This window comes from Thermobia domestica, chromosome 4, assembly GCF_964235325.1.
Source record: "Thermobia domestica chromosome 4, izTheDome1.hap1.1, whole genome shotgun sequence".
NCBI classification, from domain to species: domain Eukaryota; kingdom Metazoa; phylum Arthropoda; class Insecta; order Zygentoma; family Lepismatidae; genus Thermobia; species Thermobia domestica.
In genome coordinates this window covers 325120855-325184267 of record NC_137457.1, presented here as the reverse complement: position 1 = coordinate 325184267, position 63413 = coordinate 325120855, and the positions used below count along the sequence as shown (strand labels likewise).

Sequence of the window (63413 nt, the reverse complement as noted above, 5' to 3'; positions counted from 1 at the left end):
GTCCCTATATCTATTTAACTGGGAAGAGTGTCTGTCAATTATGCAAGCTGAAATTCAGTAAAGACATTTGGGTTATCAAACTTAAGGGACTTCTGCTGTAATTATTCCTGACTGATCTTTCCTAAGGATGTCTATAAAAATTGTAAACAGTCTGTGACAGTGGCTTTCAACCTAATTCATATCTTGACCCATTCGTGTGAGTGGAAGCCAAAGTGACCGCGAGCGGGGATGATTGCGAGAACAGTTGAGGGAAGCGGCTGGAAGCGCGAGCCCAATTGAGGTAAGTGATCGCGAGCCCAGTTGAAGGAAGTGAGCTCGAGTGCGAGCGAGCCTAGTGCAAAACGTTCATCTATGGTTTTTGTCCATGTGTTATTTTGCTCACGCGGTATTTGCATGCAGTGATTTTGTCCTTGCGCGTTTTTTTCATGTGCTGTTTTTGTCCACGCGTTATTTGCATGCGCTGTTTTTGTCCTTGTGTGGGTTTTGTTTATGCGCTGTTTTTGTTCTTGTGTGGGTTTTGTTTATGCGCTGTTTTTGTTCACGTGGTATTTGCATGCGCTGTTTTTGCCCTTGCGCAGTTTTTGTCAATGCGGTGTTTTGACCGGATACCGAGGGAAGTAAAAATTGCAGACTAAGAGCAGAACCTATGATGTTGCTTATATTTCTATTAGTATTTTCGAAGAAACCGTTTTGCAAGCAACAATCCGATTGTACTGTAGACAATTAAAATAATTGTGTGTCGAAATAGAAAACGTATTATGCTTTTTGTACGTAGTATTAATACATGTAAAATATTAATTGATTAGTCGCTGCTTTCATAAACGTAATAACCCGAATGAAGTTTTATATTATTATATCTAACACAGATGAAAATACGCGTGCATCAATACAAGTAAGTAGATTTTGCTGGTTTAGGGCAAAGTACATTACATCCTCTTAATATTTTCTTGATTAGTACCTTACATAGTACTATCCAAAATGGAATCCTGTTTTACAACAAACAGTAATTACACTCTCACTAATAGTAATTTTAGTTAAAATTTTATATGCATTTTGAATTTACTCGTACGTTACATCCAAGGGCGGCGATTGGACGTTAATGGTGGTGGCAAGACATGATCTCAATATTCGTATATCAATGTTGGTTTTCCTGCTTGTTTCTAACACTTTGTTAGACGAAATACTGGATAACTAATAGGATGCTATCTTTTAGAATTAAAAAATCATGTACTGTATTTTATTTAGTAAATTTACAAGAGCAACGCAAGTAGGTGCCAGAACTTTGTACACTTAAACAACGAAAATGTAAGAGTAAATATGATTCCTTGCTCATGAACATCTTAAAATTGAAGACCTCGGGGGAAAATAATGATATCCAACACTGACATGGTTTTGAGATAAAAGACTGAATGTTAGAGTACGTATAGTGATACTATCGAGAAACATGTAAGAAATTGGCCATATCTCTGTCATCTGTAGACCATCGAGTAATAACAGATCCACCGGCGTCAAGCACCATAGGTTGTTTCACTCATTTTTCACGATTTTGAGGATTATCATTATTTTCCCCGAGATCTACAATTCTGTCTGGAAAATTGTGTTATCATATTATTTAATAACAAATATCCGGAAAAAATAGAAATCATATTAACCATAGTAATGAATAATGATGCTTGATTTGGAGAAGTTACACTGATCGTGGGCATTAATGAACAACTTATATTTTTCATTCCACACATGCCATTAGATGTATGTTATTGCTCTTAGAAAATGAAAGACAGGAAATTATACGAGAATATGCTACTACATTTATTGAAATACGCAATTGCAATATTAAAGTCTTTGAATTGTAATTAAAACGCCCGTCCTGTAGCTTAAGTCCACAGGAAGTCAAATAACCAATACGTACTCGCACAACGGAAAATATATGGCATCATTTTTTCTGTGAACCAGTAATACGCACAAAAAATTTACATTTCCAAATGAAACAGTACACTTTAAGGAAACACTATAAATAGTGGGGAAACTGCCCCTCCTTCCCAATAATCGCCAACCCTAGTTACATCTGTTAATTAAAATTTGCATTAGTCTAAATTTGTAATTTTATGTGATTGTTATAGAGTTAAATTTGTTAATAAGAATATGCTTGTAATTTAAAATTGAAGTTGTACCTTTTAAAATTTGTTTTATATAATTCATTTAGGGTGATAATAAGATTTTAGTTTCTAATCTCCCCCTATTCTGAGGGAGCAATTCATTTTGGTGAGAGTAAGCCATTGATCGGTGATCAAGGAGCTAATCGTTGTTGGCATAACTACACGTGTGTCATTTCAATAAAGACGTTATAACATTTTAGGGTTCCATTAAAAGGCGTGTCGGACCAATTGAGCATTAGGGTAACCAATTTAACCACTTTCTGTCTCGATCTAGCCATTCTGCGAACCTGGCTAGCCACAAATTTTCAAAAAAAGCCACTGGTAGGTTTTCTAGGCATATGCTTTTTGCTGTTACCCATTTCTAGCCATTTTCTAAGTTCATCTACTTTGTGATATATTTTGTGTGTCGTTTTGCTATTTTCTGAAGTTTGATTAATTCTATATCCCACTGCTAGACATGACCTCTTAAGAGGGAGCATTGGTCCCTCTCCTTGTCTTGGTTACATAGTAGAGAATGAATTCAAAACCTGCTAAGTTATCAGGATATATTGAGCAAAATATTCAGGGAAGAAGTGTAAGTTTCAGTAACAAACTCGCTAAAGAAATTCACAATAGATTTTCTGAATGACGCTTTTCATTGTCAATGATGATATCGAACCAGTGAAACAGTGTTTTACTGAGTTAGTTTTCACTTTGAAATTTGATAATCATATCGAGAGAATTGTAAATCAGTGGCGAACATAAATTAATGTCTTGAGCTGAAGAAATCTTGCAAGAAATATATCAGTACAGAGATGCTCGGGGAGAGTCCATATTCAGAATTAGTTTCGCTGACTTTCTGTGATACTAACGCTTGCACATTCGAACGCGGAAGGAAATTGTGTATTAAATCAGGCTAATATAGTCAAAAACAGACTCAGTAACAGATTGAAAAAAAAAAACACTTTCTTCAATTTTAAGTTGGGTTGCACCGTGCGCAAAAGTGTTATTTTCAATATGAAATTTCAGCCACAGTTTTGCAACTGCTTGAAACAAAAGTAGCCCGGTACAAGTAACCAGGACAAAAGAACCTACGCGTCAACTTGAAGTAGATCACGATGCTGACATTTATTTCTGTCAGGAGAGTTTTGCTTTAATTTGGTTATTTTAGGAACCGAATTTATTTAACTTTGTCTCAGCGCGAAAGCTTGCTTTTCTTACTAGCCATTTTTCGCCACTTTTAGTTATTGATTTTAGCTACGTTTTCTTGGTAAGTGTTGAAAACATTGAACCATAATATAATCCGTCCTCTGTGAATTAAGTAAACAAAAGCGTTATAAAACGCTGCCAACCGTACCATAAAGGGAACGCTTAGCATAATTTGAAGTTATGAATCATGTACCATAATATATTCATGGTACGAAATCTTCAGTAGGATTAGTGCCGTGTCGTGGAAAATCAGCGCTTGGCGCGAGAGTATACGACGGCACCCCCGTATATATAAGTGAGGTCGACAGACCAGCCGCGAAAGGTGAGAAAATTTTAAAAAGTAAACCCTGCTTTTCATAGATTTTGAGCACTTTTCATTACTTTTTTCCTTTCATGTTATATATGTGCATATGTGTTTCATTCCTCGTTTTTCTTTTCTTTTCTTTTTCCCTCCCGAATTTTCACCCCTTACTTCGGCGCCCGGGGCCGTCGCCCCGCTTGCCCATCCCTCATGGCACGGCACTGAGCAGGATCTTCAACACCTTCAATTGCAATCTTTCACTTATATACTACTATCATATTGATAAATTCTATGTAAGTCTCTAATCCAGGAGGGGTAACTGTTCCTCCCTGATCCCTCTAAATGACGCCCTCTGAATCTCTCCCTTTAACTGAATTATTTTTAATTAAAGAAAGGTGTGTCTTGTTAAAGAAACACATTTGCGTCCGTTACTTCCGATGCGAGAAATGGGATTTAGGCGCCCTATTTCAAATAATGCAAGAACTGTACATTTCCAAGAACTGAAGTCTTTTGACATCAGAGATCATATGGAATGATCGAAAGATCTTCCCTATCTTTCCTTTCCTATTTCAACCTGTGCTAGTGCTACCTACTAATATATAATATAGGGAGAGAGTATAGTACCTACTAAAATACAAACCTTTCTTCAACAGATAACAATTTCATGTTCTGCCAAACTCAGCGTTAAGAAATACAGGTTTTATTGATTATTTGGTATTCTATCTTAGATGTTACATGTTTAATATTTACCTATATAGAATTGGTCTGCGTCATTTTATGTATATTGAGAGATCGGATTTCGTGTAAAGAACAGAAAGAAAGCAAATAATTGGGTGAAGTAATTTCTACATTTTGTGACTGAAATTTTTTGAGTATCTCCGGGGGGGAATGAATTTCCTTCGGGGGGGAGATTCCCCCCGGGCTACTCCCTGAATTCAACCCTGACCATAATACTCTACAAAATACCATAATTTTGAACATCGTGCACAATAATTTCCAGTTACTTAGTTGGCAGCCCTGTCGTTATTATCGCCTATTCAACTAAAGTTATCTTCCACTACGTTCATCCTATATGTTGAAGGTCAGCATCAACAGCAGAGAAACTGTAGTTACCATCAGGCTAAATGAAGAGAAGGTAAATACCACTTGAAAATAGAGGAAATGCGATGAACACTTTGAGTATGCAAGGTTAAAGTATACAATGGATTGCACACTAGATAATTCGTTCCAGCAATCATCATGGTAAAACGTGGAAGATTGATAACAAACTTAAAGAGATTTCACGTGCTTAATATATATATATATATATATATATATATATATTTGTTTTCCTATGAGTAATTTACCAGTTGCATTAAAGGTAAAATAATCGTAGAAATTGATAATACAGAACAACATCTAAATGATGTGTTTTTATGTATGCTAACAGGTTTCGAAGTAGTTTGTCTTTGTACTTGTAAATATTCGTGCAGATTGATTAAACGGCGCATACATATATTCATGGTATATGTTTTTGGATTGACTTTTTGTACATTCAGCAACCATGAATGCACACCTGCTTTACATCTACTTTGAGATGTCCGGTACGAAAACAGCAACCAACCTATGCTAGGTAGCCAGTAAACGTGAATGGTATCTAACAGAGACCGGGCACGAGCACAGAAGGCGGGTTAGCAAAGCTTGCTATACATATAAACTAGAATAACGCAAGACAATATATATGGCATAAAATTTCTTAAATTGCGTAATAGTATATGGTTTCATTGCTTATTTATGTTCCAAAATAACATTACCAAAGTAAATTTTACAAATATTTGAATCGCTTAAGTCTCATTTTTTATAGTGGCATGCCATGAGTTATCTAATTTACCTAAGATATTTCGCTTCCTTTCAGTTTATATGCTGTGGTTACTTGCTACCTTATGTGCGAATTTTTGATAACAAGTTTGGGGCTATGTTTAGGAGAAAGATTCCAGAATCAGCTAAAAATATACAAGATTTTCAGAAATGAGTAAATAAACAAGCATAACTGATTTGTGTCATTTTAGAAATTGGATAAAAGTATCTACTGACCGGAAGACGATGAACAACTATGAGTAGAGCAATTCAAATAGTTAGTTGTTCTCAGATAAGGCGGGCTCTTGTATCGCATGTGTCTAATAAAATCTAATCTCAACAGGAAGATTCTAGAACGCAGTTCCCCCATACAGTTTGGTAGCCAGTTTTGAACGTTTCTGTAGTTAATACACAGCTCAGGACTTAATTAACACAGTATTGCGGAGCGAGCGATAGCGACTAAATGCGGGTTAAAAGCTGCACAAGGCACGTTGTTTTCTATATTACTACTCAGTGAGAACGGGACGAGTGTTCTATAAGCCTGCCCCCCTAAACTAACCAAACCTATCCTATTATGAACAGAAAGCGAAATTGTAACATTTATAAACTCATGTAGGTTAGTCTAAACAAAAGTAACGTGAACTAATCTATCTTCCGAATATAACCAAAAATCACGGAAATTGTGGCATTTTTATGAAAAGAAAATTGGTGGATCTCTTCTGCTAGAGATAAGACAAAGTTTGAATTTCATTAATGAATTTTTACATAGACACGCACCTCACAGGGGCACGGTAACTTAGTGGTAGAGCGATTACTTGAGTTGCGTGGGGTTCTTGGCTCGATCATCGATCAGAGAAGTTTGTGGTAGTCAATATCGTCCGTGAGTTTTATCAAAGTGCACTCTTTTCCTCCAAATTTTCATTCTACCAGTTCTTCCATCATTATTTACTTAAACATCCGTCTCCCTTAACACAAAGGACGAAATGTACGACATTAAACTGAAAGATTTCAAGTCAGTTTTGTAAATCTTCAAGCTTTTTACATAATTTGCCTTCCTTTGAATGTTTCAAAACTTCTGCTTCACATATTAGATAATATATATACTCGTTGGTATATTTGGAAGACAGTTTCTCATGAAAATAGTAATTTTACCGTTAAAAGTAGGGAATTCGTATGAAAGATGATTGTCTAAAATGTTAATATTCACTCAGGACCGTACTGCAACCCAGGGGCCCAAGGGAAGCTACTTTAAGAAGTTTCTAAATCTTGGAAACAAAAGACTTATTTAGCACTGAACCACACAGTGCTTAGGAAAACCCTACGTAGGTAAATCCTTTTAAAGTAATGTACGAATAAATAAAATTTATTTATTTTTTTAAGCTTTTTTGGCGAAACGGAAAGAAAACTGACTTAAATTTGCATCTGCGCAAGGCCTCGGATGATGGCCTTAACACGCGTTTTAAAATACATCATTTAGAAAGCTACTTAACTGTAACATAGTGATTGCTTTTGTGATTTTTTTCTAAATATATAAATATTTTCTCTTTTTTAGAGAAAGAAAAAAGTTGAGTTTTCAGTTTTTACTCCAGATTTCCGTCGCCAAGAAGGTCTCAATTTTTTTTAAAAAAAGTACTGGGAACATTTTCAACATGAAAGTTTTAAAATATGACATAATTCTTTCCTATAAAGTTCATGGGCTCTTTTGAACTTGTTGGGAGGGCTCATCTTAAAAGTTTCTGATGGTTCCCTTGTATTTTTCCGCTTCAGGGTCTCCATCTGCCCTTAATGTGGCCCTGTACATTTTTCCATATGGAAAAACAACAGTGCTGAAACTTTAAATTCTTATTCAGTTCCAAGTTATGGCAACAGTTAAGATTTCAGTTTAGCTGAATACTTCAATATTACCAAAATTATGAAGCACACTGGGAAATCAGGAACCTTTCAAGGGTTCAATTACGGAAAATGTGAAAAGCTGTTTTCGCAACATCATGGGCTAAAATGCTGGTCTGGGATTAGCTTACTATATTTCCGGTACTCGACATAGAATCGCCTCTGTTCCCTTACTCGCGTATGCGAGGAGTGCATGACGTGTGTCTTTCTGTACATATAGGCCTACCATATCATTATGATACAAGGCAGAGGGCCCACTAAATTACACTGTCCAAGGGCCACATGGAAATTTCCCGGTTTCCCGCCTGGCTAGTACGGCACTGTATTCTCTATTGAAGCATTTCTGTAGAATGTAGGAAACAAATGTTCTGTTTTTACAAGTTGATGTTATTAGTGTCGTACCATTAAAAAGGCTATAGTAGGGTAGAAATGTATAAATACAAATGAAAGACGTTTGTGTAAGATATTAATTTCCACTGTAAGAGTATTTGCGCAGGCTGTAGGAAACGTGAGATTTTTATGATTTTTTTTTGGGGGGGGGGAATCAAATAATTTTAGCAATATCCTCATTTACGTGGATATTACCAGTCGCGCTCTAGCTCAAGTTCGTTTGAGTTTGCTACAATAAAATTAAATATATATATATAGGAGTCAACCTGTTATAGGAGACAACCTGGGTGTTAAAGAACTATATCTACAAACTGTAAGATGTGATTCCTTACATCAAAAGAGAAAAGGTTCATATGGACCTGTAGACAAAATTGTATTCTTTCAGAGCTAGGGCTGTCCAAAACCACGGAAAATCTAAATTTGAAGAGGTCCTATTTGGAATTCGAGAACCTGGATGTTGGTCCTTATCAACGTAAAGGAAGTCACGCATACGCAATCCAAAAATGCATATTTCATTAATGTTCAGTGGGTGTACAAGGTGCATGCAGGATGAGATTCCCAGACGACATCAACCAAATTTTGAGATGTGCTCTGTTTTTGATTGGTCCAAAGCAAGCAAACGATAAGTGTTAATAGCAGTGAACACGGAATCCTTTGGCATGATGTCGGAAGTGTTAACTATCGTCAGCAGCATGGTTTTTCGTGCTCGGGAAAAGGTATGCTGCAATGTTTTCTTTCACGGTTATAAATGAAGAACACGTAAAATATAACGTGACGAATTACATCGCATCACACGTTATTCTGAACACAAGAACGCTTGGAGCGGCTGGTTCCCAACGCTTCCAACCTCATTCAGAAGCATTGGATGTCCATTGTTTTCAATTCTTACGTCCTGCCACTTTGGACCCACTTGAAATCAGGATATATCTGAAAACTTGGTATTGGGAGCATATTTGAGAATTACACCCCATAAGAAATACCTTGTATACCTAATGAAAATTGACGATATATTCACTTTTGGATTGTGTATGCGTGGCTTTCTTTACGCTGATAAGGACCACATTTTGTGGAATTCGAAATAAAGCCTATTGAAATTTGGCTCTTTGGCGATTTTGGACAGCTCTAACTCTAAAACTACGCACTTTCCGCCATAGGTCCATATGAACTTTTCTCTTATTTTAATATGAGGAATCAGCTCTTACTGTTTGTCGGTATAGTTCATTGGCATCCTATATATATTAATTTAACGACTGTTGGTGGTTATCCCTGTAGGCTAAAGGAGACGGATAGAAAAGTTAATAATCCAATTGTTAGCTCCATATTATCTTCCACAAGAGAATTGCTGAACACATCATACCCATTGTTTTATCCAGCCCTCAGTTGTTTCAATTAGTACTATGTAGATTACATTCAAATCATATTGAAGAATTTCCTCTTGCCATTATTCTTGCAGGGTATACCACATTTACTGTAACTTTTTTTCAATCGGTCTTACTGGTTGTGCACCACATAGCAGAGATGATTGTGTTCATATATTTCTTTCCTAGAGTCGAAGTTAATCTAAGGACGCTGTTCGTACTTGGTGCGTATCGGCAAGTGGATTCACTCCCAAGCTTTCGGACAATTTATTTGCGTATGAAAAGATTTATAAAAAAAGAAAGGAAACATTACTTACAAGGGACATCACCCAATTGTCCGGCTCCGATTTCAATGAAATTTTTCTAGCTGATAGAGGACATATATGTATTATTTGTGATTGCAGAAATTTTTGCCATCGTGCATGTTTTCTATTTTTTATAATTTTTAAGAGTTCTGATGTGGTTATTAGAGATTACTGCAGAAGTCCCTTACTAACCTTTGTAAACGTAGCGTTAATGAAAGAACAACCATGTAGATACATATAAGACCTAGGGGGTAGTTGTATGGTAGGTATGACCTTGACCGCAGCCATCTTGAAATCCGCCATTTTGAATTAAGATCAAGTTCTTTAAATAGGAATAGGGTAATGTGATACATTATTTCGGGCTAGAATTTAATCAGGAAAACAATGGTGAAGCTAGTTTTGAGATACACCCCTTTGGAAAAAAGTTACAGGCATTTAATTGTTCACTTACTACGTGCGAACGTCCCTTACCTCCGCTTCTAATCCGCGTATTAATGATAATAAGTGAATAAACGCTTCGGTAATACATATTATGCCTAGAGAGAAGTGATACGGTAAGGGTATTCTTGACGGCAGCCATATTGAAATCCGTCATTTTGAATCAAAGTGAAGTTCGAAAAATGAAAACCATAGAATGTGATACCTCATTTTAATAGTAAATTTTCCCAAAAAGCCAATGATATGCTTATTTTTGTTCTATAATTAACCAGTGTGAATTTAGGACTGCTTCTAATGAGCGCCAAACGTCCATTATTCGATCTTTCAAATTGGCAACATTCCTAATTTTCACTGCATGTTTTAAGATTCCAACTGGCACTCTGCAATTGTTGCCATGGTTCATGTTTTCTAAATGTATTACATTTTTTAAAAATTTGCGATTTGTCTGTTCGTTAATAGTGTTGGAATAAGCACCCAGCAATCTTTCTGAATTTTGAAGACTTGCAATGGAATTATTTATTTTAAACGAGATTACATGAAAAACCTATGGACCTATGTGACGTAAAGAAATACAAATATAATTATAACAAATTGATGTTATACGAACACAAAATTATCAGGAAATATAGCCTACATGTTGCGCTATCGACAAATAATAAAATATTTTTAATAAATACAACATTTAAGAAACAGCAGCAATGCTAGAAAATATCAAAGAGGCAATAATATGACTGTTCCCACAACATTATTTGTACCATGAACATAATATGAAAAAGGTAACTGGTTTATAAAGAGGTGTAACTTAATTGAGTATCCGATCAATATTGCTTATAAATTTTACAATCATGAATCATCGACAACAATCGCTAGAAAACGAATGACGTTTTTGTCTGACTAGCTAAAAATTGCCATAGAAAATAAATAAATAAATAAATAACTATACAATAAAGAAATAAATATAAAACAAAACAAAAGTCCCTTGATTTACACAACAATCATATTTCGTTTTCCTTTTTGAAGTGAATTTTCATTTGATTTTTCGACTCATCTTCGGTGTTACCTGAATGCAAAGTTGAAGTTATTTCGTTGTGCGATGACTCATGTCAGTAAACGAGTTTTTGAAGGACAGGTATAGGAAATAAATAATTACATGACACGTCTTCAAAATTCAGAAAGATTGCTGGATGTTTATCCCAACACTATTCATGAACTGACAAATCACAACTCTTAAAAAATGTAATAAATTTAGAAAACAAGAGCCATGGCAACAACTGCAAAGTGCCAGTTGGAATCTTAAAACATGCAGTGAAAATTAGGAGTGTTGCCAATTTGAAAGATCGAATAACGGACGTTTGGCGCTCATTAGAAGCAGTTCTAAATTCACACTGGTTAATTATAGAACAAAAATAAGCGTACCATTTGCTATTAATTGCTATTAAAATGTGCTATTAAAATGAGGTGTCACATTCTATGGTTTTCATTTTCCAAATTTAATTTTAATTCAAAATGGCGAATTTCAAGATGGCTGCCATCAAGAATGCCCTTACCGTATCACTTCTCTCTAAGCATAATATGTATTACCGAAGCGTTTATCCACTTATTGTCATTAATACGCGGATTAGAAGCGGAGGTAAGGGACTTTCGCACATAGTAAGTGAACAATTAAATGCCTGTAACATTTTCCCAAATGGGTGTATCTCAAAACTAGCTTCACCATTGTCTTCGTGATTAAATTCTAGCCCGAAATTATGTATCACATTACCCTATTCCTATTTTAAAAAAAACTTGACCTTAATTCAAAATGGTGGATTTCAAGATGGCTGCGGTCAAGGTCATACCTACCATACAACTTCCCCCTAGGCTTTATATGTATATACATGGTTGTTTTTTCATTAACGCTACGTTTACAAAGGTTAGAAAGCGACTTCTGCAGTAATCTCTATTGACTACATCAGAACTCTTAAAAATTATAAAAAATAGAAAACATGCACGATGGCAAAAATTTCTGCCATCACAAATTATACATATATGTTCTCTATCAGCTAGAAAAATTTCATTGAAATCGGAGCCGGACAATTGGGTGATGTCCCTTGTTAGCTTCAACCACCATTATCCACGGATTACTACCAGTTAATTAAATCCTTAAATATTACTATTTTGAATATGTTAACCATTGAAAATTCAAGTTTGTCGTGTCACCCACTGAGGCAAAACTGTGAGTAGTATTAGAAAAAAATACTAAATTAGGAACGCAACGTCAACATACGTATTTTCATTGTCCTAAATGCACATATATCTATGTAAATATATGTGTATATATGCTTCTTTAAAACGGGAAATTTTAACTGTTTTATACTAGATGTTAATTTCTCGTTGATTCTGATATTTTAATAAATGAGTTTGCAAACACTGAGGATTCGTGTATTGAAAAGAATTAACAACTGAAACTTTCAATTCTTTCCAGGACTTAATCAGTACGTGCCTTTGTGGCGACTTTTGGGCATCATATAAAAGATTGAAGATTTGTTAAACAACTATCTTGTTAGGGAACCCTTTCCCACTTTAATAGTTGAAATGTTAAGGATTAGAAGATACTGAATAAGCAAGATTCGCATTGGAGAAGTTACTGCTGAGAAAGATAATTGAGTACGTAGTGAAACAGGTTGAGTATCCAGGAGAGGTTTCTGACTATTTTCTGTAGTAAGCTATAGTTAAACTTTCTGGAATCAGAGAGCAATTATGCAAGGTCAATCTAAAAGTAAACGGCATGTTGACCTCCTTTTTAACACTTAGTCGATAGTGCTCATATATTTAATCAATATCGTAACATAATAATTAATGTAAACGGTATGTTTAGCCATCATGCTGAAGTGAGTTGAATCTTGATGTTGCGCTCCTATACATCAGTTGTGCTAGAAAGCTTATTCTGAATTACAGTTGGTTCAGTTTTCATTCCTTGTTCTTTGTTTATCTAGTTAAATATTCATGATTTTCATCTTTTGTTTAAGTTCAATTAAATAACTATGTCACCATATATATATATTAAAGCGGGCAATTATTACGTTCAAGTGCTTAACGGTTTTGATCACTCCTTTGAAGTAACAGTAATAGTATTGAAAATTAACTAATTTAATTTGTTGTTACATATTTCTTTGAATTACAGGTTTTGAATTACGATCTTTCCGCTTTCTTGCAGTTTGTAGATTATTTACAATGTTTCAAACTAATAATACGAGCAGCTTTTTCACACACACACACACACACAATAGTGTGTGTGTGTGCGATTTTCTCGCTGTACTGCTAACAATCCTAAGTTAGAGCTTAAAGTCTCCAGTGAAACATTAGAACTTTTTAAACAGCAAATGCTGGACGTAGATATAGACTTTATTAAATGTTAGTGTATTCCACTGTTAAGGCTTCAGAAGTTCTCTTTGTAGCAGGTCCCCAATGGTTTCATAATTATTATGCACAGTTATAGCCGAAGCGTAAGTTTCTTTTCTCGCCCTAAATGCGACACGATTGGCATCGTGTCAATTTGGTGTCTATATTGGCATAACTTAACACCTTTTTCTACGGACGTTTAAGAAAGTAAGTTAGGTTTATGTTTAATTCAACTAAGATATTGTAGTAAGTGCAACTTAGAAAACTTTTAAGCTGATGTTTAGAAAATATTGAAATTTAGCAGGATGTAAATATCAACAAGGGTACTGTCCCATATCGTCTTAGTGTTGAATATTATGATGATAATATGAGGGAATTTTAATAAATAGTAATGAAATTTGAAAGGGTTAAATGCTTGAAATTTTCGAAAGGGTTAATTCCGAAAGAGAGGCAATATCTATATCACATTAAACCACACAATTATTTTTCAACAAAGGTGAACATCATAACATCTTTTACCGGAATTTAATATCTCAAACCTTTTCGAAAGTACGTTAAACATCAATTGCTCTACTGTTTGAAATGGCATTACAAAAATAGTTTTTCTGTCATTTTAATTGCAATTTAGCTCAGTTTCCTAACATTAGGCAATGTTGCGTACTCCTTCAATATTGATCATATCAGAATCGTTTTCAGATATGAAATTTCTGTAAAATGCGTTATGATTTTTATGTTTTCAGAAAGCCATGCGTCATTGCGTTCCATATTTAACTAAACAGATCTTGAAATTAAAACATTCTGGATATAGTGAATTTTCAAATGCAGTTTTATTGCTTCTTCTCATTAGACATTCGAAAAATTCGCTATATCATAGTCTTAAATATGCAGTAGTGCGATGATTTCTATATACATTCTTTTGTTCGTTTCAGTTGCGTAATAATAATTATAGAGGCCTCAAAGAATCGAATGCTTGTTTTTTTTTCTGTAGCGTCCTCAGCTTGTAACAATGACGAATAAATAAAAAATTGTGAGTTTTGAAGTATATAACAGACATAATGCTATTTGAAGAAATGCAACTGTATATTCGTATGACATCCCAATTATGCTGATGGCATTGCAGATTATACCAAGCAATATCCCCATGTTGATGTTTACATCTTGCAAAATTTCAGCGTCTTGTAGTTGTTTGCTTAATTTTCCAAAGAGATTTCAAGATAAATTTTCTACTCTGTGTATATATAATAAGTTCGGGTATTTGCATATATCATGAGAATGTTCGCGAACTTAAATTAATCAATACTTCTTTTGTTTATTTTATTTTTAGGTAAAATCTTTTGCAGTTAAATTTGAAATAAAAATATTGACAAGGGAACGACGGTTAGTTGATACTGAGAATAAATTCTGATTCCTGCAGTGTAGAAGAATTATCCAATGAGTCATTCAGTGAACGAATGTAAATTTAAAGCAGATTGCCTCAATGATTCAAGTGCTCCTAGCACTTGCTTTATTCAAAAGGAATATCATCATGAAATCGGTGAAAATAAGCAGAATATAAGAGCTGTAGAAGTGGAAGAAGAATATGGTGATTCAAATTTACACTTCCATTCAGAGTTTGATATTAAACCCGAGCCGGAAGAAACTCGTGAAGATGATATAAATTTAAGTTCACTAGCGCCTTCAGATTATGTACCGTCACCAGTCCCTGAATTTAAACCAACCGGTAATTGTATTACGAACGTTTGGGAAGAAAAATCTGAGGAAAGACACATAGCTGAAAAAAAGACAGTTTGGCTCAATTCGAGGTATGAAGTTTAATTATTTCTGTTCTCGATTTTCAAAACCATATTTAAGGTATTTTTATTAGCTATATATATTAGAAGTTGTAGTACTTTTACACTTTCTCTTCTTTAGAAAACAGTAGTCATAGATCACTAACCCAATGGGTGGAAATGCAATGCTATAGAAATAAGAATAATCCCTGTTTCGATTTATCAACTCATCCGGATAAAGTTGATTATCTCAATATCAGTTTGTTCATAGACACAAGAAGCGTAGTTTTAACTAGAATGTGGTGTGCGCGAAGAAATAAATTTCTTGTCTGTGTATGTTTTTACAGGTTGTCGTAAGAAGAGTATATTGATCTTTATCAAAACATGTTGATGCAAGCGGGGAAACACAAATGTTGTGCTTAGTTTGAGGTTTGATTAAAACTGAACATGAAAAAAAAGAAAAAAAATTAATAAATCTGAAATACAAAGATTTACACTACAAACCCAGAAAACGAAGAATTGTTTTTTGTTGAAATCTACTTGTTATGAAAATGTATTTCGGAGGGTTAGTTATATACTAATTTTATTATTGAAAACAAGAGGGACCATCTTAATTAATGAGATTCTCCAACTAGTCTTATTATTATGCAAGAAAGGCGATATGTTTGAGGAATGGAAACAATCAGTAATAGTTATTACTTTAAGAAAGTTGGTAAATCAGAAGCGACCACTAATTTATGGAGGATAATAATACCGACTGAATAACGTATCTTGCCAATAATCTTTGTATTGTGTTTAACACTGGATATAGATGAAATGATTGGTTAATTTGTATGGAAATACTCCATGGCTCGGAGCACTTGTCCAGAGCAAATTTTCGTTAGAAGAGAGAAACTCACGGCCGAATGCAGGCAGCCAGAGTGGGGAAGTTAGATATGGTCAATCCCATATCAGACACGCTGAAGAGCTCGCGGCTCCTTGTTTGGGGTTTCTTGTTGAATCTTCGCACTGGTATTGTTGTAGATGGTATCCTTTTTCTTGTAAAGTGACAGCTGGTGAAGTGTAGTTTATTGTTTATTTATTTAGATCACATGGTTGGGGCATTACAATATTCTATTGTGAAAATTTGACTTTAAATTTCTCGTAATTTTCAATACCGAAGAAGAAAACCATAGAGCAAAGTAATAATCTCTGGTCGTGAAAGTCTGTGTAGATTGATTTTCCTGAAAACTGTAGCATTAGGGAAATTATTTGAATATATTTAATGATTTACATTAAAACTTCCATCGTAGACATGCGTTAAATATACTTGTCACATAAACGATATTTCTTTAGAGAGTAAATATAGAGGGACCTATAGTAATGTTATAAACGGCAATGTTTTTATTCTCATGATGTTGTGTATCATGTCGCTATTTGAGAAAGAATAAGGGCATGAGATGGAAAGTGAAATGTCCGTATTTTTCCAAGTGTACGTAGTAGTGTACGTAGTCCGAAAAAGCGGTTTCATTTCCTTTCAACTCACTGTGAAATCTTACTACGAAGCAAATATTGCACATGTTTAAAACAAAGTAAGCGTGTTGTGCAGAGGTCATTGTTACTTAGTTTAATTATTGGAAAGTTATAAAGGTATTATACTACATATACATCTTGTCTGACATTTAAACATCTATCAACAAAATATACAAGACGCTCTGTTTTTAATAAGTAATAGTAGAAAACAATATTTTATTTAACGAATAGTTTGTTCCGTTGCTGAATGATTTCTACGTGTAGTACTGCATTGACATAATTTTCGTAGCAGGTATCCGACGATCTACTTCAAGTACGCGATTTAGAACTCAGATCCAACACCGACGTAATAATATAGCGAGCTTGAATATGGTGCCGTTAATTTAACCAAATGTCTTTTGAAGTATTTGGTTTGCTACATTGTCTTTCGTAGAGTATTGGATTGGCATTTCTTAGTGTTACCTATTATACATAAGCAATTTATTCTAAATTAAATGATATTTACTTCGAAATCAAAAGATCAGCATAATGTATTACACCGATTAGCAGGATTCGAACTAACAAAAAATGTCTCCGCATACGTTGGATTTCTTGATTATGCCCGCCGGGTAGCATCTGGATGAAATTAAATGTATTTAATGTTATTTTTACGTACCTTTCAAAGTGTATGATATCTGTTTTTCTTCAATATGTTCCAGCTCTGGTACAAAAAGTGAAGAATCAACTACGGTGCTTCTGCCTGGAACAGCAAATAATATGGAATCCTGTAACTACTTCCCTTCTGCAGTCCGTGAAACACAACAGAGAACTCTAACAGTATGTGGAGGAAAGACGTTTTTGTGTTTTTATTGTGGTGAAGAGTTTGCTAATAGAGATAGGTGTGTAGAGCATTCAAAAATGCATCCTACTTCCGCATATAAGTTAAATAGCATCAAATGTAACGAAAAGTTTGATGATGCAAAGAAGCTCTTTCATCACACGGAAATATTATTTCCTTGTATTTATTGCGAAACCTCTCTTCGTAATAGACCTCATATAATTGCGCATATGAAGAGACATCTCATGCTCATAAAAACATCGTTTGGCTGCAATCGTTGTGGAAAACGATATCCTGTCAAATGGAAACTTTGCGAACACATTAAATCTGTTCATTCAAAGTGAGGATGGCTCATGTCCATTATTTAATATTTGCTTTTGTTTTCATTGGAATATAACCATATGAAGAGTTCTTTTCATAGAACATAGTTTTTTAATTCTGCGCATGTTATCCAGGTATAAATAGACGGTATCATTAAGTAAAAATACTACTAAGTACTATTTACACAATTTTGTAATGAATATATATATATATTTTTTTTTAAGTAATATTTTGTGAACAAGATCAGATCTTAACTGGATACAAGATGGTGTAAGGGACCAAAGTAGAGATTGACAGTCCTCCGTCAAACATAGTTACGATTGTACTTGAAAATACTGTTTTTTTTTTAATAAAGCTATTAATCACTAAACTATGACGACTATTGTATCGTTAATTTAGGACTTGGTGCGGTGTCAGGTTGGTGTTTACGCAGCTCCCGTCCGGATAATATTAACTTATTGCTGTAACTACTCGTTCAGTAGTGGTAACTAGCACGAAAGAGATAAGCTACGAGCTTTGTCAGTGTTTGCATTGCTGAGAGTCGTATTCATGCCTAAATATTGGTTCATAAACATAGCACGTTATGGAGTTGTGACAGTATAACATTGGTCAACTCCAAGATATTTCTTTATGACCATGAGGTCTGCAGTTTCAGGTATGAACTAATTCATCAAACATTCTGTGTCGCTCACTCCTTATCCGGTCTCAGTAATATCAAAGACTGCTCTGAAACAGCGAAATGAGATTTGGTGCACAAAAGAATGCAACAGATTCTGTTGGCCAAAGGAATACTCCATTCAGTGCTTGAACCGATGTCTTTTTTATGGTAACACCAATAATTTCTGGAATCCTCGAGTAAGGTTTCGTCATTCGAGTTAGGTGGCGATTGTTGTATGGCTTGAAATATAGCAGTTTAAGGGATATGTGCCATTTTTGTATGCGAAAGTATGATCGGTATCGCAACCTACCGGCACACTGGGCAGATCCACTAACATTGTCACTTCTGTTCCATTATCGTTAATATTTCCAAAAAGATAGCTTACTTAACGGTTCTACAAAATAGAACGCTGCGGCCATGATCATCTTAGTCCTAAAGTTCTCAAATTTCTTTCTTGATAAGGAATTGATATTACGTGTATAACTTATTCATTTTTACCTCGAACCTTAAATTATGAATTTTACATTGATATCTGATGCAGGAATTAGTCTGAAAATAATTCGTACATCTGGTTTCTATATTAGGGACAGAATTTCCGCGTGACTATCCTTATCACATTAGCTTTGGGCATATGGAGTCCCAGGTTCCATATCAGGTGGCAGATCATGTGATTTGGGTCCCATGTTATTTTTTTTGTTCCCTGTCTGTGTTTCGATTCTAAAAGGGACGGTAAACTCTAGTCTTACCAGCCATCATTAGGAACGTAGTTATTAGATATTTTTATGTATTTGCCATTGGTAAAATATATAGCTTTTGCGATTTTTTAAAATAATATATTGAGTGAAGTTTGAGCTTTTTAATGCGGTATAGGTGATGTTAAATTTGATTGTGTTCAAGTGAGTAACTAACCGTACTGGAAGAAGGGTCTAACTCACTCTTGCCGAGTAATTGTTTTGCAATCATTATAAGAAAGATAGTGGCATTTTTTGTTGGTCGTTTGAACTTTTTTCGTGCGGCACATACTATACCTATCTAAGTGGGTATTAAATTTGTAGAACAATGCATTATTAGATTTCTTGATACAATATGACGTATTCCGCTGCAATTTCAATGGGATACAAGGCACTTTATGTTTGGCTGCAAAGGATACATTTTATTGCTTACCTCTATTCAAAAATCTTGTTTACTAGTGTAGGTTTAAGAGCAAACAAATGTGGTTTGTTATACAAGATATTAGGACTATACAAGGCTAATGAGAATAGTACTGGGATTGTTTTGTTTGCTTTTAGTAATATTTTATGCAATACCTTTTCTATAGTAGAGTGCATTTTTCTAGAATCTACAAGAATACCAATATAACGGAAGTATATTCTAAGATTGTACACCATTTATTCCATATTGTATATTAAATAACTTCGATAAAAACAGTTTATAAAAAAAAAAGCATTTTCTGTGGATACTCTTGTAAACTTTATTTTCTTTAGTAAATCAATAAACCTTTGAAGACATTTAGTACATAATGCTGAAGAAATAAATTAAAAGAGATTAGCTTGTTCCGGTATTTCACCCTTTCTCCTTCAAATTTTTCTTTCGTTACGGTGTCACGTGCTGCGAGCCACAACAGCCTTTCACCATTTTCTGCACATTACAATTTCTACTCATGGACTAGTATTTTTCAGGAATAGTTTTTCCGCATTAATTTCGTCACTTTGCACAAATATGTAAAATACACTAATGACGGTAATAAAATTTTACAAATAATTTTACTTAATATGTGCAATAAAGTACTTAGAGTACAAAAGTTCTGAATTGTTTTAGAAAAAAATATGTAATACAATTCACTTTACGGTCTTAATTCACTTTATCTTAGTTGTAAATTAGTGTGTGTTAATCTCTTGAATGTATACTTTACTAAAATCAGTACTAATTACTTCGAAATTTTTTCTCAAGTTTACGTTTCTATATCGAAGCATGTATAGGGTTATCTAAAAAGCGCATCGGTTTTGTTACATCAAATTATGAACTTTATGTTTTCAAAACACACTAACCAAATTCATAAGCATGTTCATCGTACATTTTGATTTCAGGTATGGTCAATGACGTTGGGCATATGACCTTCTCTACTGCGCTGTCCTGCAATAACTCTGTTCGTGAAATTCGGTATGACTGCTGACAAGTTTTCACTTGGATATCGCCGACAACTCGTTGAATTACCTCCCTTAAGTTCTTTAATTTACGAATGGAACATAGTTTATTGACACACACCAATAATTTGAGAGTACCCCAAAGAAAAAAGTCACAAGGAATTAAGTCGCATGACCTCGGGGACCGTTGCTGGTAAGCATTACGCGAAATGTGGTGATCTGTTGTGATAAAATGTTTTCACAATTATCATACGTCACACTATAGTAAACTACTCCATGCCTAGACACAAACTGAAAAAATACGAGAAATTCAGACTAAGGCGGCAGCGGGAATGTTTGTGGGTAGAGTAACAATACGAAACAACGTTGGTAACCGAGAAACAAGAAAACTGCCAGACAATCCAAAACCGGCGCGCTTTTTGCACAATGGAGTACCAATAGACCATATGTTTCGTCTGTTAGTTAACGAATATCGATTAAGTCACCAAAAATTATAACTCAATGTGCGTTGAAAGTAATTCATCTTAATATGTAATATAAGGAAATCTTCTGTTTATATTTTGCTACCCAATAATTAAAATAACAGATTTGTATATTTTGATATTTTTTTTTTTTGAATCATAACATTAGGCAAAGAAATAAATCTTAATTTCAAGTGTTGTTATTGAAGTATAATTAAAGCGTGATTATTGTTAACAACATTGAAGTGTGATTAAAAAAAGAATATGCATATTTACTGTGAGAAGTAATTTCGGAATACCGAGCTTCGGAAAATATTACCTTAGGATACCATGTACGAAGGACAATTCAGCAGTATTCTTTCCCGCTGTATGTTGTACAGTGACTACATTCGTAAGAATGTGTAAACCATATGTATTCACTTTGAATGTATTAAGAGGGACCAGGTTTTCTTAGAATGTTTTTTTCTACCAAAAGTCCTTGTTTATGCTTCCGTGATAAAAGGAGTATTCTCTCAAAATGTTTACATTAATATCTATAGTAGAATACCTTGGGTGACGACGAGCTATCACTTCTACACTTTTATGTAATAGATGCACAAAAGATATACTGTATTTCTCACTACTACTAACATTTTGTAATCAATAAGCCATATGCGTTAGATTTTTTTGAGTTTCTTCATATTCCTGCGCTTTCTTCCACGGTTTTATTGATTCTAATCATCACCGTTTTCCTTAGCTTTATAACATAATTGTAAGAAGTTAAAATAAGATAAAGTTTAGTCAATCCCTTGTCACTAGTCTAGTGTCCTCGATCCTTGGTGTGCATGTATGATGCACAGGTTTCCTGGTTCAATTCCCGTTGGTATAGATGTGAAATTTTAACGCATTATGTTAGTACACATTTCACAAACTTATGGTCTTCATATCATGTAACCTCGGCTCTTAAATTGAAGGCTGAACTTCAACCAAAATAAGTGAATTCAAAAACATACATTGGGTTAAAAAAGTAGATGGGTCACTATTTTAAACTACATTTTGAAAATAAAATATTAGGAGAACTGCTAAACATCGCCTCATTAGCGAGTCATTTTGGTTAAATCTCGAGGCTAGCCATTCTGTATACCATTTCCCCACCCTCTTGATCAGTTTCTGATGTAATGTAATATAATAATATCTGCCCGACTTCTACTGAAAATATGCATCTAACACCGTGTGCGTGGATTTTCTCGGGGTTCTCCCGTTTCCTCCCACTTTCTTCATTCCACAATTTCATTCATTACTCATCATCACCGTCTCCTTTAGCCTACCCGGCATAAGCGTGGGACGTAAAACTCAAAAAAATGCATCTGATTTTAAAAAAAAGATACTTAGAGAATCCATCTTTAAATGATTACGGTAAGTGCATCAACCGTAAATCTATTCATTGATGGGATTGGTGCTTAATTTATCCTTTCAGCATCAAGGCTGCTTGAAGAGGACCTCAACAACAGCTAGAACATAATCTCAGCCGCCATGCCGGTTACTAGTCTCTTGCACATAGGATGTAATGTTTACATTGTGTTACGTGAACATAAACATTGTGCTGTTGAAAACCTACATATTTTGTAATACCGGCCTTCTATTATGAAAAAATAAATTTGTTACACAGTTTTCGGTCAAGTGCTCTTTGTATCAACAGTTAAGGTGGATCACCACCCGGAAGTCAGTATAAACATTAGTTCATTTACTTAACCAATGCGTAACGAAATGGCACATAGTATAAGTATTGCACTATAAAATAGTTATGAGTCAGCTACAACATAAGATACTACCGGTATTTTCTGTGCTTTTGTATTCTGTTATCTAAGAAAGTTACATATAAGAGGAAAACGTGATGAATTCTAAGATGAGTACGCGAGATGGCGCTTGCTGTTAGATTTTGCTACTCCTGTGCTTAGGTTTATGATCCACTAGTTATCTCATTACGGAGTATGTGACTGTTTTTCGCGTTATGTTTTACATTTTCCCCAAATATTATTCTATGTTTACGGAAATAGTTTTAGCAGCTGAATCTCATGCTTGCGCAGGACGCCCTAATGCATCGTGGCCAACTTGCATGTGTACTGCTGTAGTCACAGTAGTATTGCAATTCCTTCTTAGCGTTTGAAGTCCAGAGGCGGAACCTGTGAATTGTAACAAAACAATAATTAATAAAAGTGGAAAATGGGGAAACGGAAAGAATGATACAAAAGAACAATCCAACTCAAAACGAAAGGGCGAAAGCCAAAGGAACCGAAGAGAACTGGAGAATAATTTGAAGAAACATCTAATCATTTGCTTTTCAATTTTAACTGTTTGTTGTCACATAAATATTATACACACATGTAATATAAAGGATTTGAACATCATTTTGAACGTCAAATATGTATTCTTTCTTTATTTTTTGCTGAAACTTAATTTGCTTAAGGAAAATATTATATCTTGAAAATAATTTATACATTTTTTGAACTTTCATATGTAGAGGAATAGTTGTCTGAACCCGTTAGTGGAAAATACAAATTAATTTCACTTACTACGGAAAGTCCTGGGGTGTTATTCTGACTCTATATTGATACTATGCTCTGTCGACTCCTTTTACATATTAAACAATTAGACAACCGAAAAATCCTCGATCGGAAGCTTGTTGGAATTATCAGCGTTACAAGTTCAAAATTTAACAGATTTTGAAAAAGTTAGAAGTAACCGTTTTTTGAAATACGCGCTTCATTTTTGGTAGTAGGGCACCGCTTTCTTGGGTGATCGACAGAACGATGAGGTTAAAATGTACGCATTTTGCAAGCTAAGGGAATTTTTTTGAGGAGGGGTTGAAGAGTAATAGCGTCTTACAACTTGCAAATTGTCTCCTATTTGGCACACCGGGACAGCTGGCTAATAAAATTTACTTGTCACCCCTATTCTTCTGTATTGATATTCAAATGTGACTTTTCTGTGTGGCCACCTTAACATTGAACAATGACATTTGTCTCCGAAACGCTTTGCCGCGGTATTAACGTGAAAGGGACTCCTAACACAACCGGTCTCTGTGCAGTCTGGAAAAATGTAATTTCAGTTTTAAGATCTGACGATTATGCCCCTTAGACTAAGGAAGGCGATTACCAGGACAAGTGAATAATGATGGAAAATTTGAGGGAATGAGAAGAAGGGAGGAAACAGGAGTACCCCGAAAAAACCCTTGGACATGCTGGTTCCATTATGGAAGACGGTGTTTCAAAATCTCACCGCAAGCTATTTTTTTTATTTTTCAACATATTTTAATGGCGTTTGTTTGAAAATAGTGGCCAAACTTCAGGCAATGTTTTGCAATATTTCGCGAGAAATGTAATGAAAAAACAAACAAAATCGTCTAGCGATGATACACGCAAACAGCAGTTTTCTCCAGAATAAAAGCCACTTGGTTCACAAGTCTGAATGAACATTTCTGCTAGCCCATTTTTTTCTTTGAATTTTTCAGTCTGTTTTGTCGTTGAATATCTTAGAATATTCCTCGGATTTTGGCCAATATTTTCACGTTATCGACATTCCAATTCGCTTAAGCTAAGCAATGGCTAGCGATGATGTATTAGAACAAAGTATTCTGCGATGCGCAAGCACAGGCTGATAGGGTTCGGAGCACCGCTCAGGTTAGTTCCGTGGCTGGCCTCTCTGGCGCTGCGCGAGCTGTTTCGATCGCGATTTTCACACGATTAACTACAAATAAAATACCGATAGTGTAAGCTAATATTCGTAATCACTGTCAATGCCAGACTGTAGTGGATAATTTATTTAACTTCATTTTAACAATAATCTGATTTTCGTTTTCCACATATGATACTCTGTGGTAGTGTGCCCCAGTCCAAAACTTTTGCTGAGTAGCTAATCCGAACAAAACAACACACTGTTGACAAAGCCTTTTGAGAAAATATTGGTCTCACTTCTAGCTAAAGAAGGGGAAGAACACTACAATATAGATTACCACAAGTTTCATTATGAACACCATGACGTTCTTCATTTAATTTTGCACGCCTGGCAAAGCGTTTCCTGGCCACACAAGAAAGTAATATTTGAGTGATAATGCAGTCAAATAGGGGTAGCAAATACATTTTATTAGCCTATTGGTCCAGTATGCCAAATCGGAGGCAATTTGCAAGGTGTAAGACTCCATTACCCTTTACTCTCTTTCCAAATAATTTTCCTTGTCTTGAAAAATGAGTACGTTTTGATCTTATTACTGTGATGGGAAGCCCTATTGATACCAATACAGAAGCGTCTATCTCAAGAAATGGTTCTTCTAACTTTCTGAAAAATCTGTTCAATTTTGAACTTTTAACGCTCATAATTCGAACACGTTTGCGATCGAGAATTTCTCCGGTTGCCTAATTGTTTCATATGTAAAAATGCTTCGTCTGAGCATAATATCGATATGAAGTCAGAGTAACACCCCGCGACCTTTTTTCTACTCCGGAGCACCAGTGGTTCCATGGTAGAGCATTGAAATCTGATACGTGTGTCTGTGGTTCGATTCCAGCTTTGCCAGTGGGCTTTATGGTAGACACACACCACGTGTCTGTGTGGGTTTTTTCGGAGTTTCCTCGTGTGCTGGTACTTCTCTCATTCTACAATTTCATTCATTCTTATCATCACCGTCTCTTTTAGTCTAAATGGCATAGCCAAGAAATATTTTTTTTTTGTGACGTCCTATCGTTGTGCTCCAAAGGTAAGGCAGACGGTGATTATGAAAACGAATGAAGTGGTTGAATTAAAGAAAGGGAGAGACTCGGAGGAACACCACACACATGGTTTGTCCACCACAGAACCCACTTGGTGCGAGCTGGGATCCAGTCAAAAACCTCACCCACGAGAAGTGAGTGCTCTATGTCTAATTTTTAATTATCCAATATTTTGACGGTAAGCGATAAGTTTACCACTTGTGGTTTCAACATAAGAATAAGGAGCGGAGATGAGACCCATGCTTGGTTTTTGGCTGACCTCGTAACACTAGAAAATTGTTCTTTCCGTAAGTACAATTATGGAATTGGAGATACAATTTTAAGAACCGGTTCCAAGAACCTGTCAAATTTTAACATCTGGTTCGGGTGAACCAGATAAATGACACAATTAAACGAAAGCAATATGCTTTGTCAATGATAAGGCCATAGGCGCTCGCAGTGAAGGAAAATGGAGGCATCGCTTTACCCTGCACTTTCGAAAGGTCTGTGGTTGTTTCAAAATGCTTTTATTTATAAACACGGCAAGGCATAATATATTTGATTACACCCACTAGAATATCTAATGTAGGCCTATTTAGTGTAGTCCACAAAGTTATGTAATATGTCTCAATAATAATTATTTTGCATTAATCGTTATACACATCAGTATATGTCTGGCTTTGCCCCTTCCTCGCCCTTGGAAAAATCCTGCGAATGTTTCTGGATAAAAGTATTCTTATTCGAAACTTATTATCTTTAAGCGTGCATAGTACTAAGTATAAACCAGTACTGAAAGATAGCGTGAAACAATTTTGAATATATGCCACTATAAACAAGAATTAGAGACTTCATACCTGAGCTTCTTTTTGTCGATCATGTGATATGTTAAGTACAGCAAGCAAGGTGCAAAAGCAAGTACTTGCAAAACACTTGGAGAAGTGAGGTAGGTTAAATATACTGGTAGATGTTAATAAAATTAGCTGTAAATAGCTCGGTCGATAGATCACCTCTGGCGCAGGAGATTGCTGGTTCGATCCCACTTCTCGCCAGGAAGACTTTATGTAGGACACATAGTATGCTTGGATTTTTACGGTTTTTCCCCACTTCCTTCAGTCCAACATTTCGATAATCACCATCACTGCTGCTTTTAGATTCGGAATATAATCGTGGAATATTAAATTTGTTCAAATTGCGTCTTCGGCACGCTAACACTCGTGCTAATTGTCTAGCTTTACTCGCTACGGGCCTTATGTAGAGCCATTCTGACGTGTAATTAGTACCATACTAAGGAGTTCGACTAACATATGTTTCCTGCAGTAGTCAGGCCTTTAGTAGGATATTAATCATGTCAAAACGACTCTGCATATGGCCTTATAAGTCTGAGATCCTTCATTCCACCTGGATTGTGGGATAAATGTCTGTGTAAGTAAGTAACCTAGTAAAATTTCGTAATAGCTTTCATTTAACGCAGCTTTAGCCGTATTTGGTCCGGAAAAAGCTGGAATTTTAGCCATGATGATTATGTTCACTAAAGTAAAGTTCCACTGAGGAAGTTTTTTTACAAAATACATGCACGGCGGAACTAAGTCGGTTTTGTTGAAATGATCGGATTTTCGTAATGGTTTTGTGTTGCGTACTTATTCTTAATTTACACCCTTGAAACATTTAGTTATAGGTAAATGTATATTTCTGTCATTAACTGAGAAAATTTTACCATAAAAGTAGTTTCTGTTACGCCTAAATGCAGTTTGAGTCGAGTTTTTTCCAGAAAATTTGGAATGTTAGCCATGATATTTAAGGCCCTAAAGTAAAGCTGGACCAAGGATTCTAACTTCACTTATAAAATACAATTTTTGAACGGACTAAGAATCTGTTTTGTCCTATGTAATGATTTTGTATTTGTACACGTATTCTTAATCTGTACCATAGAGGCATCTAGTTATAAATAAATGTATAACTTTCACTGACGCTTTTTGAGAAAATATTACCATAAAGATATTATCTTCCCCTAAATGTAAATCGAGTTGCACTTTGACCTGTAAACGCTGTAACTTTAGCCAGTATAATTGGGCCTCGAAAGTAGAGCACACCAGAGATTGCAACTACACTTATAAAATACCATTTTTGAGCATATTAGTTGTCTCTTTTGTCCAAAAAATGAATTTTATGTACTGATTTTGAATTAGTATACATATTCTTAATCTTCACCATAAAGACCACTAGTTTGAGAGAAATATTCGGACAATATTTCGTGAGTAGAAAAAGTCACTTTTGATCAAATATTATAATTCATATTTTAAATCGGGCAGTATTGAGCAAAATGGAAATAAAAACTACCTTCTCTTCGTAGTAAATCATGCATAAAATGTAATAGTGTCTAAACACTTTTCTATCCGCAACTCATTTGGCAACATCCCATGTGTCGCAATGTGCTCTGCCATCTAGTGAGAAAGTTTTACCCTGAAGGTGACTAGCGATCCAGCTTAACTATGAAGTTTATCGTAATTTTTTACGACAAACTGACGTTCCGAGATAACTCCTACTTTCAACAACTTACTATCTTCGGCACACTTCGAGCGAATATTTAGCGTAGTGCATGCACCCTTAAAAGCGAGCTCACAGTTACCATGGAACAATATCTTTCTACTGATTTGTCCCCTTTCCTTTCTCTTGATGGTACTCAAATCGGATGTATGCAATTAACCTCCATGCTCTGCCTTAACTGCAGCGAAACACATTGCACATTGTGGGCCAACCTGTACAACCGGAGTCATTTTACGAAATGGTTACTTGAGACGTTGTCTTTGAGAACATCGTGATACCACAATCGTTTTTATACGAGAGCATATGTTTAAATAGGAATGAACGAGTTTTTCCCACGTTAAATGAAGATAAATATTTTTCAACTGGAAATAGTTTAAATGATAATAAACGTCATTCAGACAACCGAGAGTTACTTCAATGTTATTCTTTTTAGATTTTCCAGAAAGTATAACCAAAAAGCAATGTAATTAAAACAAGAAATTCGAACGGATTAAGATATGTGATTTAAAATCATTCGTCTCAGTCAGTAAATTATTTTTTCTTGAAACAACGGAATCCCACGTACCACTTCTCTTCGGAGAGAAAAATAAGAAATGTCGTTTGTCACAAATAATCTTTTAAGATACGTATGTAGAAAAAGTTTCTTATCATCTTCTTCTTTCTTTCTTTTTACTGAGTTTCACTTTTTAAAATGAACCCTGTAGCAATAAACTTACACCACTATGATTTCAAAGTTTATTAGCATTATATGGCTACTTCTTTATATAGATTACCATTCCAAATATCCGTTCTCCCTACGAATTTACCCTGTTGTCTTATGATATAATTGAACAGAAATCTGTACTAATTTGCCTATTTTATTACTTTAAAAAAAAATCTACGCATATTCTTTAAGGAAGTATACCTTTCAATACTTTCCCAGCGGATATTTTCTCCGATAATGCTAAGAACAATATATTTCGTGATTTATTCTTTTAATTTTTACTGAAGTTTCACTGATAATTGAAAGCCGATAGTACTGTTCACAAGAATGTGCATCTGAGAAAGGTTTTGGAATTTTAATTTTTCCGTAAGAAGGAATTTTATACTCAAACCATGTTAATCTCTGCCTGTATGGATTACAATTTTTTCGTATACGTGACACTCCTCGGCAGGTAGTTTTCAACATTACACGACATTGTACTTGAATTCCTATATGCTTACGGTAAATTTGTAAAGTGATATTGTAGAAAAAATATTTAAATAAACTTTATTCTCATTCATATACTTCACAATTTTCTTATTAATGAACAATTATTCTTAAAACATTTGCTCCAAACTTAGAAGCCCAAACAAATTTGAAAACGAACTAGACCTTTTGAAATAATATTTTGGATCGCAGATATATCCAACAATTAAGAACAGAGTTGAAATTAACTTTCTCGTGAGACTTGTTTCGACCCTTTCAAAATACGTTTACAGATACATATACAGATAATTGATAAAGCATTTCAAGCAACAGAAAACAATGATAATTTTTGATTACTTAGAGAGAAAAAGAGTATGTGTGACAAATAAAACTAATCATCCTAAAATTCCTTTAACATTGTGTACTAAAGAAAATAAAATAGTATATACATTTGTATGTGAATATGAAAAATTGTATCTTGATATTGCATTTTGTGACAAAACAATCTAGTTTATTTTAGACATAAAGATATAGTGTTAATCTTTATGAATCAACAAATGCGCATCTAAACTTCCCTTATAACGAAATCGTTTACCACATATATTACAAGTATATGGTCTGTCGTGTGTATGGGTTACCAAATGAGTTTCTAAACAAGCTTTGCTTTCAAAAGTCTTGCTACAGTGATAGCAAGGAAATGCCTTTTTACTTTTATGTGTTAACAAATGATCTTTTAAACTATATTTTCGGCGATACGAGACACCACATATTTCACAAGAAAATGGTTTTTCATTTCTGTGAAGTTGAAAATGAGATACCAAAGAACCTTTCTGCACAAAAGTCATACCACATTCTTCACACGAGTACGATCTCTCACGCTTGTGAGTTTGAATGTGTTTTTGTAAGTAACTCCTATTATGAAAGGATTTATTGCATTCCTCGCATGTATATATATTAACTTCTTTACGGCTATGAAGAAGCATGTGAGCCCTCAACTGAGGTTTCTGACGGAATGATTTACCACACTGGCTGCATGAATGCGGTTTCTCCCCTGTGTGCACTAACATGTGCAATTTTAATTGCCCATTTCTAGCAAAAGTTTTCATACATATATCACAAATATATGGTTTCACACCTGCATGAAGTAACATATGTGCTTTGAAGTTGCGCTTATGACGAAACGAAATATTACATTCTTGACATGAATATTGTTTGGCATCAATATGTATTAACATGTGCCTTTTCATATTAGTTCTATCCCGAAAGGAAGCTCCACATTTCTCACAGCAATACGGCTTTTCAACTGTATGTATTGACCGTATATGCCTTATCAATGGAGTTTTCCGAGGAAAGGATCGACCACAAGTATCACACGAATATGTTTGTCCTTCAATTTTATTTATTACTAAGTGTAAATTCGGATAATCTCTCCTACGAAAACTTATCCTCTGTTCTTCATTTGAGCATGCATTTTTGTCTGAACTAACTAAAATGCTGGATTCTAAAAGAACATAATCATGAGTAAGTTTGCTTCTCCCACCAGTTTGCCTGTAAAAGAAGAAAAAAAAGGACGTACAGTATAATTAATACAACGGAAGTGAATGCTGATTTTGAAGTTCCACAAATCTTATAAAGAAGCCATCACTCTGAATATCCAAATTATTTTGATATAGGCAAACTCTCCTTAAAGAAAAAAGTAAAAACATACATCTTTGAAAGTTTAAGCTTCCATAATATCAATTCAGAATCTGTGAAATAAACAGGCAAGTAGTTAAAATGTATTGTAACTATTAGGGCAACCCTAACATTCACGTCAAACATGAAACAAATTAATATTATGTTAATAATAAATATCAGTGTTTATTTCACGCATTTCGCCCTACACTCCTACGTAAAACCCAAAGTTATTCCTAAGAAGCATAGAATAATCTCGAGGATAGTGGAATACTGCAGTATCTCTTAATGGTGCATCACAGGTGGAGGTTACAGGACAATTTCAATTTTAATCAGATATTTGTTTAGAGTACGGCTTCATTCACTATTCATTCATTTGATCATTAATTATCTTAACGTTTGTCAACTGCACTCTCAGCTGTACTGAAAGTATTGGAAGTTTTTGTTTTATTACTTTATGAATCAAACAAGACTATGGTTAGTGGACACCTTCTTGTGTATGAAATGGGTGTGCACCATCTCAACCTGCTTAAAGTTTTTTTCATAGTTCTGTTTATAGTTTTTGATTTGTTGTAGAAAAGGTTTTAAGTTACATACCTATGTATACATCAGAAGAGCGAAAAAGAAATGTACATCACATTAAAAAATATACTATTTTGCTACATTTTAAATAAGTTTCTTATATGCGCATTTCATTAAGTTTTTGTGTCGTCTGTTGATTCGGCAACCATGGATTTGTGTCGACGAGAATGGAAGTTTAATGCGACTCCTTTTCTTGACCACATCAGGTTTACGCTGATAATTTGGTAAACACAGGGTTGCTGAGGAAGTACAGCTACTTCTTCCTGCAATTATTCCGTGGTGGTCCTGTATGAATCGCATGCATTTCTTCGTTATTTATTATAGAAACTTTTAATCAGTAGTTAACCTTCTTTAAATTCGTTGCGACTTCACTCCTCGAAAGAGTCAAAACAAGAGGAAGAACGGAATATATGTATGAAGACGAAAGTTGTGGAAAAGACACCTGTTCTAACTCCAGTGATTCTCTACTTAGTTGATAAATATATAGGTGAACTTGCCGGTAGAAAGTCTATCCCTCCGAGTGGTTTCGAGCTTTTCGATCTTGTAATTATCGAAGTAATTAAGTACATTGCTGGAGAGTTTCCACGTATAATTAAACAAAGAGATAATACACTATTGATAGAGACGATCAATGAAAAAAAAAAGCTGAGAAGCTATCTAAATAAAACAGGATTGAATCACTTCACGTCACCGTAGGATCCCACCGTCTACTACATGTTAACTGTGAAGTAATTTCATATTCGTATCTGCCTGAGTGCCCCTAGTGAAGAGATTGAACTTAAGCTATCGGATTACCATGTAGAAGTATGTTCCACTCCTCAACACATGAAACAATTCGGATTGTTGTGAAACGGAACCTGAGAAACTCACACAGAAACTGAAACAAAATTCTACCAAAAGGCAAAGAAAGACACAACAAACCGTCCTCAAAGAATAGTAACAGCTCAGAAAAATAAATCCCACAGACCTTCCATATACCGCAAACATCAAAATTCTAAAACCATCACACCTCGAAACATGCTGAAAAAAAAAAAAAAAAGGAATGCGAGGGAGAAATTCTATAACCACCAGTCTCATCACTACACAGGAGAGGACTGGATAGTCTGATGTATGTTATTACATTAGACTTGGTAACAAAACATTTCTCCAGCGCAAATATACAGCCACAGGGGAACCGGTCGTAACCGTAAACTCAGACAGAAGCGAGCCCTAAGAAACCTTTATACGAAACCAGAACTTAATCCCATCGTGAAAAATCCTAGGCACAAAACAAGGACTTGAAACATGAAAACTTGCCAAAAATCATAGGTGTGTAGGATCTCACCATGGAAACAAACAAATCCCGATCAAATTACCGGGATGTACCAAGATAAAAGACAATGCTGTCTTCTAGAGACAAATATACACTACAAAGCCAAAAAGAATCTCTGAGAGAGGATTCGGAAAAAAAGGAAAGAGAAAAAAACGGAAGGAAAAGGAAAGATAAAGAAAAGAATTAGTAGAAGAAATAAATAGAAAAAGGAAAACACCAAACGAGGAACAACCAAGGAAATTGAAAACACATAATGTATAATAAAAATGAAGCTGGAACCCATGAAAAAAAACGAAAAGTCAAACATCCCAACTAGAAACCACAAAAAGAGATCGAAACAAACCACAAATAAGGCTTTAATGCAGACCGGAAGACCTGACCAAAAGATCAAACAAACAAGAATTAAAACAACTGAAACAACGATAATAAAAGAAAAAAATACCATGGAACGAAAGACGAAACAATAAAGAAAACGGAAAGAACAGAAACAATTACCATATTTATAGTGAGACAACTAGGCGTGTCTCAACATCCCAACTCAAGTCAAACATCCCAACTAGAAACCACAAAAAGAGATCGAAACAAACCACAAATAAGGCTTTAATGCAGACCGGAAGACCTGACCAAAAGATCAAACAAACAAGAATTAAAACAACTGAAACAACGATAATAAAAGAAAAAAATACCATGGAACGAAAGACGAAACAATAAAGAAAACGGAAAGAACAGAAACAATTACCATATTTATAGTGAGACAACTAGGCGTGTGGCCACATCGACATTAGCCAGAATATTTAACAAATAACAAGAAGAATAACAACAATAATAATAATAACGAAAAATAGAGAAGGAGAAAGGGAAAGAAAAAAGGACAATATACAGGGGAAACCTGAGGCCTCCCTCTGATTTTATATACATCACACACACACACACACACACACATATATATATATATATATATATATATATATATATATATATATATAAACTCTTTGTACACAAACGCTGGTAAAAAGGAGAAACCGAGCTCTAGTGAGCAAAGGAAAACAGTGCTAAGTGTAAACGGAGGAGCCGGACTCTATGTCCCTCCTGCACACTTGAATATAAAGAGTCAAATGAACTGCTTCTAACTCAAGTCTCTAATTCTGACTTTCAGTTATTCTACCATCCCGGGATGTGTAACAGCTGGATATAATCGACTTCACATGCGCCACTACACATACTTGGTTGAAGTGTCACAATTTCGGACATACAACGTCATGTAATGAGATGCTATTTTTCAATTCGTGGTGATTAGAATGAGGGATAGGGTGCAGGGGAGTATACAGCACGAAGTCTTACAGCGATAGCCGTGAGGATGATTCTTCTGCTTCGTACAGTTATTTTACAGCCTATTAGAAGAAGAAGGAATCAGCACAAATGGTATTTGAAAGAATTTCCGCCCAGATCCGAAACGTAGCACAGAGAAGAATCTAACACCGTTCTGAATTCTATTCCTATACGTAGTAGCTAGTTTCCGTAGGTCTGTTTCAACCGAGACGAATGATCCGAAAGTAGTAACTTTCATTACATTCTTTTATATCAGGAACGATAATGACTATTAGAAATATACTGCAGAATTATTCCAGAATTATTACTATTGGGAGAAGAGAACCTGTAATTTAGCTGAACACAACGAAACTTTAGTAGATCACCTTAAGAAAACTGAAGATTTTCTCATTGATTTGCTGCTCGCGCCTATAGAGAATTAAGGAATTACCCAGAAAAAGTAAATTTTATTACAGTATTTCATACCAACGACATTAAAGAGTATTATATTATTACAGAAATACTCGAATTTCACTACAGTGAAACCTCTGAATAACAGACACGAATGCACAGTGGGCCAGGAAGCCCGAAAACCTGGCCAAAACCCCAAAAATGAAAGCTTATGGAAGGGTCTATCACCTAACGCATGAAGCCAAAAAACAGCAGCTCCTGCGCTTTGTGGAAGATGAAATATCAAGTGGAGATATGGTATGTAGTGCTGGCCAAAACATAGTAGTCGCCGTTTGCTATCAGATGTTCCGGAAGCTCTACAGATAAAATCACGAGTACGGTACAGTAGAGGAAAAGTATGCGGACTTGCTGGATAGTGATATTAATCTGAGTGATAGTGAACCACAACCATCGACCTCGGCGAAATTCGCACGCCCATTGGCAGATCTTCCAGAAAGCAGTGAAAGATCAAAGAGTAAGACTGAGGCAATTCGGTGAGCCGAGTGTGAAACCAAAATTGCTTACGCAGCCGCGATCAAGTACAGAGAGCAAAGTGAACTTGATAAGTCAAAAACACTAGAAAAAATCGAGGCAAGTTCTACTAGTGCGACCAAGATTAGGAAGTTCTGGTCACACTTTGAAAAACACTCTGCAACGTTATACGATTCAGATAAAGCTCTATTATTATTTCTGGAAACCAATCTAACGTCAGTACTAAATTCGTAGGTGAAGCGAAAAAACTTGGCCATGATACTTAACCTGCCTATAATCATTTACGGGACGAAAAGAAGTGCTACCCAGAGGTCATACAAGTGAGTCAATCGTTGTCGGAAGTGCCACTTCAGTATCTACTAGATCACACTGTGTAAAGGCTTTCGCAGTTTCAAGAGTCAGTCTTGGAGAGTATACCACGGAAGTATCGTATGTGTCAGCAAGTGAGGCTGTGATCGGTCTAGTGGTCAGGCCCAATGGAAGCAGTCAGCCAATGAAGCTGGGTTTCAGCATTCAGACATTTTCTTCATTTCATGTGTGCCATTGCAGCTGTTCTTTGAGAAGAAAGGTGAAAGAGTTGTAGTATGGCAGAATCCCCACCCACCATCACCAAGATTCTGCCGTCCAGTTCGGCTCCAATTTAAGAAAGAAACCAAGGACATGGCACGAGAAGAGGTGCAGCGCGTACAAGAACAAATATATGACTTAACACCAAGTGAGGTGTTCGTTGAAGATATGGCATTTCAAGTCAAACACAACCTCCATTTGACGATGGTAGACGGCAAAGTCTGCAACGCTATCATGCACACAAAATCTGTACAAACGTGTAATGTATGCGGGACAAACTTAAGGATATGAACACCTACAAGAAGACCTCCATGAAGAAACCTGAAATCAGGCAACACGTTTTAAAAAAGAATTAATACAGGAAATAGGTGCGGTACCAAAACACAATTTATAAAGACAATTCGCACAGGAAAGGCAGACTATTGTGTGATAATAATTCGTTATATATTCGTATACTGCAAAATATAATGCCTGTATTATCATTTTCTTAAGTACATGATCACCTATACTAAAAGTAAAAATAGCTTAATAAGAGCATAGAATGGAACTAATTTGAGTGATTGCTAGCCTTTCGCTTCACTAACGTCGCACGTAACTAAATGTAACGAACCTACAAATTATACGCACAAAACAGCACTATCTTTTTAATTGTATCAATTCATGAAGAATGATATGCCAAAGACGTTTGGATATTTTCCTACATGGCAGGGAAAAGCCGAAGGGAAGTTTTTTCATTTGTTTTAAATTCTCAGAACCTTTCCAAAAGATGCGTTGGAGTCCATCTAACCGGCTAAACTCTTTTATTTAGCGAAAAATGGATGCTTTTTCCTCTAGAAGGTTAATAAAGTTTATTAGCAAGTGTTCTCGGAGAATCCTCAGTACGGTTGCAGAAGAAACATGTGTCTGTGTTTGTGTATCGGCGCGGTATCTTCGTTGGCGGAATAGATGATAAGGCATGTTATTGGGGATGCGTATGTTTATTGGCTCAACCTCAATTAAAAAGAATATCCTCTTAGAGAAAGTGTAAAAGGAAACCGGGAAGATTCCAAACCAAACTTGTTGTAATACCATACGTAAAGAAAAATTTTGCTTTTCCAAAAAGGTAAAAGAGGCTCGTTGAAAATGCTATAATGTTATTGTAAAATAAACAATGTTCATATTGTTATATATGGAAGTGTCGGGAAAGATGCAAGGCCCAGAGGAAAACAGGCTAAAATTGTTAGAAGAGGGAAGATGTTTCGCATATAATTTTTGGCCATACGACTGACACTTCATGAGTGTTATTGCTCATTGAAGATTTTCTTCGATCTCAACCAGAAAGCAGTTTATTGTAAGCAGAAACAAATAATAATTTGAAGTTCAGCTTGAAGTTGTTCTGTATGAAGGTTTCCCAGGTCTAGACTTATGATAGACACACTTGTCTGATAAAGATATTTTTTCTACTGTAAGAGCCTATATCGCAGACCGAGAATAATTCCTGCCCATCATGAAGTTATTCAAAGATTTGTAGAGAAAAAAAAATATCACCGTGTCCGTATCTGTAAAAGTGAGGGGTTTGTTCCGTAAGAGAACATATAATTTTGCCGGGACAAAAAGATCTATCTGTATTATAGAGGTGTCCAATAAGGGAGGTTTCACTGTATTAAGAGAATGGAGCCTCTAAGATAAGCTGAACGCAACATAACTTCTTAAGATAGGGCTCCAAAAGACAAGCGACGCATTTCTCACTCATCTGCCATTCTATTCCCAGAAAAGAAAGTGCTCTAAGCTACGTGAAATGGAGGAAAATTACACGTCTGATTGTACGATTGGATTCAGGCTTGTTGGTTCAACCCACGAAATGTAGTCACGTAACATTAATACTATTGTTTTCCACAAGACAGTTGCGCATTTCTCTATATCCCAGGGCTTTGCACCAGCCTTCACTTTGAAAAAGAGATTCTATTTTATATTGCTAACCTTTTGATACTTGTTTTCTCGCCCTCTAGTTTTTTTATATGAGTTATCTTTTCAAGGAATGTCCTAAAAAGCTCGTTCTTCCTTTTTTCTAATTATCTACAGTATTTCCTTTGCTAACATCTCATAAATGCCTAGTGCTCAACAGACCACTTCAATCTTCATTATGCCAACACTTCCAACACTTACGGACGTCTCCCATTACACTTCAGGAACATGTATTTTGCAATCACACTGCTTTACGTTTTTTGCAATTTAAAAATTGTAAAGATTATCAAAGGTAACGTAAGTGAATATTAGGTTTTAGTTATTCAAAAGGCTTAATTAAAAATAACTTAATAGAGGAAATAAGCATAAGACTGCGTTTTAGTTGAGTGGTTAATAAGAGGACAGAAAACACCTAAAAATTTTCAAAGTGAGAAAGTGATTATTCCAACAATATCAAAGATACACAATGGAAGAAAAAAGGTGTTATCGACCTACGTTCTTACAGTTGTGTTTAAATTATCTTATTAAATCATCAGCATACATACAAATATGGAAAATCCATAATGTTAATAAAGAACCGTTATTTCTGAAAACAAGAATATAAGGGTCAAGGGTGGTTGTAAAAAGCAAGCAAATTTACTTACCGTTGATCTATAGGACGACTATCAATTTCTCTCAAGTCATTCTCGTATTCACTTATAGCTTTTTCCTCATCACTAAGATTGTTAGACTGTTCATTCGACTGCACTGTAGCACGTATATCACTTCCATCTGCCTTTAAGGAGTTCACATTGTTATGAGAAGATTCGCCATTCGCTTTTAGATCAGATGCTGATACATGTTCGATGAAGTATATTCTATTCAATTTTGAATCTTGTATTATATCATCTTCATCACTCTCTACTTCGATTTTACACTTGGGCTCCAATTTTTCTGTTACCATCATGTCATCGTACTCTCCCATTTCATCTTCCGCAGAAATTTCACGTTCCAAGTGAGAGATGGAACATGTAGTAGTAGGATCATTATACACCAGATCATTTGCACTAATATTATTTAATTCAATATCAGAGCATTCAGTAGAGTCGTGTTCTGGCTTTATTTCAGCTTTTACGTTAACATAGTTTGAATCATCAATAGACATTCTGCATACCAATATAACATTAATTAAACTTGAACTCAAGACATTCAGCGTTCAATTTTCCTTGGATACATCTGAATCTGTAAAAGTTAACAAAAAAGTAATTGTAACAGTTGTTATATTGTACGAAACAATAGTCATTAATTGTAAAATATTCAGTCCAAATTAATTTGCATTATTACATTTTAGTTATATAAATAACATTGCATTCCTAAATTTATACTCGAAATACTACAAATATATTAACATAAATTGATATTACACTCAATGAAAACATATTAAGGTCTGCACTGAGGAATTTCACTTCCCTACTAAAATAACAAAAATAACACTGTTTTACGTTTCAGTCACACTTTATAGTTTCCTATATTCTTATTGTTTATTTGTCCTTGGTAAACAGTTACTATTCTCGTTCACTATATTTATTTTAGGGTTATAGTTGTGATACCTGATGTAGCATTTATAGTTTAGTGTCATTCTCTTTTTGGAATAATGTTTATTTTGCAAGTAGACACTTTAGAGTAGAAATGACGATATGACGAATGTACGATATGACGATACATAGAATTGAATAGATACGTCTATTTAACATTTCGGGAAGAGTAAATCAAAGAATACCAAAAACACTTACATTACAAAAACCAATTTTGAAATGAAGGACGTTTTCTCAAAATCTTTAAAGTAGAGTGCTAGCGAAGGATATAGGAGGCATGGCGATAGTAGTAGATTAAATTTGTTGCTTCATAGATCATTAAAATATAAGCTATGAATTTCGATTAAGAATCCAAGGAAATATCTGGAATCGATGATTTGTGTCACTGTATGCTTGAGAAACAAAAGAAAACTTATTGTCTTCCTACATTTCAATTTATTTCACTAATTATTATGTTTCCGACGGTTATGCAGATTACAATATACTCCCAGCTGAAGTAAAAGAAATCTATTTGATTCTATCTTGTGTCAAGACTGGCCATTCTAGAATATTAGTCATCTCCGTTCTGTATGTAATTTTCCAATTTACGTCGGGTTCACCTAAAGATAAATTTTTGTCTTATCGATTGGCTATTATACTCTCCGAAGTACCAATGGGAAAAGTATCCCGCGCATCTATGACATTTCGAGAGCCAGTCTGTATAGTAATGGATCAGGCGTTAACGTGACGTTAAGCTTTGAATAGTTTACACCAATTTTCATTATTCTAACCTTCTCCGAACAAAATATTTTCATCAAAACGTTCATTCAAAATAAAAATAAAAATCCTTAACTGCTTTCTTTCTCTGCACATCAGTAACACTTCTCATGTGAAAAGCAACGGGCGATATTATGATTCATCTTTCAATTAGTTACACATTGTTGCAATGACAGAAGATTCTTGCAAAAGCAGTAACAGCTTTCTTTTCAGCTTATTTATTTAATTGCTTTTTCTGCTTTACTTCGTTCTTCTGGAAATATATGTGAACCTGTGACTCACATCAAAGGATTGATCGGGTATTGATTGGCTACCATCTATTGTAATTATCAATTTCAGCGAAATGCGACATAGAAAGTGTGCTGCTGGTTGTAAACTACCTTGATCTCTTGGTTAGTTATTAATCATAACTTATAAGGACAGAAAGCTCAACCAGCTTTCATTACATATTTTATTAATTCCTGTGTACTAAAGCATTGAAGTGAACGATGAACTTTCTTTGTTTCATAGCTACAAAGAACTAACGTATATTACGCTGATTCATCTTTTTACTCTCTTTTATGTAACTCCTTTAATACCACGTTATAACTATGAATAAACTGAGAGATTACTAATAGCTTCCTCTTTCTCGTACACTTTACCTTCAATCCATGGCGGTTTTTGGACAAAGCAGTCATCCATCAAGCCAATGAATCTTTCAAACATCAAACTCCATCCTTTTTGTCCACTTTACTCTCAATCTATGGCGGTTTTTGGACGAAGCAGACACCTACCTAGCCAATGAATCTTTCAAACACCTTCGTCTACATCCGTTCGGGAAAGACTTCCAGTAATTATTCGGATATCTCTGTAGAAGCTAGGACCTGTCAATTTGTGTCTTGGAAAATACATTTCTTAGCTTGTCAACAAAATCTTCGGTACTTGGAGACAACTAAATTTAGCGTCGCCGAAAAATACATGACAAAGTTAATTTCCTGCATAACCTGAATCTTTTATCCTTCCTTAACCAACACTGTTTCTTTCAAAGAATTTTACCTACCGTTCTCATTTTATGTGTACAAAAATTCTACATTTGCAGCACAAAAATTCCGAGAGACATCCTGTCTGACATTAGCACACGCTGTTGTGAGCGAAATCCACACAAATCATACTGACGGCTTATGGTTGCAAGAATTTCAATTCGAAAGAACTCTGTAATAACTGCAAGTATAAGCATACTCTTCACTTGTAATGAAAACAAATCAATTAAGGATACATTACATTGACATATAAGAGTTCTCTTTGCTTTTACGCTAATCGGTGATGTACAGTGGAGTTGAAAATTAATAGAAATAAGCAATTCGTTACTTCATAACATGATAAATTCTAAAAGAATCATAAAACGCCCTTTCTTTGAACTTTACCATTGTTTCCTTGTTGAATTTGTGTTTAGCACATTTTTAAATATCGTGGCTCAGTTATATGTGGACCTACAGCTTAAGTTTTGAGCCGAAGCATATGAGTTCTCAACGAAATTTGAACCAGTAATTCCTAATCCAAAGACGTGTATGCTAAGCTACATTGGCACGAGGGAACCTTACCACTGCTTCCCTGCTAGTTGTACACAAACAGTTGGTATGGTATTGTTTTAATACTTTGAAATACATTGATGATGTCCGATAATTCAATCTAGCGTATTGGATTAACGTATCATTTATTTCTACGGATCTTTCTTTTGCCATTTTTATATTTCCGTATTCTCATTCTTTATATATTGTGACTCCTTCGTTCTAAATATTTTATTATTACATAATAATCATCATATTAGTACTAACAGGCTGTTTGCTGTTGATATGTTCACACGAAAAGGATATTCGTCTAATCTGTTTGGATGTAGATGTTAGCTTCTTGAAAAAATTCTTGAATAATACTCCTTTCTCGTAAGATAACCTCTTACTAAGCTTCTGTAATATTACTGGAAATTTGTAATAACGTACTGTTCAAACAAAGTCATTTCTCTGAATTCTCTGGTATTTTCACTACTACTGCAATCTTTGCGAATATTGAATTTAACTCATTTTTCACGACATGTATTGAGAATGCTAGTACTCACTTTTCTGTATCTATCTGAATGCCAACTTTTCTGCCCCGTAATGTATATATGTGCAGCAATACTACTACTACCACTATTGCTAATAGAATAGAAATAAAATAGAAAAAGTCAACCTTTCAGTCCAGAAGAGTATATTTCTGCACACAGAAAAAAGGTAATATACCAACTCAAGCCTTTATAAGTCTTAATTTACTCAGTACACTTTGAAGGAGAACAGAACCTACTACAGAACGCATGTTATCAAAGAAACGTTATCCATACAACGGAAAGTGAAAAGTTTGATCACAGATCATATTATCTCTGATAATGCTGTTAAATTTGTTCGAATACCTTTTTTCTATTCGCCTTTTAGAATATTTGTTTCTTAGATTCGAAAAATTATTCCTTATTGGATTTTTAAAAATGATTATTCGTTAACCGAATAATTGAATAAATATTTGTTATCCGAATGATTAATCGAAAAAAATTTTCGAATCGATGGATTAACTTTTCTAAAACTCCAATAATTAATTTTTCGAATTGTGGCAGCAGTAATCTCTAATAAGTGCCCAACAAACTCGTGAATGTTCCGAAAGAAGATGTGGTAATCAATGTAATATGAACCTGTTATTAAAATCCGACTTTGGACCGAATTTTAAAGAATATATTCCATTAAGAGGATAAAACTTTTACTCATATTTCATGTAAACGGTGTACTCATTTAAGCTATTTTCTTAACGAAGATTATTTAAATTAAGAAATATAGAAATTATTTTTCTCTTAGACACTAGCCTTGCAGGTGAAATGAAAATGGCATCTTTGAGTTTTAGATCAAGAGGAAAATAACATCTTCATGTTTTACATACCACAACTATGCCGGCTGGCTAGAAGAGACGGTAATGATAAGAAATGAATAAAAATGGTGATATGAAAAAAGTGGAAGGAGACCGAAGAACCCCGAGAAGACCCACGGACACGGTGATTTTCCAACACAAAGCTCACTTGTCGCGAGTAGGGATCGATCCAAGATGCCCATACACCAGAGGTGAATGATCTACCATTGAGCCACCGCGGCCCTTTTAGGTCTCGAGATGATGATGAGAATGAATGAAACAATGGAATCAAGGTCAGTATGCTTGCAACCTCAGTATGTACAATTACTGACATCTTACAATGGCTATCATTATTAACTACGGAATTCGCTTTCACTCAATGATTTCAATTTTTTTTGGAAAACTTATTAACAATAAAAGAATTTCACTACACATTAACATAGTCTCTCACTCTGGAGATTTGTATTTCTGTATGTTCATCATGACGTATGCAGGGATAGCGAGAAGTGCAACGAGTATAACACCATCATATGTTAGCTTCTCTGGAAAAGATATCCTGTTTCGTGATACACCAGTGGCCACAACTGTTCTTCTCTGTGTAACATTCCGGCATACTGCAGGTGCTGTACGAATTAGTGTATTCTGAACACGAAACAATCTATATTGTATTTGTTATTGTAAGAGAAAGTTTACGCAAGGACACAGATAGTATTGCTTTGTATTAAAAGTAAAGCAATATGAGTGTGTGTGTGAATTCTAGGGAAACTTCCGTTTCATGCCGCATTTTCACTCCAATGAGTTTTTCCATTATCAGTCACTTGCCTTAATCACTCGTCACCGTACATATGATTAGCATGTACGATAACTGCTTAAAACTGCTAGAGAATAAACTTTCTAGTAAATATGTTAACATGTGAAAAATACTCTCTTATAGAAATAAAGGATCATTCATATAACATGCTGCACTTACGAGGCGTATTAGGACAAATTACAAACAAGTAAAAAAGATTCTTGACCTAATATTGCCATTACTTCATTATGCTAAGTGTAGGCTTAGTAATTACTAATTTAAATTGCATTAAAAAAAAAAATAAGCGTTTGTTTAAAGCACTGATTTCCTATAAGGAATTGTCCTAGTTTCTATAGGGAATCAAAACCATCGTAGTGTGTTCAAAGCTATTCTACAGGAATTGCACCCAACACCACGTAATTTAGAGTCTCGTTTTAAACGTGTTTCCTTCCTCCTTTTCTTTCAAAACCATGGCTTGCATACGGTATTTCCCATTTTCTTCTTTAACTTTTTGAAGATAACTGATAAAGGTGAAACTCTAAAGAAGAAAAGATTAAATAATTAGGAATTGCCAAAGTTAGCGTCGTAGTAATTCCGATATGAACTCGTATGTTTGGCTACCTTACAACAGTTTAACTATTTTAGATAAAGAAACAACTAAGTTCTGAGAGTGATGGTACGATATCAAATTAATTCCTTTAGTACCAAGCTTCTTGTTGTATTTATATCTTTGGACATTCCCCTATCAATGTATCCGTTCAGTTGGTTTTGAATTAAAATTCTTTTCAGGAACGAGGCTATGCGAGAAGAGACTTACTGATTAACGTGGAATCCGAGCTACATCAGTTCCCGCCGGGGATCGACTCCGTGTTTCGAAGTGGTACCTTCCAATACAAAGTAATAATCTTTAAGTCATAGTGCGTAGTTTAGTACATCACATTCTTTATAGAACAGAATATATTATTCATAGTTTTACATCCAATCTTTGACTGATACAGATTTAAAGTCACCTTACTAGATCTGAGAAGAACAAACAAAACTTGCCCAGAGAAGTAATCCTGCAGACCGATTATACGGATCCACACTGACATTTACGAAAAATATACTTGTTTCTCTCTGCATTTACTTTCTGTACCTTCAGCAATCATTTTTAAGGTGCGCACCTCCATTTCCCGTTTCAGATTCACTTGAAGCGGTATTGCGCAAAACATCAACGAACATGTGCTAGGTTGCTTCTAAAAAGCATGAATGCCATTTAACAGTCAAGGCAAGACAGAGGCTCGAGAGTGAGACCGTAAAGAGCAGGCGCGTCAGCGATGGTGGGCATACACAAACGAAGATTCTGAAAATCCACTGCTTTCACAATACAAAGATATGTGGTTGGTACCTTCACTTACTTTTACTTCAGTGCACTTGCTTTCCGTGGAGCAGATTCACTTTCAGAGGTCTTGCCCAAAAACAGCAACCGACCTGTCCTAGGTGGCCACTAAGAACCTTGAATGCAATCTAACCAAATTATGGCAGGAGCGGAGCAAGATGACACGCGCTGTAGGATGGTGTTGCGTACATACATAGCAGGCGCGTCAGCGATTGTGGGAAACCTCTGCTGCGAATACATGCATACTTGGTTCGACTTTCATTATTATATTTTTACGTAAATACACATATCACAGTTAAGTGCACACCATATTTTGAATATCGATACTACCACACTACTCTGTTAAAGTAGTATTTCATTTTTCAGTAAATTTTACAAATATGTGGATACGTATACTCAATCTGCACGGAAATAACAATAATGATAGCCATAACTGAGTATAGTTTTAAGAAGAAACAAACATGCCAAAGTCTTATGCACTGACATTTCGTGCTAAACATATAAATCTTAACCAGCGTGCAACATAAACCTTAACAGTTATGTGAAATGCTCGTGCAGAAGATACTTTATTTTCTTCTCTAATAACTTAATGAAGAAATAACGGAACTTTCTACCTTCGCGTCCCAATTGTGATTTGTAGTAATATACTCTGAAGGAAAATATACTATATCCGAAAGAAAACAGTTTGGAAACCAAACGAAAATTCGTTGGACGCTGTAAGTTCGCTAATACAAATGAATTGTTTACAATGTTACTGGAGTATTGGTCAATTGTCAGGATTACATAATATTACGACTTATTACCGAAACTTAATTTCTAATTTAGTTAGATATCTCTCGCCTTCATAAACAACTTCCATAGTTTTTCAAATAAATTATAAATTTTACCAGTTTCTAAAGCATTTTTCAGGTACAAATGTAGAAATAAATTGCGTAGCGACGCACAATTTAAATATCCTTTGAAAAAGGTTTCCAAACACGTCAATTTTTATACCATTATATCCGGGCTTGTGTGTACAAACATAAGACACATTTCTCTTTTCATACAACTCCTTTCCTATTCTTACATCGCACGTTCATAACTTCGACAATTTAGCGTTGGTGTACTTTCACATTCACTCAACGTAATCATACAACCCTGTACTTCTTGTATTCACAAATCACACTGGTCTTGCTCCAATCAACTCAACACGATTGAGCAACAGAAAAAATAGTTGCAAAATGGTATGTATAAAATGTGTATTATATATCACATTCATATGTATTGCTTACAATTTACTATCCTTCAATGTTATTCAATCGAAGACTTGTTAACTAATTATTTCCTCGTTATTACGTATTTTACAGCAGTCATCTTTATGTAGCTACTTAGATCATGCACTATTAAAATAATATTGCATAATTCTTCTGAAAATTAAGAAAAACAAACAATAAATAAATAGACCCAGTTTGTAAATCTAAAAAAAAAAAAAAGAAAATGACAGATATAAAAACAGTGGGTATGCTGGTTAACTCTCCATATGTACCAAAGAAGTGAAATAGTTTTGAAGAGTGGCGTACCGAGAATTTCATGAGGCAAGGGATCAAACACTAGCACCAGTACACTTTCATAACAAACGATCGTGTCACTCACTCACATACACATACACATTCACACTCTCTCTCACATATATATATATATATATATATATATATATATATATATATATATATATATATATATATACAGAGGTGCCCACAAGGGGGGGCTATGACGCAAACTGCGTCATTGAAATATTTGGGGGGGTTAAAAATCTATATAAATATGTTCGAGGGGGTGTAAAAATTAATCGAAAGGATTTCTTTTTTCATGGAAGATCACCTACAGATTGACAATTGAGGGGGGTGCGTCATGGACATGAGGGGGGTGGGCACCACTGATATATATATATATATATATATATATATATATATATATATATATATATATATATATATATATATAATATGTGTGTGTGTGTGTGTGTGTGTGTGTGTGTGTGTGTGTAGGCTGTTTCAAAAACAACACCGACAACGTTTAGGAGGTGATTCCTGACAGCAAGATAAGACAAAAAGTAGATGAGACCGGGGCTTGTTGTGACAAAAATCAGTTTTTATTTTTACTAAGACATCATTTTTATTAAATGTCAGAAAATTTTGTCTTAAAATAAAGTTTAGACATTAGGCTACTTCCATAATTTTTTCTGCATCTGTATTTTTCGTTGCAAGAACAATACAATAGAAAAAACAAACACAAATGTTTTGCCATAACATGCCCCTTGCTGGGGTAGGTTGTGACTTTGATCGGGTAAGTTGTGACAGAAAGAAATGTGCCAGATTTCGCTTATGTAATTTTAATATAAATTGTGTTAAACATAACGTAAAGGTAATGTATCCTAACAAAAATATTTTGCATAAATAAAGAAACTACTTCGAATTTTTCATTTGAATATTCTTTCTAAATTATCGTTATCGTACACAGTTAAATGCGCCAACAATACTTCCTTCCTAATACTCAGTTTTATAATAGAATCACAATTTCTTTCAGAAATGACTTATGATGCAAACCTTGACTACATAGACCCTCTATCATCGTCTGAGTTGCACTTGTGGCATACATAAATAGGATTACATTCTGTGCACGCTTCGTGTGACCACTGGTTACAGTCAAGACATTGAACCCACGACTCTCTGGGTTTGGAATTAGAAAATGGTTCCAGACACACAAAACAAAAACAATCCTCTTCACTATCATTTTTACGTTTTGAAATATTCACTCCCTTTTTTCATAGAGCTGTTCACAATATTACGGCTTATACCCTTCTTCAGAGACTTTTCATGTCTTGCTCCTGCTTCTGCTTCTAATGTTTCTTTAACTGGAGTATCAGTGAGTACAGCGGATACTCGTTTCTTCCTTCCTCGCTTAGATTCCCTGGGTCTATCTTTTGGTAAGGGACGAAGGGCGCTTGGACTAACATGATGAGGATTACTGTCATTTCTGGACTTTCGTCTTAAGGCACTTTTTGCATAGACGACAATTGTGGTTTTTCTTTACTTGTAGAAGGTCTATTGTCAACAGTCGATAAGGTTTCAGATTATTTACGATTTGTTGCTGGATAAGGCTGGTTTGTTTCCTTCACAGGTAAATCTGGGAGTTCTGAATTCACTTCTTGTGTAATGTTAGTTGGTCCTTATTCCTCATTATGACCTGAAAAGTTCGTTGAGGATGCTGTTGAAGTTGAGTGATGTGTTAGCGAAGTACATCCTAGTGCTAACTTTATAATGTGGTCATCATCTTTAATGTGACGATCAGTTACCTGTGGTGCCAAAAATTCATCATCTGTAAAAATGTCTCTATTCAAGGGGATATATACCAGTTATCCTGAATGCATTAGGGATATTAGATGGATTTACACCAAGAGGAAATGCCGTTTTAACAATAGCCGGAATGTCATAGATACTAAATGGACAACCAGGATTGTTTTCCATCCATGCATCCATTCCATTTGCAAGTAACTTTTTAAATGAAGAATATACTCCTCTGTCCAGTGGTTGCAGCTTATGGGGCGTGTGAGATGGGAATGACTGGAGAATAACACCATTTTTCTTGGCATAATTGATTACCTGCACTGAGATATGAGATTCATGGCTGTCAAACAACAATTGACACGATATTGAAGAAAACTGCCTGTATGTTTGACAAAATGCTCCATGAATTGCACAAACAGGTCTCCTGTCATCCAACCTGATGGGTTATTTCCTGCAGTACTTCCAGTAGGACCTTTACCATGATATCTCTTCTCCATGTAAATTAAGCTGAGTTCTAGGTTCTAATTACCTGCAACAAACTGCTCCTTGTAGAATCTGTACAGTGACTATCTATTAACCTCATATTGTGCTGCACTTTTCTTAAAGATCCCTTGTTTTCGTGGTATGCTCGTGCTGCATCTATGAACACTTCAATTGGTATCTGGCCTTTCTCTTTCTCTTATATGTTCGTACCATCTGCAACGGGAAAAAATGAAGCAAACATTAAAATGCAAATTCAAATTGCTGCAAACTACATGCAAAAGGATGTTGTTATTGTTGTTAATGATGATGTGGTGTTCTGTCCAAAGGCCAGTTTTTTATTCCATGCGGTGGGGATGACGTCCTAAGGTGGGATCCGAACAATTTGTGTCTCCACCGGGAATCGAACCCGGGATCCCTTGAGTACACTCATCCACAAGAGACATATGCAAAAGAAACCAGTCTAAATCTGCAAATATTGATGCATATACAATGAACAGTGTGCTAATGATTTTATGCGTTAGAAATCGGAAATTTCTTCCCAATACTAATAACGTATCCACTTCCTAACAAAACATTAATAATATCCCTTATGTAAAATTAATAAAATTAAATAGACAATAAACTTCCATTGTCTGGTTTTCTGAGGGGTCAGTTGTGACATTTGTCACAACTAGCCCCAATGGGTATTTTTTTGCTTTTATTGGCAATTCAGTATTTCAGTTTTACTTTACCAACAAATAAAACAGTTTACATGCGTATTATAGTTGCTTAAGTTTTTAGAAAATACCATTAATATTTACAACTATTTCATATTGAAGAAAACAGAAATCAAACTTACCTTGAAGAATAGATCAAGACCTTCGCAAAACCAATTTTTTTCTTTGCTCTGGCTTGGCGCGACTCACACTAATGGGAAACAATAGTCTGTGAATTCGTGACTATAGCCGTCAATCAGCGTCGCCCGGTCGTGAATATTGTTTGCACTTTTAATAGAAACATAATTGTCACAACTTGCCCCTGTCACAACAAGCCCCGGTCTCTTCTATAGACCCACCTGGGTGCACAAATGATTCCTTTCGGAGTTACAGGTTGCCGAAAACTTGAAAGAAAAGAACTTTAAAGGTCGATAGCTCCAACACTATGGGGCCTACCTAACTCGGGTCAAGATTTCACTTAAGAACTATTATGAGCCAAATCAAAATATCCATGTTTCAGAATCCTTTGGTTCTTCCGCAGCAAGTTTCAAAGAGGTAGTTGATGAGTACTTCAAATTACAAGCAGGTAGCCAAACTGCCTCGATAAAACTTGTTGCAAAAGTATCACAGGATTCTGAAACATGGATATTTGGATAGGGCACATACTAGCTGTTAAGTGAAAATTTCGATAGGCCCCATAGTATTGGAGCTATGGAACTTTAACACTGTAACCATAATATAACTCCCGAAACGATAACTGCAATACCTGTACACGGTCTGTGAGACCGGTACATCGATTTTTATTTCTAAACCATACATTTTTACAACTTAAGCGACAGAAAACCACAAAATCTTTACGTTATTCCTTCTAGAAATATATAAACTTACTTTATGAATGAACATCTTCAGTATACATTGTTTTTAACTAGCAAGTATACATGAAATATTATAACTTGCAAGTAGTTTACGAAAGTATGTACAAATGCAATAAAAATATTTACAGATGTATTTTAAGAACCTTTATTAATTATAAAGGCATTTATTCCTAAGTTATGCGTCCGCTTTCGCCACGCTTTTTCTCTGTCATCTGGTTTCCACATTTTCTGCAATTTGTTATTAGGTTCATTAATCCGTGCTCTTCACAAAATTTTTAAAAGATTTTGCTCGTTATCAACGTATTGCTTCACAAATGTTCAAACTGTTACTTCATTGCCCTTGTACATTTGCCATGTTGATAAAATAAATGCTAGTTACTTTCCCACAATGCAACTGTTTAGTTAGCTTGCGCCAAATAGTTCCCTCCGCTCGCGGTATAGTCCCGTGTTTATAACCGCTTATATATAACAAACAAACATATTTTTCGAGACCCTTATATATTATCAAGCACACAAACGATCAAATTATCCATATCTTTCCTGTGAATTTTAAAAATTTTGCTGGAAACGGACGCCCAACTTTGGAACTTAACCCATTATAAAACCATTACGAAAAGGTACAAACGAAACCAAATATTGAACTTCTATTTTTTGTCTTCAACTGCTTAGGCGGTTTTTCGTACTGCATTCAAGTACGGTCTATTGCAAACACTTTTTGAGAACATTGACAGAACAGTTCATGATTTGATTTCAAACCTGCTCTCAGAAGTAGCAAACCTATAACCGCATTGATTTCAACACTTTCTATTTCTCGATAGATTGTTTTGTATGGTGGATCAGTTAAGGCATTTCTTACTGACGCGTGCTTCGAATTAGTGTTCGCAATATCGTCAACTATTGTAAATTCATATATAAATCTGCTATCTCTAACTGAACCTTTTAACTTGTATTTGGCAGTTCCAAATGTCTCGAGAAAAGCATATGCACATTCTAAAATAATAAACTGTACATTACTATAATAAAACTAGTCGAAATAGCGTATATGGCGTACAATGTAATCTGCGGTACCAAAGACCGGCGTGAAAGTGACGTATACTGTAATATCCTATCTGAGACCAGAAGTGTTTCGAAAAGTAAACTGTAATAATCGAGTCGCCCAATCAAACTTGATCATAACAAGATTGTTGTGAAGTGGGATAAAGCACGGGCGTCATTTAGAGAGGGCAGGAGGGGGCAATTGCTCCCCCAAGAGTTTGAGGACCTATACTTTAATCGATCATCTAGTAATATACTAGTACAAAACGTAAAACTTTTATGTCGGTGGTGTTCTTGCCCCGCCCCCCAAGCGAAGTCTGAAACGACGCCCCTGGGATAAAGGAAAAGAAGCTACTGAGACGTAGTAGAAGCTCGGTTAATCAGGGCTACCATACGACAAAAACAAATATTGTTCAAGGTCTCACAGACGGTATTACGGTTAAGGTGTTAAAGTTCATTTTTTCAAGTTTTCGGCAGCCTATATCTAACTCCGAAAAGAAGCATTTGTCCACCCAGATTGGTCTATCCTTTTTGTTTTATCTTGGTGTCAGGAATCACCTCCGAAATGTTGTCGGTGTTGTTTTGAAATACAATATATATATATATATATATATATATATATATATATATATATATAAGTGGTAGGTAACCCCACCGAAAGCTTTGGGAGGCGATTTATTATATAAAATAAAGTAAGAAAAAAAGTTCTAATCAACATCGGTTGATAAACGTCTCCTTTCAGAGTTATGATTCATTGAAAATTGGAAAAATCACTTTTCAAAACTCCCTAACTCAGAAAGTATAGGACCTATCCCAAGCGGTTTAAGGAATTACACATGAACTAGTTCGTGCTCTATCTAAATATCAACGTTTTACCACCCTCCGTTATCGGTGAAAGGAACTGTGAAAAGGAAGTTGAAGAATAGGATACTTCCTTAAGTACTAATGGTGCATTCGTTTCGCTGGTAATGGTGAATTCTGAAACATGGATATTTAGATAGAGCGTATACCAGTTCATGTGTAATTCCTTAAACCACTTGGGATATTTCCTATAGTTTCTAAGCCAGGACATTTTGAAACGTGGTATTTTGAATTTTCGGTGGGTCATAACTCTGAAAGGAGACGTTTTTCGACCCATGTTTATTATAACTTTTTCTTTCATCCTGTATAAGGAACCGCCTCCCAAAGGTTTTTGGTGGAGTTACCTACCACCCTATATATAGGCCTATACAAGGGTCAGAACGAAAGTTTTGAGATGTGAAATAACTTACATACTTAAAATCAATTTAACACTTATATTTTCTCAAAGTATTCACCATTACACTGTACACACTTTCGCATCCTCGAAAACCACTTTTGGAAGCAGTGTTGCCAGTCTTTTTCTTCATGTGTTGAAAGTTCAATCTGGTAAGCCACTACAGCTTCTTCAGGGCTGCAAAATCTCTTCCCACGCATGCGATCTTCGATCCTGGGGAAAAAGAAAAAAATCACACGGGGCCAGGTCAGGGCTATACGGCGGATGAGTCATAAGTTTGACCTCCGTAGATTCTAAAATCTGAATTGTGATGTTTGCCGTGTGTGCATACGCGTTGTCATGATGAAGTAGTATCCTACGCAATCCAGTTCTTGGACGCCGTTCCCGAAGCTTCTGGAACACTTTTGACCGCTTCGTTCCAATCACCGTGGATTTTGTTTGTGTAACTTGGATTGTGTAGATACTACTACTACTACTACTACTGCTACTACTACTACTACTATAATAATAATAATAATAATAATAATAATAATAATAATAATAATAATAATAATAATAATAATAATAATTATTATTATTATTATTATTATTATTATTATTATTATTATTATTATTATTATTATTATCAATATTAAAGTACAAAGTTTAAAATGAGGCAATGCGGCATTTACGTACAATAAATATAAATTTTTGCTAATATTCACTAGTCCATAATACATTTTGGAGATTTTGATTTGGAAAATGAAGCGTATACATTGAATAGTAATGATGTTACAATAAAAATATATTACTAAAAATATTGATTAAGTAATCTGAGTTAAACATGCCATTCCAGTAATGATTATATACAGTGGCGTATTTAGGGGGGTGGCTTCCGGGCTTAAGCCCCCCGGAAATCTTACTTAGTATAGTAAAGTAAATTAAATATCTTGCAGAATTTTCACATTTCCAGGCAAAGCCCCCCCCCCGAAAGTTAGCAAAGCCCCTCCCGAAACAAAATCGTAAATACGCCACTGGTGTTATCCAAACGAACATTCGATTTTATCCGACTAGAAATCGATATTTTTCACGATAATATTTACTTTATTAGTATTAAAATTCTTTATGCTTTTACATATTATAATTCTTCTGAAGTTATGATTTTGTCGTTTCAAAACGCATAACGAGAAATAAATGCATTGTTAAAAAAATTCTTTCAAATACTTATAATTTAAGGGATGACCTGAGAGAAAATTTGAAACCATGTGGATCTAAGAAATTTCCCCCTTTCGAGACCATATCTTAGATAATGCTCAAAGTAGACTATCAGTATTTAAGAAGTTTTCCCTCCTTCATATATTGACAATCCCCTGGGGAGAATCTTCTGAAATCTTCACTGCTTATAACTGATTTTTCAGTACAAATCAGAGGATAGTACTGGAATATTGAACATACTTAATATTTTATTTCCAATCATGAATTTTAGATTTTCAATTCATATAATGTTCCGTTCTAATCAAATTTGAAAGAAAAATGATTGCCAAAGAGTTATTCAAAGAAAGTCCTCAGTTTTCTGCTGAAAATAATAAAACACTTTGAAAAACAAAAAAGATAAGACTTCCTACGGTGTTTGAACACATAAACTTCTGATTGATACACTATTGACACTATCCACTCGACCATATCGTATACCTTCGCAGAGGCTCTTTTGACTTTTGTGTAAAGTGGTTTTCTGTTCCACACTTGTTTTTGTTTATTTCGGTATGACTATAAGTTTGTGGTGAATATTCGGGCGTTACTGGTCTTGCAATCTAACGAGGGTGGGCTGATAAGTTCTCGCCCCGAACCAGAAGGACTTGAGCTGCAGGCATGAAAGTGTGAGGCTGTTCAAGGTAATCCCCTCGAAGGTCAACACACTTGGCACTTCGATGCTGCAAGTTCTCCAACCTCTCCACAAAAAAAAAAAAAAAAAAAAAAAATCAAGGTCTGCAAAAAACTGTTCCGCAGCTGTTATCACCTCTTCATCTCTGTGCAATTTCTGTCCTTTCAGAGCTGTTTTGAGTTCTGGAAACTGATAATAATTAGAAGGGGCAAGATCTGGAGAGTAAGGTGGGTGGTCAATGCTCTGAAACCCTACGTCCCTCAGAAAATCCATTGTCCTGCCAGCCTTGTAGACGGGGCATTGTCCTGCAAGAACAAGACACCTCGTGTCAACTTTCCCCGACGCTTTTCTTTAATAGCGTCATTTACCTTAGCCAGCAGACTGCAGTAATACTCTACAGTAATGTTTTGGCCCTTTGGAAGGTAGTCTGAGAGCAAAACACCACCCTCATCCCAGAATAGTGAGGCAAGCACCTTGCCTGGGTACTTTTGTGTTTTGAATTTTTTGGGCCTTGGAGATCCTGAGTGGTGCCACTCGCACGACTGCTGTTTGGTTTCCGGATCAAAGTAATGCAACCACGTTTCATCCTGCGTAACAAGCCGATTCAAAATAGATCTTCCTTGGATTTCGCAAAATGCCGTAAAATCACTTGCGATGATCTCACACGTTCGCGTTTCTGATCCGCGTTCAAACATTTGGGAATCCATTTCGCAGAAACTTGCGCATGTCCAACTGATCATGGATTATTGACCCAACACGTTCTTTGGATATGTGCAATTTGTCAGCTATCTCCTGAAGCGAAATCCGTCTGTTGCTCAAAATTAGGTAATGAATCTGGTCCACTTTTTCCAGAGTTGACATTGACACTGACCTGCCACACCTGTCATCATCTTCTGTTGAAAATTCACCATACTTGAAGTTCGCACACCATTTCTTTACAGTAGAGTATGAAGGGCACTGTCCACACAATGTGGGTAGTATGCAACCATGGATTTCCTTGGGTGACTTCTGTTGCAGGAAGAAGAACTTCATTACACCTCGTAACTCCTCTTTGGTGAACTTGACATCTGGCTGCGCCATGGTTCATTCATTTACCTGTAAAATAAAAACCGTTCATGGTAGAATCGTGAAGTTTGGTACTTAAACATATAAAAGATCAACATTTCACGTGACATCAATTACATCAGGGTAGTACATTCGGAAGGGGTCGGGCCGAGAAATTATCAGCCGACCCTCGGTATAAAAGTATTTTTAAAATTAATCGCATTCGAAGTAACATCGTAGTAATTTGTACAAAACAGTTTGAAGCCCTGAAATGATTGTTGTTGGAGTGTTCGTAAATCTTTCAATGAGTCTGGATATGCCAACCCGCTTAACGTGGGGATTTACTTATGTGAAATATGGCACTAGTACGTGAATAGTTTTGCAAGAACTGACTTTTTAATTGTGCGGTAAACACATCTGTGTTTAGTAAGCTAAAACTATTTTGAGTACTCCTTTTCTAATGTTGGTTAGCAAGTTTGTGTTTAGAAATATTAATGTAATGATTAGTTGAGTTTTTGCTCTATGTATAGTCAAATTTTGTTTGAGCTTTTCGTACCTTACACCGTTATTCTTGAGCACAGTGTTTTTTTCTGTTTCCCATTGGAAAAACTTATATTTAGGGCCCGGATTTAATGTCTTACAAACTGTAAAATATTTATTTTATGTGCTAAAAATGAAAAAAAAAAATATTTGCTAAAAATTAAAAAATAATATATTTAACAAAAATTAACAAGGAAAAGGATAGGAAAACGCCCAAGATAAGAAAAATAAATACTGGTTTTAACCTCTAGCTCTTATCAGAGATGGAGTGGGTCAGTGGGTCAAGTGGGTCAAGTTTTCTGGGTGGGTGGTGGGTCGTGGGTCAACAGCATGTAACCCACCACCCACCGTGACCCACTGCGACCCACCGACCCAGTATGATCTACCGACCCTCTCTGCTCACTGCATTGTAGACAGTATCTTCTGAAGACTGGTAAATTTGTCTCCGTTTTACTTTCAAGACCTTCATTTCCCTTCCTTTTTCACTTGTTTCTACCTACCTACCTGAGGTGAGTATATCTAACAAAGTGAAAAAAGAACTTCAGGCACTTTTGGATATTGATATTTTTAATTGTAATAATAGCAATAGGACTTACAAGGAGGGTGTCCGAAGTGTGAATCTCAGATTTCAAAAATGTTTGTGCAGATCGTTAGGGAGGCTCATGGAATAAAGATCGGCACAACAAATTTCGGCGGAACCCCATATTTGTGTGGGCCAGTGCCCCTTTTGGATTTTCGGCTCTCGTAGTAAAAATCGGCCTTTTGATTTGAAAATTGACTTATTGTTGTCAACAATCGTTATCATTCGTCTTTATTTGCGTAAAGATACTTCAATTGTGGGTCAAGGATCCCTGTATGTGTGTGGGGGTCCCCAGTGGCGGATCTAGAAGGTAAAACTGGGGTATTTCGATCCCAGGCTATGATACAATATCATGAGTTTACTATAAACTTTCAAGAATATATAAATAATAGCTTCAATTATTTTTGTCACTAAAAAAACTGGGACTGCCCTCGGCCCCGGGCTAGATCCGCCACTTGGGTTTCCCTCACAGGTGTGATACATGTTGCTCCTTCATTTTGACGAGCTGAATTCAAATATGTCATTAAAAGGTTTTTGAGGAGCACATGTGCGGCACAGGTCTATACCTAGTTTCTGGGATGCCGAATCACAAGTTGAAAGACAAAAAGGGCTTGAAATAGAACTGAAGGGCTGAAGTTTGGCATAATTCGTGCTTACTTTATGTATTGTATATTTTACAGAAATGAAACTGCTCGAAAAAGTGTTCCGCGCAAATACTTTTGCAGCACCAACTACATTTCAGGAGTGTTATATCTTCGCACTCATCATATATCATAGTGTATAGAGCTCCTTCGTGGCTAAGCGGTTAGCGTATGCGCCTTTGGCGTGGGAGCTCATGTAGTTCGGATTCCACGTTAATCAGTAAGTCCACGTCTCATATAGCCTCGCTGCTGAACGGGACGTTAAACTCAAAATCAACTCAAAATCATGATAGTGTCGTTTAAGGAAAATGAGAAATTCACTGGATTAACAAATTCTGGCGGCCTCGCATCTACATATCCGGATTTATACCAACTATATTTGAACACATCATGGTACCTTGGCGATGATAGTTGTTCATAAACTAGCGATTGCAATTTTATAGATGATGATCGTGATCGTGAATCTACGAGCAAGACACTTATGTCACCTATGTTAGGAACTAAAACGTCACGGATTCACTCCTCCAAATGTAGCTTACCCATCTTTCCAGATTTCGATACAGAAGCCTTAACATTTGGGGGCTGGAATAAAGTTTTCTTAACCTGTGCTCCAAATTTTCCTGTCGACTCTGGGAATACAATCCATAATGGCCCAACTAATTTTCCACTGGCAGACATAATGGGTATTATTGTATAGCTATGAGTTAAAGCATTTTTGGATTGTGGAGAAGGTTCTACTTTTTTCTCCCATCTTGTATGCCTAACATACGATTATAGTGCATTTCCATTGCAAAAACACTTTGATCGGAATTGTAAGTATTGTCTATATCGAATTCCGGTAACGTATCCCTGACTTCTAGCTGGAAAGATATAGCCGAAGTTTCTATTTGTTCTGAAGTGTCAACGTCTGCTTGCGACACGAATTTTTTTACTTCTCGTTACACAATATTATGTTTCCGTTTAAAACTGGTGCATCAACTTTTGGGACCCTTAAAGTTTTCAAGATTAATTTCTTTCGCTTTTTCAGTTGCCCATTTCCGAACATTCATGTCATGTACATGCATGAAATCTCTTTTAGCTTCAATTCATACAGTAAGCACTGATTGCGCCAAACTTTTATTTCAAGCCCTTCAGCTCTCTTTCAACTTGTGATTCAGCATCCCAGAAACTAGGTAGAGACCTGTGCCGCACATGTGCTCCACAAAGAACTTTTAATTACATATTTGAATTCAGCTCGTCAAAATGAAGCGGGAACATGTATCACATTTGTGAGACGGACCCTTCCCCCCTACACATAATAGGTATCCCTGACACACAATTGAAGTATCTTTATGCAAATGATGACGAATGATACCGATTGTCGACAACAATAAGTCAATTTTCAAATTAAAAGGCCGATTTTTACTACGAAAGCCGAAAATCGCAAATGGGGCACTGCCCCACCCAAATATGGGGTTCCGCCGAAATTTGTTGTGCTAATCTTTGTTCTATGAGCCTCCCTAACGATCTACACACACAATTTTGAAATCTGAGATTTACACTTCGGACACCCTCCGTGTTACACTACAACTTGGCTTTCGAGACCTGTGAGTTTTTAGAGGAGCTAACTACTGGAAAAAATACATTTTTGAATCACTGTAATATATAAATTATTATATAAAAAATTGAATGTAATTATGTGTGCCTGATCATCACGGTCGAATTGCAAAGTCAAATGAAATTACTTTTGGTATATAGTTAGGCCTTAATCCAAATTGGGATGTTATATTGCTTTTATTATAATGCATAATATCCTAAGGAGGTAGTGAGAATCCGAATTTTTGCGAAAAAAATGAGTATCTCGCAAGCCGTTAAACTTACGGAAATGAAATTCAGTGTATTAACTCTTTATTGAAAATAAACAGTATGTGTCCTAGCATTTTTTAAATTCTCCTTTATGTGGGGAGGACACTTTCTATATATGGAAAATTGGTAGTGATCTGGTTTGTAAAAAGGATCGAAAACGATCGATGTAATTTAAGAAAAAAAATAGAAAGAAAAAATACAGTGCTTGGCTTCATATATCCATTGCTTTCTGCTATAATAATTGCTGAAGTTTATGTTTATTATATGGAGCGCTTACAGCACAGGGCAATCAACCCATAAAGTTGTGAGAAAAATAGGCATAAAATTTGTACTGTAAGCTTAATTACACGGAAATTTGAAGTTTGGATTATACGCATAATTGTATGGAAAATTTTACACTCTTTTTTCCTTTACGTTGGTCTACTTACTTTGATTTGGTACTTTGTAATTTCATCCATTTTTCCACTGAAAAGTATTGATAATTCAACAAGGAAATAATTATACTATGATAATTTAACATAAATTCATCGTAATTTGGCACATGGCAAACAGCAGTGTGGTAATTGAAGTTGAAGAAGGAGGGAAATTCCCATTCAACTCTGAACACTTTCCAGGAACCTCGTTCCCTTTCGCTTTCTAGACGGGGGAGGGAACTTGGTAATGGTATCAAATCTTCATGTGTAATTACAAAAATTAAATTTATAAACAAATAAGAAATCATCAGTTTATCAGGCTTTAATTGATAATTTATTCAAAAGATTCCCTATCAAAGACGTGGTAGATGAAGTTTCTGTTTTACATGGGTCGACATTCCCAACTGACATGGTCGATATGGAAAAGACGTTGTATGGTGATAGAGAGATGATACTCTTGCTGAGTATTTCAAACCTGACCAAGAAAATTCCTTATCAGACTTAAGAAGGGACATCACCCAATTGTCCGGCTCCAATTTCAATGAAATTTTTATTGCTGATAGAGGACATGCATTCATTACTTGTGATGACAGAAATTTTTGCCATGATGCATGCTTTCTATTTTTTAATAATTTTTAAAGGTTGTGATGTGGTTAATAGTGATTACTGCAGAAGTCCCTTACTACCCTTTGTAAACGGAGTGTTAATGAAAGAACAACCATGTAAATGCGTATAGGGCCGAGGGGGAAGCCGTGTGGTACGTATGACCTTGACGGCAGCCATCTTGAAATCCGCCATTTTGAATTAGGGTCAAGTTTTTTTTCAAATAGGAATAGGGTAATATGATACATAATTTCGGGCTAGAATTTAATCAGGAAGACAATGGTGAAGTTAGTTTTAAGATGCGCTCATTTGTTGAAATTTACAGGCATATTAATAAGTGGATAAAGGTTTCGGTAATTCATATTATGCCTAGAGGGAAGTGATACGACAAGGGTATCATTGACGGCAACCTTCTTGAAATCCGCCATTTTGAATTAAAGTGAAGTTTTGAAAACTGAAAACCATAGTATGTGGCACCAAATTTTAATAGTAAATTTCCCCCAAAAGCCAATGGTATGCTTATTTTTGTTCTATATGTCTGATATTTTCTATCATTGCTGCTGTTCCTTTAAAGATGTAAAGTTGTATTTATTTAAAAAATACTGTTTGTCGTTTGCGCAACATGTAGGCTACATTTCATGATAATTTTGAGTTCGTGTTACACCAATTTCTTATAATTTCATTTGTATTTCTTTACATCACATAGGTCCATAGGTTCCTCATGTACTCTGGGTTAAAATAAATAATTACACTGCCTAGGAAATTAATAATTACATGACAAGTCTTCAAAATTCAGGAAGATTGCTGGATGCTTATCCCAACACTATTCATGAACTGACAAATCGCAACTCTTTAAAAAAAATGTAATAAATTTAGAAAACATGAGGCATGGAAACTATTGCAAAGTACCAGTTGGAATCTTAAAACATGTGGTAAAAATTAGGAATGTTGCCAGTTTGAAAGATCGAATAATGTACGTTTCGTGCACATTAGAAGTCATAAATTCATACTGGTTAACTATAGAACAAAAATAAGCATACCATTGGCTTTCGGGGAAAATTTACTATTAAAATTTGGTGCCACATACTATGGTTTTCAGTTTTCAAAACTTCACTTTAATTCAAAATGGCGGATTTCAAAATGGCTGCGTCAATGATACCCTTATCGTATCACTTCCCTCTAGGCATAATATGTATTACCGAAACATTTATCCACTTATTATCATTAATACGCGGGTTAGAAGCGGAGGTAAGGGACTTACACACATAGTAAGTATAAACAATTAATATGCCTGTAACTTTTCACCAAATGAGCGCATCTTAAAACTAACTTCACCATTGTCTTCCTGATTAAATTCTAGCCCGAAATTATGTATCATATTACCCTATTCATATTTAAAAAAACTTGAACTTAATTCAAAATGGCGGATTTCAAAATGGCTGACGTCAAGGTCATACATAGCATACGACCTCCCCCTAGGCCCTATACGCATCTACATCGTTGTTCTTTCATTAACACTCCTTTTACAAAGAATAGTAAGGGATTTCAGCAGTAATCTCTATTAACCACATCACAACCTTTAAAAATTATTAAAAAATAGAAAACATGCACCATGGCAAAAATTTCTGTCATCACAAGTAATGAATACACATCCTCTGTCAGCAACAAAAACTTCATTGAAATCGGGGCCGGACAATTGAGTGATGTCCCTTGTAAGCCTAACAAGTAGATTGTCGATGAGAAGTTGCAGAAATCGGATAGAAATATTATCAATTTCCACGACAGAGTGCGAACGGGGATTTCCACTTATGCATATACAGATGTCTGATATTAGAAATACACTAAGTGCTCAAACTTGTTGCTCATCAATGTTAATGGCCCACCGCTAGACAAGCTCAAAGTAGACGAGCTAGTTTTATCTTGGATTAAGGATGGACATCATTCCGCTGCGGATAATTTACCACGAAAAAGTTACCAACAGGAAATAAACCCGATTTCAAATTTGTTTTAAGGTGGAAAATTACGAGTTACGGAAAATGTATACTTGTATTACTAATGGCTTATTTGTGCTATTCAACTTTGTACATAATTTTTAGTAAGTCTCTTCTTTGCTTTAAGTAAACTACTTTGAATATATATTCATAATAATTGCAATTATTCATACTTGTAACTTAGATTTAACGTGGTGTTTTAGTGATTACACAAATTACAATTATGAGCATACTTTATGGAGATGCTCGCACAGAGGGTACCCGAGCACCTTTATACCCTATGAACAACTGATTTTTCAAGTCTTTTATGAGAAAAATACTGTGAGCTGAGAAACATAACATTATCCATATTGTATAGGGGTATTTTCCTGTGAATAGAAGTTTCTTGTGGAATGCGTTCAGAAATTAACACTTGAAAGAATACTCTCTTAGTATATTTTAGACACACACTAATTCCCCCCCCTCGAACTGTTTCAATTTCCTCACTGACAAACACTTTACCATTTTATATCGTAAAGGTCAGATCCACTGTTATTGTAACAGAGTGGTACTTGAGCGATTGACTAGAAATTCAAACCCGATTAGTGACAATTTCACAGTCTTGTTTTATTACAAGTATAAACTCTTTAGTCAGTACAGAAGAGGCCGTAGATCGTGTTCAGAGTTGATGACGATGGATTTTGGTGAGTCAGAGTAGGTCAAAGTGGATGAGAGTGGTTCGTGGTGGGTCAGAGTGGGTCGCCGTGGGTGGTGGGTCATGGTGGATGGTGGGTCAGAGTGGGTCACGGTGGGTCGTGGGTCAGAGTGGGTGGTGGGTCAGTGGGTCGTGGGTCACGGTGGGTGGTGGGTGGTGGGTCGTGGGTCAAGTTTTCATTGACCCACGTCAACTCTGGCTCTTATTCATGAGCTCTCCAAATTTCATGGGCATTGCAGTGAATTACTAACGTCTTTTCCAAATTGCCCATCGTAAAGACATGCATATCTTGACGGAATAATGCTTTATATTGAGAAAAGGAATATTCTACATCATACGATGTTAACTTCGCGTATTTGATAATGGGCATATCATTATTATTAAGATCATCAACTTCGCTTCTGGTTTGGCCTTTCAAAATGAAATAAAATCTTTAAGCT

General features: G+C 35.4%; 2 protein-coding genes across 10 annotated transcripts; one reads left to right on the top strand and one right to left on the bottom strand.

Moving 5' to 3' along the window:
- The first annotated feature begins 4638 nt into the window (after positions 1 to 4638).
- On the top strand, positions 4639 to 25201 carry LOC145684423 (uncharacterized). 4 transcript variants are annotated; one of them, XM_081756779.1, is made up of 4 exons: positions 4639 to 4780; positions 12327 to 12524; positions 14568 to 15045; positions 17223 to 25201. In XM_081756779.1, the coding sequence occupies exons 3-4, from the start codon at positions 14675 to 14677 to the stop codon at positions 17683 to 17685; spliced, it is 834 nt and encodes a 277-aa protein (XP_081612905.1). In that variant the 5' UTR covers positions 4639 to 4780; positions 12327 to 12524; positions 14568 to 14674; the 3' UTR covers positions 17686 to 25201. The 4 variants fall into 4 exon arrangements, with proteins under 4 accessions (XP_081612905.1, XP_081612904.1, XP_081612907.1 ...); XM_081756778.1 differs by having other exon boundaries at positions 12327 to 12508; positions 17223 to 25200; XM_081756780.1 differs by lacking the exon at positions 4639 to 4780 and adding an exon at positions 4880 to 5005 and having other exon boundaries at positions 12327 to 12508; positions 17223 to 25200.
- Positions 25202 to 29425: 4224 nt separating this feature from the next.
- LOC145684422 (uncharacterized) lies at positions 29426 to 46388 on the bottom strand. Of its 6 annotated transcripts, none has more exons than XM_081756777.1 (3): positions 46364 to 46388; positions 38335 to 38911; positions 29426 to 30909 (listed from the first exon to the last, which is right to left on the bottom strand). In XM_081756777.1, the coding sequence occupies exons 2-3, from the start codon at positions 38832 to 38834 to the stop codon at positions 29898 to 29900; spliced, it is 1512 nt and encodes a 503-aa protein (XP_081612903.1). In that variant the 5' UTR covers positions 38835 to 38911; positions 46364 to 46388; the 3' UTR covers positions 29426 to 29897. The 6 variants fall into 6 exon arrangements, with proteins under 6 accessions (XP_081612903.1, XP_081612897.1, XP_081612898.1 ...); XM_081756771.1 differs by lacking the exon at positions 46364 to 46388 and adding an exon at positions 45980 to 46259; XM_081756772.1 differs by lacking the exon at positions 46364 to 46388 and adding an exon at positions 46037 to 46259.
- Between the last annotated feature and the right edge of the window lie 17025 nt (positions 46389 to 63413).

Bases quoted from the DNA above. Each gene is read 5' to 3' on its own strand.
- LOC145684423 (XM_081756779.1), top strand. From the start codon at position 14,675: ATGAGTCATTCAGTGAACGAATGTAAATTTAAAGCAGATTGCCTCAAT. The intron at 15,046-17,222 runs GTATGAAGTTTA...AATATGTTCCAG, and splicing joins ACAGTTTGGCTCAATTCGAG to CTCTGGTACAAAAAGTGAAG.
- LOC145684422 (XM_081756777.1), bottom strand. From the start codon at position 38,834: ATGTCTATTGATGATTCAAACTATGTTAACGTAAAAGCTGAAATAAAG. The intron at 30,910-38,334 runs GTAAGTAAATTT...CTTCTTTTACAG, and splicing joins AGTCGTCCTATAGATCAACG to GCAAACTGGTGGGAGAAGCA.